Below are 57,675 nucleotides of genomic sequence, written 5' to 3'. Positions count from 1 at the left end.
GGAACAATTGTTCAAAACCGGCCCATTTAAATGTTTTCTTGTTAATGTAACGGCACCTACTTCTTCCTTTTCAGCTTCATTCAATAAATTTTTTTCTATTTCGATTATTCGCCTTATCACTTGAGGTAAGGGCTTATCGTGTTTTCTGATTAGCTTTTTGATTTGCTGCAAATGATTTTCAAATTGAAATGCACAAAAATTGTCTAAGTGTCGAAAAGTTTTTACGTCATCAGCCAGGTGTATCAAGTTGTGTACGTTGTAAGATAAGAAATCTTTCCCATAAAGTTCTCGACATTGACTCACAAAAAGGACAAGTAATTGTTTTGCGTAATCGTTAAATTGTTGGCTTAACAATTTGTGAGTCAAAATCTTGATACCTGTGTGTAGTAATAAAAAATGCAAATAGAGTGGTTTCGGTAAAATTGGTTTTAAGACGACGGGACCAGTGTACAAAAGAAATTGACGTAATTCCGTGGCTTTCCATCTTGCTAGTTCGCAAAGGGACCTGGGTTTACGTGCAAAGTCGGCAGGAATATAGCTAGAAATAACTAACAAAAAATTCGATATCTTGTTAACACTTCTGAGACCAATTCGGCATTTTAAAGAACCACGAATCCAAGCCCAAAGCAACTTGCGCATTATCCCGAGGCAAACTAAATGCATGTAATCAAGAGGGAAGGACTGAACCATGTCAATGGGCAATCGTTCTAATATTGTTTTTCCAGTGTGATGGTCTTCATGTTCTCGTTTTCTAAACGTTGCATCACTGCGAAGTGGTGCGTTTTCGTTTAAAAAACCACCTTCCCCTCCCAATCACCCTCTTCGATGCACTTTGAGCAGCTCGAATACCCACTGTGAGACTTGGTGGCGGATATGTATGCTCTTGCCGGAGCATCACACACGAAACCCAACAATTCAATTTTTAAATTTTGTCCGTTACTTACAAGCCCTGACTCTGTCAATTGTAACATTTCGTTTACAAAATCTTCAAGGAACAAGTTGGCGTTTTTTGGCTTACTGTGACCATGGTAAATGCCAATGAGAAATGGTTTTGAATTTAGAATATCAACAATGAGGCCTAATATAGGCCAGAATTGACTGCCGGAGCTCTTTGCAATGGGAATGCCATCAACGTTAACAATGAGTTTAATTTTAGGATTGGAAAGATTTATGATTTTCAATTTGAAAAGCATTTGCAAAATGCCGTTAGCAATTCCCAAGTGATGGTAATGGCCCGGGTCTACTATTTTTAACGGGGTTTTTCGAACAGTATGTAATAATGAACGACATGTTTCTGGAAGATCTAATAAATGGCTTTCAGAAATTGTTTTTAGAATGAAAAGTAATTTGTCAACATAACTTTGATTCACTTGACAATCGACCACCCATGATGCCAGCCTCTCTCGGAAAGAACTTATGGTCTTCGTCTGTCGAAAAATTAGTTTTTCGTCTAACAAAGTTGTAGACAACGTTTCTAAGCCACCGTCATTGTCAACATCACTATCACTGGACACCCAATTGGTTTCACCGTCATAAAAATTACTTGTTTCACTTTGCAGATCTTCAACCGTGTTCAATTTCACACGAGAAACTACAGCGAGATGATTTTCACCAGCACTATGGTCAACCTCATAGGAAGTTAAGTGCACGTCAGTTGTCATGTAACTATCACGAACCGCTTCACTTACATTTCGTCTTTTTTGCCTCGGCCCCACTAAATCAGATCGTTGTCGCCGACACGCCATTAAAAATAATGAAATTGTATGAAACGAAAATGGCGACTCTAACACTAACTCTACTTTAACTAACACTGGACACTAAGCAACTACTGTGGCGTCTACTGGCGTTTTTCTTTACTTCTTTATTCGCAAACGTTGCCAGATTGTTTTTTAAGAAGCTTTCAAAACTGGCAACCTAGGATTTTAAAAAGTTTTTACCAAAACCTGCCAAAACACGTCGGGATCAGACGCAAAATTGTTTCAACAACAAAGCTGATTTAAATACGTTCTAAGGCAGTCCTGTATAGGTCCAGTGCTGGACGTCCTAATAGGATGGACTTAGGACGAGTTTCTGCACTGAATTGTTATGTGGGTTAGTCCTGTAATAAATACATCATCAACTACACTGCCTGTCAACGACATTGTATTTAAAAATATAAAACAAACAAGCAGTAGACGCAATGGTCTGTATCAGAGTCATAGAGGGGATGGTTCGTTCATTGCGTCGACTTTGCCCATAAGGCTTGGTCGTCAGTTTTTGAGGGATTTTAAGCAATTTGATTTTTTCAGTTTCTAGCTAACACAACAGAGGGTAGCACAATAAATTAAGGAAAAATCTTAAGGGAGCTTATGGGCAGCTGGAAAACAGCTTTAAATTCAAAATGTTTCAAACGAAACCGATGAAAAGTGGGAAGAAACAGTATTGTGTAATTTGTGGATTGGTAGATGGAGACGAGAAAAAAGAAACCTCTGTTTTTAAAGTTGGGAATAAGTGCGTAAAGTTGCAATCAATTATTCCTGGACTTAAAAAACATCCAACTGTGTGTTTTTCATTTTGACGAATCCAATATTGTCAAAGGCGTTACAGTTGGACATGACTTTTACCCTGCAGAGAGATGGAGATTGTCTTTTAGGACCAAAACATTATTTAGGTGTAGTAAAAATTATTCCACAAAGAAGGTGATGGTGCTTCATTTTTAACTTATATTCTTTTTGCTGCAGATGGATGTTTTGCCTCTGCTTTGAAACAAAACAAACAACACATTCCACTTAACCAGTTGTTTCAAAACGAAAACAGAATTTTTTGTGGCCAGAAGACTAATGTTTTATCAACCTATTCTTTGTAAGATTGTTCCAATTCCAGTGCAGCTGATACCATCATTGACTCTTTCATAAACTCTCCATCATCACAAGGTACACCTATATTGTGTTTTAACATTAAGATATATACAAAACACTTAATGTGTATTCTTTTATGTATCGTGTTTATTCTTTATAGATTCTGTGCAAGATTACTTCAACATCAGTGCAGCTGACACCAGCATTGACTCTTTCTTAAACTCTCCATTATCACATGGTAAACCTATATTTTGTTTTAACATTACGATATATTCAAAACACTTAATGTGTATTCTTTTATGCATCATGTTTATTCTTTACAGATTATGTGCAAGATTACTTCAACATCAGTGCAGCTGACAAAACAATCATTGCCTTATTTAATAATTGAATACGTACAAATTCGGTTCCACACTGAGTCAAAACGTTGCGACCGATTCTGCATCAGCTAGTGTCAACAAAAGTCATAGATAAAGATGAACAATCTACTGGGCCATATGCGGTGAAAGACGGCGTTCTATACAGGAGAGTAGCCCGGGGAAGAAGAAAGCTGCTTTTAGTTATTCCCCGGTGTAGTCGCCGGAAGTTCTTGGAAGATGGCCATGCGGGATCTACTGGGGGACACCATGACTTAGCTAAGACATTAGCTTGGATCGGAAGTCGATGCTGGTGGGCAAAGTGGAGTAAGCACGTGCGAGCGTATGTGAAGAAGTGCCCATATTGCCAACTTTTTAAAAGAGACATAGGACGCGCAGTCGGCCTTCTTCATCCAATTGAACCAACTAGTGTACCGTTTAAGCGTTGGGGAATTGACCATATCGGTCCATTGAGCGTCATTGAAAATGGGAATCGGCATATTCTTGTATGCGTAGACTACGCGACACGCTGGGTTGTAGTGCAGCCAGTGCCCAACACCTCTGCCGGCCTCGTCAAGGATTTCTTATTAAACAAAATTCTATGGGTGTATGGGACACCTCGTAAATTGATAAGTGACCGTGGGACGGGATTTACGGCTGAAGAACTAGAACGAGTCATAAATCTACTAGGGATCGTCCATGGAATGACCGCGGCCTATCACCCTCAAACAAATGGATTATGCGAACGGATTAATCAATTTATTGTAGAAGGACTAAAGAGTTTGGTTTCGGATACCGAGTCCCGCTGGGATGAGTACTTACAACAGGCAACATTTTCTTACAACACTGCTAAGCATGAAACCACCGGTTTACCACCCTACGAGTTGGTCTTTGGAAGACAAGCGGTGTTGCCGTGGCAAACGCTGTACCCGTACTACAGTGAGGCAAAGGAGCCCCTCATACACTATTTACAAAGGATTCAGACGGACAACTGGCAGGTCCTCTGGTAACCGCTCCTCTTTAGTTTCGAGCTCAGTCCGTTCAGACTCCTCCCACGATAGCTCGTCGGAAAGATACACCGGTTTTTCACCGAATTCATTCTCCGAGAACTGGAGCGCATTGCCTTTATTTATTTCTCCTCTCATGTGGATTATTTCATTTTTCATTTCGCGTTTTAAATCCTCGATCGCTTCTTCAAGCTCGCGTCGCCCTTTTTCGCTGGATATTTGCATTTCGCTTACGATTTGATGAAAAGAGATTTGATTGGCGAGGAATGGCTCTTTCTGAACGGTGATATCCATATCTTCTTGTCTTGGATCATTCCTCAATGGTGGATGTGCTGTTAAACGACCGCCTTCCACCTGAACGGATACCCCTGACTCGATGAGCCAGTCTGCACCCAGAATCAACGGGCTTACGGAATCCCAAAGAACGTACACGGTCCTCAATTCCACCTCTGTTTCGTCAAAAAGAACATTGAACCGCACGGTCCCGTAACATCGTGTACGACTTTAATCAGCCATCCTTAAAAATTTGTCATCCAAAGGCATTATTTCGAAACCCATAGCTTCGACTTCCTGTAAACGTATTATACTAACACAGGCCCCACTGTCAACTAAAACCTCTATTTCACCTTCTCTGTCTTCATTCAGTATTTTTACTTTCACGTTTGGTAGCCGCTCCCTATAATTAATACCTTTCCCTTCGCATGGCCCAATGAATCCTACTGCCGGCCCGTTTCCCGAATGAGGAGTTAAGTTACAATCACGCGAGAGATGGCCAAGTTGGCCACATCTGTAACAATTCTGCTTCGGAGGCATCGGACAGTCTCTAGCGATATGACCCGCTTGATCGCAATTGTAGCAACCCCTAGTTGTGCTATAAACGCCATTACGTACAGTATGATGCACAAAAAGGTGAACACCGATTTTTTTAAAAAAGCCATCTATGGGTAGGTAATATTAACTGTATACTTTTTTTCAATAGAGGAAGGGTGGATTTGGCGGAAAACCACCATAAGCGGAGGTTGGGTAGTTTAAGTGTAGACACCTCTCTGTAATGCTTCTGGCGATAGGAATAAATGTCTGGAAAAAAGTGTGTGTTGTATTTTTCTTAGACACCCGAACCCTTCCCCCCCCCCCAGGCGAAGAAGAAAATTTATAGAATTATCTAACAATCACGATGTCAAACTCTTTCACCCGTCATTGTAATGATTACACCAAACAAGCACGTATGAAAACATTCAAATAAAAACGCATAATCATATGTTATTATAAAAATATTATTAGTGATCGATACTAATATATTCTATGTCATAAAACAAAGGAAAAAAGTTTGTCTTATACGGGGCTTGAACCGCCGCAATCCGTGCATGAAGCCAATGCTATACCAACAAGCCATTATAACTTAAACATTACTCTTTCGGATATCTATACATCGTGTTATTTCAAATTTTATAACTGCTATCTGGTATGAATATATAGAATTGCGCGGCATGCTTGGGAAATGGAAAAATATAATTTTTTTTTTTTTTTTTAAGTTTGCCTTCATGAAATAACACGATATATAGATATCCGAAAGAGTAATCTTTAAGTTATAATGGATTGATGGTATAGATTTGGCTTCATGCACGGATTGCGGCGGTTCAAGCCCCGTATAAGACAACCTTTTTTCCTGTGTTTTATGACATAAAATATATTAGTATCGATTACTAATAATATTTTTATAATAACATATGATTATGCGTTTTTATTTGAATGTTTTCATACGTGCTTGTTTGGTGTAATCATTACAATGACGGGTGAAAGAGTTTGACATCGTGATTGTTAGATAATTCTATAAATTTCCTTCTTCGCCTGGGGGGGGGGAAGGGTTCGGGTGTCTAAGAAAAATACAACACACACTTTTTTCCAGACATTTATTCCTATCGCCAGAAGCATTACAGAGAGGTGTCTACACTTAAACTACCCAGTCTCCGCTTATGGTGGTTTTCCGCCAAATCCACCCTTCCTCTATTGAAAAAAAGTATACAGTTAATATTACCTACCCATAGATGGCTTTTAAAAAAAAAATCGGTGTTCACCTTTTTGTGCATCATACTGTACCTCTCCAGTAGGAGTACGGGGTCCACTGTTCCACGGTGTTGGCAGACGATTGGCGGCTGAAGGTGCCCTCCAAGGGGTTTGCTGGTGCAAATCCAGTAGGGTATCTAGATCTCCAATTCTGCGGCGTGTTATGACCATAATGTCCCGGCAATTGAGATAATATCTTTGTCAGGAGATCCTTCTCCGTGGCGCCAGCCGTTGTGGTCCCACCAGTAAAATCCGTCGCCAGTCCCCCAAGTTGTTCCAGCCGCTGGATGGTATCAATAAATTCAGCTATAGTGTCAGATGGGTTACTCATCAGTGCCGACCGTTGTTCCACCAGCTGAATGCCACGTATCAGATAAAAGACGATGTCAGGCTCCGTTAACGGATGAGGAAACAGTCGACAGAGCTTGGCTTTCTCTAAAGCTTACTGTGCACCAGATTCTCCCGGTAGTTGTCGCCTGCCCTCGATTTTCACTCCCCATTCTACTAATGTTAAATGTGGACGGAAAGTAGTTTCAAATCTATCAATCCAGTCTTCCCAATCCTCCAGATCATGGCCAGTCAAATCCTGCCAGCTCTTTGCAATTCCTCCCAACTTGGAAATGGCCACCCTTCGCTTAACATTTCCATTCCATCCTTCAATCAGCGCAACCCGGTCGATGTCAGCGATCCAATCGTCTAAATCTTCCGCTGGATTACCCGAAAACATGGGAATATCTTTGGCCGCTCGCCGATAATCCGGTTGTCCACCTACAGCTCCATTCTGGACTGCCATTTGAGCCGTAAGTGCCACGAGCGTGTCGATTAAATCCTGTTGGTTGGCCATCGCGGGTCGATTATGACAGTTACGTCCTACAACACACCCACACCGTAACGATCGCTAATCTTTTCTCTTCGCGCAAACGCAGTTTCTACAATTTCCTATTATACACCTACACGGCTTAAGAGACATAAACGCGCAGTTTTGACTTAATTGTATTTACTTTCTTCAAAAGGAATACAACAACAGCATCCGTTAATACGGCAGAGAACGGTGCAACCTATTAAAATCTGAAGATTTGCGTTTTATTTCTCTTGCTCCTCGATTCTCGTGTCGACGAATAAAACGCCCTGTTGAATCTCGGGGTTGCGGGTGGATTAGGTTCCGACGTTCAGATGCCGCTCCGTTCTTTCGCTCCCTGATCCTTCTTCGCGATCCTTCTAACCTTGATTCTCGGTGACGTTGCTCTACCTCGTTGTTTTGAAGGTACCTTTCGTACAGAAAAGCCGATTGGTCTTGACGAACGGGTAGTGGCTGTGCATCCAATTCGGTGAATTCTGGACCTCCTATATCGAGTTCGTCCTCTACTTCGGAATTTGGCCCCTCTTTTTCAGATACTTGCGTCGATTCTGAAGAGGTACCTGCAACAGCAGATTGCGTGGCTTTCCAGGCTTCGATCTCCTCGGGGGACTTCCACTCTTTAGTTCCCCAAGGTTCAACGGTTAGATGGTACCGGGTCCGCCCATGTTTGGAACCGGACGAAGGGCTCTCGTTGTAATCAGTAGATGAAACAGGTGGTTCTTCCAACACACTTACTACGCGGGGTTGTCACTCTTCCGAGATAGTTTCTACCACCGACGAAGAACTTCCGTTAAAATCAGTCGACGAGACAGGGGGTTCTTCTAACACTCGGACTACGCGGGACTGCCACTCTTCAGGAATAATTTCTACCGCCTGCTGCTCCTTCTCCCACTTCGCGTTTCTTCTTTTCAAAGCTCTCTTCTCCCGATTATACTTGTTTTTACGGTCTTTATTTCCCTGGCTTCTCTTCTTCTTTTTCTTGTGCACTGGAGGGTTGCCGCATGTCGGACAGGTAGGCAAAGCTTCCCCACTTACTCTGTGTTGAGCAACCAAACGATAATCGAAATTAATGTTAAACAAAACAAAAATTTCCGAAATCTGTACCTTTCAAAGACCCGCACTGACATGAATTTTAATTAAAAAATTTATCGCACTAGTTAAGACCAAAGAATAACTAATGCGCAAATGCAGTTCTTAATTGAAATTCAGAGAAATGTGGTTAAAAAAGAAATTTTAGTTATTGAAATATGTTAACCTATTTCAATTTGGATTAAAGTATTGACAAAATTTAATTTATTTTTACATGTTTTCGTATGTAAATATTGAATGAATAAACAAAAATATATTTTGTTCGTATAACGAAAATATTTATCCCTTTTATCTTATGTTTATTAAAGACTATTTATTCGTATTACATTTAATATTTACACCCCTTTTTAAAAGCTTTGCACAAGGGCGTGTAGGATTGACACGTTGCTCAATTCTGTCCACTAGGTACCACTACCATCGTTAAGGAAACTCTTGACGACGAAGCCTTATGGGCAAAACCGACCCAATGAACGAAGCCTCCCCTCTATGACTCTGGTCTATATAAACTTTTTCAGATAATTGGCGCATAAGGAGTCTCTTAATCCTTCTTCTTAATATTATACTTCTTGTATTATATAAATTTTTTTATTATAATCATTAATTTAATAACGTTGTTCATAATTCAAACCTTTTTTTCAAATAGTAAATTTTATTACCGTGTATTTCATCGAAATAATAAATGTCTTTTCACAGAACAGTTTTATATTCACTAATTAACCTAAATAATTATAGAGCATGATCACAGTTGCACACATGCAAAAATAGTTTCATATCGACTTTTAGGAATTCGATTATCAAGTATTATAGATCGATTGTTGATGTAAAAAAAAATTAAATAGAAACACTACATCCAAACGTACGAGAGTTAAATAAATCCATTTTCTTATATCCCTAGAATATCCGTTCTCAGACATCCCTAGAACGTCCGTTTTCAGACGTCCCTAGCAAGTTCATTTTCCATCATTTTCGTACATCCTTTATCCGACATCCCTGTAACGTCCGAATACCACCCGAAATCTAAAGGCCGTTTTCTGATCCATGTCGGACGTCCCTTGGACGTTAAATAGGTCTTAGTTTCAACTAAGTTCTAAACATTACGTCCCAGCTATATTCAAAATCGTCTCACAAACCGATGGACGTAGCTAGGACCAACGGACGTCCCTAAGACGTCCCCAGGACGAGCTGTGCTAGTAGGGAATCCCGCCATTGATTTCTGCGCGTTTTTTTTTTCATCTTACAGCAGGCGTCAACCCAAATTGAGGAGTCTTATCCGATGACGGTAGCTACAACAATAGATTTGTGTGACAAAACCGAGGAGGGTGATTCCGATGAAAAATCTTTTGATTGCATTGTCCCTTCCTTCCTAGCTTGGCAGACGTCATCCCCACCTCCAAGTGAGAGAATACAGAAAATACAGAAGAAATGATAAGAATTGATGTGAGCTCGACAATAGGGCTGTTCAACATCTTTTTTCGCATTTGATTTGATCACGCAACGCAGCATTCAACGGATTATTCTGTCTGCTATGACTGTATTTTGTTATTGTGTGAAATACAATAACCGTCATTCACTTTTAACGCTTGTGCGTATTACCATAATCGCCCGTGTTACAAGCGCACGACTCGGACCCGCTTATTCTAGTCTAACATATAAGCTATTTCTTATACATTTAGATCGCTTAATGGCTTAGACAATTTTCTATTTAGCAGTGAGATTGAAAAAATTTTCTGATTGCTTGTTTTTCCGTCAAAGTAAAACCCAGCTATGTTTGAACATGGTGTTTCTTACATGTTAGCTTATGGAGAAAGGGTGTTTTTATTTATTTAATTGTACACAAACGGCTTGAACCATTTGCATGCCGTTTGTTGGCATTGATACGGATTTCATTCTTCTGTAGATGCTAGAAATCCCATGGTACTAACTTATGATATGAATTCCCTGAATTAATTTTTTGTCGACACATGTGTAATTTTTAGCGAATCGGCGCGGTGTCCCCCCTCTGGCATACTCCCAGTACCACCCTCTACTTTGTACTTACAAGCGCGCGCTGAACAAAGGTTCAGCGGGTGGTACTGGGAAGTGAATGACGGTTATTGTATGAATATAAATTAAAAAGTTTCCCTGAAAAAATTAGTGTTTTGTTTCAGTTTATTCATCGTTTTGTTTTTTGTGTTAGAGTAAAACTATGTCGTGTTCCGACTATGCAAATGGACTCGTAAATTATGCGAAAACTCGTTAGTAAGATAAGTTAAAATTGTTAAATAGTGAGTGTCCCTATTCAATTCCCAAATCTATGTGGAAACACGGATTAGATTGTTGCCCAATTGTTCTCAAAATTTCTCCCCCAGACATATTTATCTATTTGGTCGAAACCAAAAGTTATCAAAACCACTTGGAGGCCCTTGGTGCATACAAAGGCATTTCTTCTGAATCACAGCAGGCTGTTAGAGATTGCTGGGCTAGAGAGTTCATGGCAATTGCTCTCGCAACCCAAGTTATATTGATGAAGGTCAAGGTCAGACTTGCCGTTGCAATCAATTTTTTTATCGTGATCGCCGATCGCGATCACTAAAAGGTGATCGCGATCAAATACAGTGATCGTGATCGGTGATTGGGATCACCTCACGATCAATTTTGCGATCATTTATGAATTGACAACAATAATAATTTATGATATATGTATACAATATGATTTTCAGTAATTATAAGGAATAAAATTAATTGATTTGGTAATTTGTATTATTTCCTTATTTGTTTTTTTTCCTTTGCGTGATAAGTTGTTGGTAGAAATAATTTTTAAAATTGATCAAATGGCTACAAGGAGCAATAACCAATAAGAATTAAAGACACGAAACAGTAAAAAATAAAAAAAATACACTTACTGCATCAATGATAAATGAAAATTTACCACTTGTTCAACGTGTGGTTGTTAACTTTTAGAAAAAGAAGCATCTCCAAGTGTTTTTCACGTAAATTTTGCCTTTTTTGTGAATATCTGTCCTCCTTGGCTAAATAAGCGCTCGACCACCGCTGAAGATGGTAAAGTTACATTGTATCGCCTAAAAAAAATTAAAGGCGAGACTGATTGATCTATGTTTATGCTACTAAGTATTACTACCGACATACCTATAGATATTCTGCATTATGGGGTAATCACGTAGTTGTTCCAAGGTCTTACATAATTTGAGATATGAATCCACTTCGTCGTTTAATTTAGTTTTTTCGTTTCGTTTTTGATTGACGAAAAGAAATTTTTCGTGCTCCTATTTTTTTTTTCTCTGGGCTTGGGCCAGAGCGAGATAAAGATGTCCCTTCGCTAGAATCTTCAGACCTGCAACAAATTATAAATTTTAAAAAAACTTATTAAATAATCACGATTTAGAAAAAGCTAGGCAACTTACGTATCACTTTCGTCGATGATACCCTGAAAACATTCAAATTCTCTTTTCAACAGAGTTTTTCCGCGCCTAACTTCTTCTGTTTCTAACCATGATAAATTAAACATCGGGTTTGATATTGTGGCTAAACGAAGCTCATTATCGCAAAACTTATGATCAAATCTAGTTAATGAAATTAAATGTTAGTGTTCCATCAAGAAACTTCTTAAAAAATTATAAAACAATCAAACTTGAACTAGCATACATAAAGTTGATGGCGTCAAGAAGACCATTTAACAATGGCTGACAATACATAATTGAGGCATCATCCTGAAGGTGCTTCAATTTAGCTTTCAAGATAGAAATAGTGGGAAGTAAGTAGCCCAGCCCTACATTTTTTTCTCCTTGAAGGATTTCCAGTGCTTCAGCAATGTTCTTCATTATCCGGACATAATCTTTTAAAAACTGTTCGTAGTTTGAAGTAAAATTTGGGATGTGTAATTCATCTAATAGTTTTCACATAGCCCGAGTTTTAATTTTCAAGAGATGAACGACGCAATTAACTGCGTAAAACTCGGAGTTCCAGCGCGTTTCATTTTCTTAAATTAGAGTTGCCCCAGATGACGCCGAATAATGTCTGAATTTAAGGAACTTGAGGTTTGTTTGCTCCAAAGAAGGTCTAGTTTTTCTTGAGTAGAGATCCGTATTTTGCTTATAAGAATATTCATGAATCTTCTTATCGGATTTGGCAACAAGATTCAGAAGGTGGCAAGCACATCTTCGATGTTGCGGAAGAGTGAAATTCTTGTTGTGATGTGTTTCAACCATTTGTCCGTCTAAGATATCACAAAGAAGGAAATAAACCATATCTTCTTCCTCTTCCACAGAATCAATATCAAAGTAATCCTCTCCATCGTTGAATGTGGAAGTTGCACCTCTTTCACGAAAAGCCTTTAAAAAATTCGACCCGTTGTCGGTGGTGGAACCACGTAACTTAGACGTGACACCAAATTCGTTATGAAGATTTTCTATGACGTCTGCTAATACGTCAAACGTATGCCTCCCAGTGATTCTTCGGATACCAAGACAGGCACTCTTCCGTTGTAGGTTGCCAACATCGAACCAATGTATGGTTTCATCGAGGTAAGATTTTCTGCAACACGTCCAAGCGTCAGCTGTTGTAGCCGCGTCGGTAAATGTCAACAAGGCATCAATCAACTGTTGTTTCCGTTCCTGATAGGTCCTCTCCAGTAACGCTGTAAAAAATGTTCTTCCGTGCAAAACCAAATGAGGTGCCAAGCTAGAAACTAATTTCAAAAATCCTGGTTTCTCAACAGTATTCAATAGAAACCCATCCACTGTGATAAAATTCTATTTAAAAAAAAATCATTATTAACTTGAATTACTTGTAACCTTGATATGGATCACAGTTGGTTTTCGTAATTTAATAAAGGCGACAAATGCAAAACCTCCGACTAACTGTAGAAAAAACTGATACTACGGCTCTTGAATTGTAAGAAATTTTTACTTGTAATTTTTCACAAACTGTCGAGCATGAAAGCATCAAAAACAGAAAAATAATTAGGTGGTTTTTGGGTTATTAATAAATTAGGGTAATAACCACCCTAATTAATTAGTAAGCCATCAGACCAGCAAAGAATTGACCCATTTAAGCATGGATAGGCCCTACGTATATTGCTTCACAAAGTGGGAGCATCTGACTGATATTGGTACATTACCATAACCCAGGAATCCAAATTGTCTTGTGTCACAATTTTCCTTCTGGACATCGGAACAGTGTTTGGTGATCCAGCTGTTGGTGATTTCCATCTGCTTGATTGACTGGTTTCACTTCTCAACGTAGCCTTGTTCATTGTTGACATTATGTTTCTGTGGAATTCTAAATGACAGATTATTCAAGTTTGTAGGGTTAGTATTTAATCATTACCAGAAAGTGCCTCTTGGCATTGTGTCTAGTTCCGTGGTATACTACCAGTGGTTTGTCAGACCCATCTTTTTTTTTTTTTGGAGCACATCCAGGTATGAGGCACTTGTAGTAGCTAGCTCTTTTCCCAGGAACATCACCAATATGTTCGAAATATTCTTCAGGGATAGACAATTTATTTCGAGGAGTAACTGGTGTACTAAATCGGTTAGACAAACCTATTGTAACAACGCGTTGTATTCACGGATAACACTGACGTCACACGTCCGGTAGTATTGAATACTAACCGGATCATATAACGTGGTCATTGACCACGTGACATCCCCCCCTCTAGCTGCATTCGTCCCGAATGCATTACCAAAGAAAAACAACAAAAACAACCCCAAACAACACAAAAAGATATAAACTACGTTGACGTATATAAGTCCTACTAGGTTTTAAACTGATAACATACCCTCCCGAAAGAAAACCGGACACATTGTTACACGATACAGGGAACCACCCCCCCCCCCCCAAAAAAAACACATCATCATTAGGCTAGATGCTCAATGGACGATTCCAGATCACGCAGTGTCGTCAAGCAAGTTTCCTCATGTGCTGTCATACGGTTGTCTATTTCGGTGAGACAATGCATGGTACTCCACCACCGCGCACGTCGCTTCTTAGCTTCTTCTTCTACGAACTCCTCCACTATCCGTAGGCGTTCCCGAAGGTCTATTAACGTCTCCTTTCCTCCCGCGGCACCACTGGATGCTGAACACAGCCACACTGGCCAAAAACAACGCTGCTCCCACACCCCATAGCTCGAATTGGTATGTATGATGTTCCGCCGCTCGTTTTTCCCTCTCCGAGTCGTCTACTGAGTCGTCTACCGACCGCAGTTGAGTAATTAGGAAAAGTTCCCCCATCCGCGGTCCCAGTAGTCCTAGCAGAAGGAGAAGAGCCCCCACTGCTACCTGCGGCATTTGTCCGTATCGTACCGGTGGCATCCGGGCTCGTGTCGATCGACGCACCTGATCGTCCATCCTTTCATTTTGAGCTTCTTGCACCTCCTCGTCCAGGGGTATAGTCTCTCTAGTTTCATCCTCTCGGTCACGGATGTCCTTTCCCCCGGCCTCTTTTGTCTGCTCTGCTGCTGTACACATTCCTAGTTGATCTCCAGGCCAAGAAAAATAGTCGCCATATTCCACTAACACTTCTCGGATCTTTTCTCTGTCTGTCGGCATTAATCCTTCTCCAATCCTGCTTTCAAGTTCGTGCTCCCGACGCGCTTTCTTCTCTGCCCCTGCTGTCGCGACGGCTACTGGCGTGTCTCCCTCCTTGATTTCGGTCACTGGCTCGATTATTCCTAACACCGTCCCCTCTTCGATCCATTGTTTGTGGTCCGATAAGTGGGTTATCGCCATCTGTCCGATTGCTCCCACGCCGCTAACCAGGACCTTACCCATCGACACCCTTTTCGTCCTCTGCAATGCTTGGGATGGTTCCACCAGTGCACATTCACCAAACCGTTTCAAATCTAGTGGTTGAGTTGCGACCACTTTCCTCGATCGGGGTGGGACCCAGCATCCATTCTGGACTACTTGTTTCGGTGCTTCCTCCATCATCTCTTCCACCAGTGCTCCGATGGCAATGTCTCGATGTCCAATGAAGATCTCCGGTATCGCCCCAATCTTCATCCGCGTTCCAAGTTTTTCCAACATGTCCTTCCCCAGAAGTAAGTCGATGTCACCGTCCAGAACCAAAGCCTCCCCCTCGACGGTCATCCTCCCATCTGATACTGACAGCATTGCGGCTCCTCCCGGTTGAATCTCCTTGCCGTCAACTGATACTAGACAATTTGCGCGCCAGGGTGTCACTGTTATCCCTAGTTCTCTCACTAATTTGGGCGAACACACGGACACTCCCGCCCCTGTGTCTATCAAGACAGCCACCCGTTTTCCCCAGCACAACACATCCAGTACTACCATCCTCTGGATGTCGATTTTCAGAATTGGCCATGTTAGCACCTCCGGGTCTACATGCTGTGTCCCTACTAGACCAATTACTTGCCTACCCTCTCCAGCGAATCGCACCTGCTGTTGCTGTTGTTGTTGTGGTGCCCCTCCTTCTCGCTGGGAGCTCGGGCAGTCGCGACGTATGTGTCCTATCCCTTCACACCCGTAGCATACGACCTGTCCGTCCTGCGTCCGACCCCTCAGGCCTCTCTGACCGTTTGTTCTTGTTGGACACTCTCACTCGATGTGCCCCTCCGTCTTACATCTGCTGCAGATAGGTTCCCCATGCGAAGTCCATTTCAGTATCGATCGGTTATCCGACCGATACTAATTTTTTCCATTTAAATTATCTTCCGTTCCATTCATAATTGGATTACGAAATTCCTTCGTTATCAGGTAATCTTGTAATTTTTATTTGACCTCGATATAGACTGTACTTAATTTATTATTAATTTTTTTGTAGACGTGTTTACTTTCTGTAGCAGACAAATGGATGTTGTAGAGGAAACTGGCGGGCTGATAAGGGAGCCCATAATAACAATCTGTGAATTAAGTGACTATGTACAGGGACTTGATGAAAAAGACAAATGACAGTATGTAGAAAAACTAGTTAAATGTGAAATAGATTGCCCATTATAATTAATTAATTAATTATTATAACGAAGGGCACAGTTTTTCGATAACAACGGCTTCCACTACCCACATTTGTTGTGGAATAAAAAAAGGGCAATCTATTTCACATTTAACTAGTTTTTCATTTTTTTCATTTTTTTCAGTATTTTTTACACCTTTGTTAAAAATGGATATATTTAATAAATATTGACGAATTCTATTTGTAATGAATTCTGCACTAGAGAGAAGACAAACGTGTTTAATTTAATGAAATAGGCAATGTTGCGAAAGGGGCAAATTTCTAAAAATTGTGAATTTCAATCACAAATTTAATATATACAGTACCTACCAGAAGTCTTTGGAAGCCTGAGAGAACCTTATGCAAAAACGCCGTTTTTTCGGTTCTTTCAGTGCTGCAATTTTCACCCAAATAGTACTATTTTTTGTGTGTACGTTCTTATAAATAGTAAGAACGTCCCTAATTTTTTCAAGAATTTTATTTTAATGGGAGAGAGCTATTTTTAGAGGTAGAGCTAACGTAGCTCTTTTTTTAAAGCCCTTTTGCGTCTTCGTAGCCCTAGCTGTTTGCTCAAAAACAAAAGCCAAAGTGACGTCATTTGCAAAAGGTCCTCTCGGCTTTTTAAAGACTTTTTCATCGAATTTTCCCGAATTTTATAGATAACGAACGAAAAACCCCAATTTTTACTATACCCCCGAGAGGCGAGGGGCCTCCTATACTAGCGGACCTGGTGGGGAATCTTGGGACCCTTTACTGAACACCCGCCGGTCTTGGGGATAGCCGAGAGTGTACCTTTCCTATTATATCGTGATGGTTTCGATCAAATCGGGTGTATATCCCAGGGTAAAATAATCTTTTGGCGAAAACCAAAGCCGGACTGGATATTAAGAAGTGAAATGAGCTGAGGGCCCGACGTTGAGGCGGAACTAGTCTACAAAGTTGTTTTCCCATAAACTCCTGTAATTGCTGATTACTCCCTGGCTCAATACTTTCCCATCTCCTCCATGGTCCAGTCGGCACCCGCTTTTGTTATAAAACTAAATAATTTCATACCTGATTTTACTTTGTAAAATTCTAAAAATAAATTGACATTTTAAACAAAAATGCCAATGTCCTGAATCATAGTAAAAATTTTATTTACAAGCATAATCATTTATGGGTTGCAAATCAATTGAGATGTATAGATTAATTCAATCTTTTGTTGTTTTTTTTTATCTATATTAAATTTGAGGAATAATGATAAGGCATATAATTTTCAAATGTATAATAATTTCATTATTATTATTAATTACGAATGATTTATTTATTATGCATTGTCTTGTGATTCATAATTGCTGAAACCAATAGCTATTTCAACAAAAGCATCAAATATGAAAAAATGTTTTGTTTCAAAAAAATATACTCAGCTAACAAAAAGATTGAAGCATAAATAATACTTTAATTCTTTTTAACATTTCGTTAGAGGACTCCAGTTGTTGTTGTTTTTTTATAGATATATTTTGTACCGTCCCATGTGTATTAACTATTTTCAGCCAGATTCTTTGACCTTCAGTTTTTACTGCACGTGTATGTGTTTTACTTGTGTTTAAACTGAGTAGTGCAGTGGCGTCTCAGTTAAGCAATATGGAGAATGAAAAAAGTGTTTCAGAAATCCCCTCGACAATGGAGTTAGCTAGGTGAGTAACGAAAAACAATCTTATTAATTTATCTATTATTATTTAGTCATGTGCTAACTGTTTGCAGTTAGATTTTGAATGTTTATTGTTTATTCAAAGTTTCATGTTTTATTCATTTTTAATATTTCATTATTTTGACAATTACAGACGTGTAGTTGGAAAAAATAAAAACAGGGGACGAAACGCTGATGGGAAAAAAAGACAGGTGTAACAAATTCAAATATCAACAAAGGGTGAAATCAAATGCATTTGCCCATGTTCCGGACCCCGGAGGTTGCGCTTGCAACACAGTAAGAAGCAATCGGCGATGGTAATATAAATTTTGATAAAAAGTTTCTTCATTAAACAAACACGAAAACGTGAAATTCAAAGTAGGCAATCTCTGGATTCTGGACGTAATGCCATCCACGTCTGGAGATGTTACATCTCAGAAAACAGACGTGTTGGCAGATGCATCTGGTAACGAGGAAGAGACCTCCACGTGTAACTGCACGCATGAACACTAGTCAACCACCGGAAAAGAAAAAAAAATCTAATTAGGTAAGGGTTAGAGAATAACTTTATTATTTTGTTAATTTTAATATTTTTTTCTTTTATATTTTTATTGTAGAATGCAGGGTGTTTTCGGCATTATATTTATTTTTATTTTTTTTATTTCATTTATTAATTAATCTAATGAAATAAAAAATGTTATTAAAAATATATATTTGTCTCAGTTTGACAACGTTTATTTCAAAAGGCATTGTTTATTTTTGACATTTAGTAAACAGTACATTTATTTATTTTTGACATTTATTTTGAGACTTTATTTGGCCATCATCATGTTTCATGGACGGCTTTTTTCAGGTATGGTATAGTATAACATTTATAAAAATAGTTAAACAATATTTAATTTTAAATTAATTTATGTTTATTATATTATGCTTTAAATGTAATAATGATTGCTATTCGTTGGATAAAGCTAGCCTTTAGCCCAATCCCAGTTGGTGTTGGTGTCATGGTTGACGGCGTCATTAAAACAACTCGAAAAAACTGATGGTGTCATTTTTTGAATTGTATTTATTTTTGTTATTGGTAAGTTGTTGTTATTATTGATTTCATGATTATTATTTATTTTTTTACGTGTTACATCTGTTTAACATCTGTTTCTTCATGGTTTCGATCAAATCGTGTGGTATAAATTTTTTGAATTTTTTGAATTTTTTCCGTGTGGTGTAAATGCCGTCCATGAAATAAGCCGTCCGTCTGCTCTGTGGCCTACACTACTACACTACTACTACGTAGTAGTAGTAGTGGCCGGGGGTTATGTTACGACCCACGCGATTCCCTTTCGCTATCACTCGAACTATCCGTACTGGCACTTGAGCTAGACATAACCGAGCTGTAACAGAGCTAGAAAAGGTCTGAAGCAAAAAGGGGCGTATCACCTCCCACCTTGACAAAAAATAATCAGCTGTAAAGAGCTAAAAGATACAAGGTCAACACAGTTCAGGTCGAATCGATCATTCGACCACAATAATCCATTGGTTTGTGTGGGCTCTCACTTAAGGCTTCGGAAGGTGAGACCTAACAATAAATCGAAGCGAGAAACATGGCGGAATCCGCAATAGTGCGTTCGCAAACAGGGGGGGAGGGGTACGCGTCAGTCACTTCCTCTATTAGCGTTTCGGGGCACTACTAATTATGAAGAGAAAATTTTAATTTATTATCTTTTGGGAACAAAGTGCCATTTCGTGTTTTCTGGAAAATATGGCCGGAGCTTCACACTCCATATTTCACAGATCACCCGATTCCTCGGTGTATCAGCTGATAGTTATTGGGGGGTCAGCGCCCCCAGTGTTTACTATTTAAAAATCACTGCTGCCTTCCAATTACAAGTGGCTATAAACCCTTTTACAAATGAAGACACGTTGGTGGCGCTATTTTCGCTGAACTCGAAATGGTTTCCGTTATTCTTTGTTTGTTCTTCCCCTCGCCGCATAACTGGGAAATTAATTTCCAAGAAGGACTAGCAGGCAATGGCAATTTGATAAATGTCAGTTTTCACCCATGAGCATTCGGGTAGTGTAACGGGTTCCAAAACCCGATTACATTACTTTATACCCTATTTGACCCTTTTCGTGCAATGCATTATAGTTTTATTTATTTTCCTTCACTTTCCCATCCTTTTTTAGGTTTGGACCAGGCTATATCGTTTACACTGAGTATTTTGAATGAAATCAAACCGCTTTAAAAGCACCCAACCGAGTAATGAGCGATCAGCCATTTTTTCGGTAGGTAGTTCAGTGCGGTTTAACGTATTTCGGGGAATCCCTTTGTCACAGTACACGAAATTATAAAGGTGCAGCCAGCTGCAGGTCCCACTTGGTGGAGCGAGCTGGAAAAAAATATTGTCAAAAAATGGGAATAGATCGATTTCTAAAGCTTTCGATCTCAAAACTAATAATGAACACAACCATTAAGAATGATTTTTAAAACTATAATGTATTATATTTTTTAAATATTTTTATAAAACCCCATAAAAATAGACTCAAAACTTGTTCCAAAAATTAAGTCCCAAACTTACCACTAAAAAATTAAGACCCAAAGTTTTAAATTCAAAAAATGGGAAAAGATCGATTGAAAACTCTTAATAAACAAATCGATCTTTTGCGTTCAACGATAATTTGGGAAATTTCTTTGGGAAATTTTTTTTTTTTGTGGGGTTCTAATGTCTTTGGAGTTCTATCGTACATGGAGTTCTACTGTCGGATTTATCTACAATTTTTTTATATATTTTTAAAAGTTGGGTTCTAATGTGTTTGGAGTTCTATTGTACATGGAGTTCTACTGTCGGATTTACCAAAAATTTTTTTAAATATTTTTAAAAGTGGGGTTCTAATGTCTTGGAGTTCTACTGTTTTTGGAGTTCTACTGTCTTGGAGTTCTACTGTCAGCAACCCTTTGGAGTTCTATTGTACATGGAGTTCTACTGTCGGATTTACCATTAATTTTTTTAAATATTTTTAAAAGTGGTGTTCTAATGTCTTGGAGTTCTACTGTTTTTGGAGTTCTACTGTCTTGGAGTTCTACTGTCGCCATACCATTTCATTGCGGCAGATGTTAACAATCGTATCGATCAAGACGATTGATGCTTTCCACTCACCACCCATGAAACACGCCTCTTTTTTGCCTTATTTTCAAAACGCGCATTCTTTCAGGGACAAAAAAAAAATATTTTGATAAATAATTTAGAAAGAGATTTGATAGGCGGTCATCACCTGGGGGGCACGGTCACGGTTTTTTTTAGCCGTTTGGACGGTATCGCACCGATGTTAATTTATGTCAAGTATTTTAGACGAAAATTGCAACTTAAAAAAAAAAACAAAAAACGGAAAAGGAGGTTGGGAAATAAAGGGTGTCTAGACCCTCTTGGTAAAGCAAGTGGGGAAAATAGCTTCTATCGTTAGAAATATTAGTCCGAAATAAACAAATTTTACACAAATGGATATCCCATAATGGGCGCTATCCATTTCTGTTAAATTTTCGCTTAAAAAGTACCTACTTGAGCAGTAAACCGATTGGATATTTTTTTCAATGTGGTTTGACGGCGTTCTAAATTTAAATAAATAACAAGAATGAATAAGATCTGTCCATTTTGACAAAATTATTGCTTTAAAATAGTTGCTCAAGTAGTAAACCGATTCACTATTTTTGGTGTAGGTCGATGCGGTTTAAGCGTGGTAAGTCCAAAACAAATACGTTTTATAGAAATAGATAGCCATCTGCTTTATAGGTATAGTCAACCCAATAGATGTAAGTAATAAATATAAATTTGTTTTCAAAAATTTTGTCTATGAATGTTTTTTCAGTAATTTTCCAGAAATGGATAGCTCTTGATAGCTATTGATAAGGGCTATGTATTTCTATAAAACTTATTTGTTTTGGACTTATAGTTTTCCCGTTAAACGAATTAAATCATGTTATATGTCATATTTGCTATGGAAAAAAAATCTAACTTACAAACCGCGTTTGTTTTACGGCATGTGCCCATTATCAGCTAGAAATTCGTCAGATGCGATGTCAATCAAAATAATTCCTTGTACATCGACAAAATATGCCAAAGATCGGGGAAAACGACGGCCAAGAACGCCAAAAATTTTGGAAAATTTCAAACGCTTAAATTACGAGTCGACAACCACCTAGGTCGTCAAGTTTATGTCGTTAGCTCAAGTATATATTCCATTCCTTGGAATACGTTCCACAAGATTAAACGAATTACTAGGCCAAATATAGTGAACGATGAGTGCCTGTTAAAGAAACGATTAAACCAAAGTCCACCGGTTGTTTCGTTTTCTTGAAAAGCATCAGGTTTTTCCACTTTAAACATCTTATTTAACACCGGCAGGATTAAATGGAAACTTTGTTTTCGATTGGCAAATGATACTGAATCAACGCATTACTAAAAATATATTGTGGAAGTGTGCAAATCACTCGAGAAAAAAACTAGCCAAATAAAATAAAAGATTATCAAGTGATCGCACGTCTTTGTTTCGACCACTAACATACGTTGAGTTATAAACACATACAAAAAGACGATTTCAGGCAAGACCAAAACGCTCTGCACGTTTACGTTTCAGTTCGTCAGAACTTGCGACGCCAACATTACTAGTCCCAAATCTTTCTGCTCGCTTCTGCTTCTTCTCATCAATTTCGGCATTTGGTACAACTCCAAAACGAGCTTGCCTTTTCAGGAGTTTGTCATTGTCCGGAACCTATTATGAATACATTATGTGTGAAAATAGCAAATCATCTAACTAAAAGCAGCATCACTGAACTAAATACCTGTGATTTACTCGTTGGTGCAACTTCGGAACTTGCATTACCAAACCTCTCTGCCCTCACAGCTTTCTTTAGGGAATCAGGAACAGGAACCCCAAATTTCTGTGCTCTGAGCTTGGCTCTTTCTTCAGCAGACAAGGAACCAAGTTTGACAACCTTTTTTTCTTCCTTAGTGTCTGGTTCATCACTTTTATTCGGACTACTTGTATCATGAGCTTCGATTTCCTTTGAAACACTATCGTCAGCAGAGGTGAGAGAAGGGGCTACTTTCCTGTTCAAGATGATTTTCTTGCGGGAAGTGCCTGTTTCACTCTTTGGATTCTCGACAGACCTATGATTTCAGACAGGAAAATAAAAAAATTTACAGGCTGATATAAACAAGGGACCTACGCTTCAGTAGAAACTTTGGGAGTGATCAATGCAGTTGGTGTTAGGAGAGCTGCATCATCTTCTGGCACAATCAGGTTTGTGCTTCCCTCTTCTAAGATAGCTTCATCAGATTCTTCCTATATCAACATAAATTTAAACAAACTGTATCACAACAAAATTATTTTTTAGCTTCTAGTACTTACTGCCAAAACTGCCTCTTCATCCAAAAGATCATCATTATCTAAAGCTCCATTATCTCCTGTTTCATCTTCTATTTTAAATAAACAAAAATAATGTCAGTAAGGTATAGACTTTAAAATACACGACAATTTTATCTTTGAAAACTAACCGTGCACGGCATCTTGCAGTCGTTCCATTAATTCATTTTTTGTTCCTATGGTACTGAGTCCTCTGTTTTTCAACTCTTTCTTCAGGTCCACAACCTAGCAACAACAAAAAACAAGAAAGGCCTTTGGCATCAAGAGTGCAAAAACAAGATATAAATCCTGAAAATAACTAATGTTAAAAGTTTAGTTTCACAAACATCGTGATAAACAGATTATCGAACTGCTTTACTTTTAACTTGGAGATGTCCATAATCGTTTTATAAAGCAGTTTCTGTGCCGGCGTCCCAATGTGGTAGCGTTGGCGACAGAGATCAACAGTGAGATAGGCAAATAGATATTGGGCGGGAATCGAAAACAGCGCCAGCTGTTGTCTGAAAAACTAAGTACAGTATCCTGCACAAAAATCCGAACACCGATTTAATTTTTTAAAGCCACCTATTGGCGGGGTAAAGGGTTTTTGTTTGTTTTTCTTTAAGAGGGAGGGTAGACGGGGTGATGGACACATAGGGCAGGGTTGGGTAAGTCTAGAAATTTTGTTTTTATGCCTTAAGGTATTACGCTTTAAGGCAAGTAACAGGTCGGGACATTTTTGCAACCCCCAGGGTGATGTGTTTTTTAAAAACGACAGTTGGAAATGTTGGATTTTGGCTGTGTAATATTCCTTACCCAAAATAATTTAGAGAGCTGCCTGTGCACAATTATATCGATACCGATGGCATATGCGTAGAGCATCTGATTGCGAAGCCATAGATCAGTGTTCGATTCCCGATAAGGAATTGCGAAACATTTCGTATCTTGATAATATTTTCATTCGAATATGCTGGGAATATTAATTTTTTTAGAACGCAGTGAATTATTATTTTTTAAGTTATTTAATAAACAAAAAAAGCACATATTGCTCGATGAAAACTTGTTTTATATATGAACGAGAATTTCTCGTAAGCAAACCACATTAATTCATCACCTCATCTGGAATCGAACATCGATCTCCAGCATCACATTCAGAAACGCTACACCTACGCCATAGAGAACGACACAAATATTCACAGGCAGCTGGAACATAAGCTAAATTGTTTCGGTAAGCAACATTACCAAGCCCAAGCCCTAAATTTCCAACTGTCGTAAAAAAAAAACACACCACCCTGGGGGTTGCAAAAATGTCCTGACCTGTAACTTGCCTTAAAGCGTAATACCTTAAGGCATTTTTTTAGGTCTAGACTTAACCAACCCTGCCCTGTCGTGTCCATCACCCCCGTCTACCCTCCCCCTTTACAAAAAAACAAAAAACCCGCTACCCTGCCAATAGGTGGCTTTAAAAAATTAAATCGGTGTTCGGATTTTTGTGCAGGATACTGCATCTCGAATTCTTAATGTCTGCAATAAAAATGTAAAAATGTTGTATATGCCAAAGCATTTACCTTGTAAAGTTGTAATTTATCTTTCTTAATTATTTTTTTACGTTTTGACATTTTTGTTCCTTTTTTTTTTTCAATGAAGACAGATGGCTATGGATGAATCAATCAAACAGCGTAGGTGGCGCTCCTTCTCGTGCGAATAGCTCCCATATTTTTCCCGCCAAGTCACCCATCTCCCGTTCTTCACACGGTTCCCGCAAAATATTCTTAACCAGCACCTTGTATTGTAACGCACTAACACAGACTGAAACGATAGGACGTGCACTACGACATTTTGCTAAGTTTTCTACAGCTTTTCAGGCCGTGTGGAGCGATACAGAGTTTCATGATCAACAAGAAATGCCTAAATGCAAGCAAAAAAATTCTAGTAAAATTTCGAATATTTAAAGTTTTGGGCTGATCCGCTATTTAAAAAACTGGTGGCAGAACGGTTCAATTATTCGAAATTGTATTCGAAATTTCGACAGACAGTAGAACACAAAATGTGATCGAAACGTTTTTAATTACTGAGACAACTTCCTCAAGCGTGTATTTCACAGAAGGAAAGAGGCATACGTATGCATTTCACATTTTTATGACATCCAAGTTAGACAGGCATTCTTTACGTAGTGACACATCCCAGCGACAAAAGCGATGGCAATTCTCGCCTATAGAAATATAGCAAAGGAGCACAAATGTCGGGCAGGAGTAAACAGTCAAAGGTGGGAAGTGACAGTTAGAAACCAGTTTCACTTTCCAACCTGGGCATGTTGGCAATCATTTCCTTATTAAGGCACGTGCTCTTAGACCACTTTGAATTTTTTTTTTTTTTTTTTTTTCAGACGGAAAGCATAGCGCCTGTCACGCACGGTCGGGAGTAAACGATACGACGTTGCAGCCGATTTGTTTGGTCCCAGGAAACTCTTAACAAGGCTCTCGAACAAAACAAACAAACAAACAAAAATGCTCGACAATTTCTTTTTTTTTTTTTTCCTGATGTTTGGGATCTTTTAGCCCATCCCGAAGTGGCAAAAATTCAAAACTGGTTTTGGCTCGTTTTCTGACCGCTAAGATGCTGCACAATACTATATCAGGCACGGGCAAGTGATTTTTAAAGCACTTGAATTACACACAGACAACTACGATACCAGAGGCACGCGTGGCGGCCATTTTCGGCGATAACAAAACATTTGAAAAAAAAAAAATAATAATAATAATAATAATTAAAAAGAGCAAAATGAAAGATATCCGAGAGACTGAAAACTTTCGAGACTTTACGTTTGAACTTACGAAAACTAGACGAAACAATGGATATTCCAGCTATATATAAGACACCGGGCATATGTTTTACGTTGGTTTGACAATACAATTGAAGAGTGAGCCTGGTCTACGTATCAAGATGGCACAGATCAACCTGTTTCTCGGTTTGTTTTGTTTTTTGTTTTTTTAAATAAAAAGATCACAACGATATCCACAAGTAATAAAGCTATCAACTATATAATGGGCACAATTTGTTGACAAGGGTGAGGAAAACTTCAAAAATAGAGGAAGGGGAGTAATAGGCACCGCTTTGATCACGGCGAAACACGGTGCGTGCTGTTGCTGCGAAGACACTGGCACTGTTCCATTTCAAATTGATTGAACTAAGTGCGGGGGGGGGGGCAATTGTTTGTTTTCAGTCTCTTAACTCGTCCTCGTCATTATGGCACTTGAGTATAAACGACCAAGTCACTTTCTCGGTAAACAAAAACTAACGAAAAAAGATATCAATAAATACACACTTACGTAAACAAGAGAGGGTGGGGGGACAATAAGGACAATGTTTTCTCGCGGCAATGTCGCATCCAAAAGTTTTCTTTTTGTTTTTCAGAAAGAAAGAAACAAAAAAAAAATGCCATTTCCATGAAAGACTATATTTTTCGACCTATACGTACAATTTTCGAATTACCAGCTATACTCAACTGGTAAAAAACATCAAACGGTTTTACCGCATACCTGACGAAAAAAAAAAAATGATTTGTTTATTCATTTACTTTATCTGGCCGGCTATAATTTTTTGTTTTTTCTTTCTCACTGAGAAGCGTGTGAAGGCTTATAAAAAGGTGCTAACCACGTTAGAGGAATCACATTCCCATTCAATCGCAATGATTCACCCCCCCCCCATGATTACAAAAATGAAAAAAAAAAAGAAGAAAAAAACAAATTTCCATCTGTATATAGCCGTGAATGTTAATTCCGTTCTTGTCTACATAGTTCCAACCAATTTTTAGCTAACATGAATTGGTTTTACCTCGAATTTCTGCTGGTCTTATTTCATATTTTGTTTATTTTTAATCTTATTATTGTTTTCTTTCTGAAAAACTAAAGAGAACTAGGCGTAGATATAACTCGAATCAAACAAAAAAAAAAGTGGACTCTAATAGTGGAAAGCGAATTCGGAGCGATCCGGCGAATGAGGTCGAATTGGATACAATTGGCATGGGCAAGCGGGCCTTCGCTTACGAGGAAGTATAAACTAGAAATTACGTAAAACTTTGAATCGCATGGAAATGCTTGTCGTGACATGTTTTTTTGTTTTGTTTTTTTGTTTTTGTTTTTTAGAAACCTAATTTCTAATTGGAAAAAATATGCTACGGTCTACCTCAACGATAGAATTCGAAATCTTATTAGGTATATACTGCTGTAGGATGATGTTTGGCTGTGGGGCAGTCGTTTGCTATCACCATAACTCAATTCTTCCCCACTATTTCTTATCGATAAGAAAATGACACGATTCGGTGAATGACCTTCAAGATGGTCCTGCTCGCTCACGAGGATGCTGACTCGAGATGGCGGTACTTGTGCGCAGACATTTGGGCCAGGCCGAGAACAGCGAAGCAGCACTTGAGGCAGTGGTAGTGCGTTTGCTTGTTGGAGTGCGGGCACGTATCGACGCGACAGTTCTGCGACGGCGTAAATTTCTCGAACCCGGCGGCGAGGATCGAGTCGGTCTTCTGGTGTTGGCGACGGTGGGCCACCACCTTGTTCGTGTCCGTGCAAACAAAGTCGCATTTGAGGCAATGAAAATGCGAGGCTTTGTTCTGTACTGCGCCTATAGATGTCAGCACCACAGCGCCAGGAAGAACGAAGGCAATTTAAACAAAAAAAACAAGTCAAATTAATAGTGAACGGTATTTTTGAAAAATTAAAGATAAACATACAGATTAAATTTATCAATAAATACGACTTGAATACGTAATGATTGCACAGAAATATATCAACTTACCGAGGCTGGCGGTGTAGAGGCAACTGGCACGTCCGCACGCAACGTTGGCGCGGTACTGTTGAAAATCGCCCCCCATTAACGTGTCCAATCGCTCGTGACGGGCAGTGTGCTAAAACGAATGAGAAACAATTATTTATTTATCTATTTGTTTTCATTATTTATATTGTTTTTATTATTTGTTCTATTTGTTCGTACCTGCACGAAACGAGTCTTGTCGCAAAAACTGTAACCGCAATCAGGCCGCATGCAATGAAAATGGGTCTGGTGTTCTCTGTAACCGCATTGCGAATATTGGCAATCTTCGTTGAACCTGCCACACACACACACACACACAAAAATCACATTATTTATTTATTTAAAAAAATGCACAAATAAATGTTGACTCTTATGACAGAGGTGAGTAAGGACGGGTAATGTACAAGTGTACAAGAGACACAGCTCAACGAAATTAAACACGAAAAACACAAAAAAAAAATACCTGAAACGAACGTAGCCGTCTGGAACGGGTTCGTCCTTAAGGAGTCGCATGTTGCTTGGGAAACGCATCTTCTTGGCCTCGGGGCTCAACACTAAATGATCGATAGGTGATGAAGACGGCCTCTTGTGTCCCTGCGACGCCGTTTTACCTGGGCTCATGGGTCGGTTGAAAGCAGCGCCCGTACCCATCGAGTTATTCAACATTAAACCTGGAAGCCAAAGAGAAAAAAACAAAACGATTATCCTAATTTTTCTTCGGCAACACGCGCATGTTTTTTATTTTTTGCTTTACGCAAATGAGGATCTCACCTGATCCAGCGTAAATGGCCTGGTGGATGCTGGGCGAGTGGAAGGAGGACGAGTTGCCAGTCAGCTGATTGGCAGAGCCGAGACCAAAGGGCCCACCCATTGGCGACATGAAGCTGAGAGCGTGCAGGGCTGCCGAAGATCTCGAGGCCAAGTCGCGCAATTCTGCCTCCGATTGCGGAAGCGACGACGTCCCTAATCCGGTGGAGTTATGAAACAACGCCATCCGCGAGAGCTCTTCCTTCTTGGCGTCCATTTCTATGCAATTGGCCGTTGGATTGCCTCGGTCAGAAGCGCCAGCGGCTACCGATGCGACATCGGTCGGCAATTGGCCTATCGAACCTGGTCCACCGTTGCCGCTCCATTGGTTTAACGTGGGACTCAATGCTCCCGTGCAATGTTTAAGAACGTGCGGCTTTAATTTATCGATTTCAGAGAAAGCCTATCAGACCAAAAGAAAAAACACAATTTGAAATTCAAAACGATCGTCGTTTGATTTTCATTAACGATCTACGTTATAAAAAGATGCGAACGAAGGCTGGCTGTGTATACCTGATTGCAGACGACGCAGTGGTAATGTTCCCTGCGTTTCAGTTTGCAAAATGGCCGCCCGCACGAGTGGTCTGGTCCGTACGCCTGAGGCCTTTCCGTAACAATGGCCGGCGTTGGCGGGGAAGTCGTGGCAGCCGCGCTGTGATTGGCCGACGGCGAAGGCGAAACAGACGACGACGACGACGAAGGCGACAACGAGCAACTGCGCGTCGACAGAGACGAACTCTGCGTCGTCATTGGCGTGGGCGACGACGACGAAGAGACTTCCCGATGACCCGACGACGACGAGGCGCCAGTTGAACGAACGACAGCCGGTGAAAGAGGGCGTGGCGCCGGTGATGGATTCATCAAACGAGGACCGACGAGTTCTTCGTTCTTGGAGGGAAACGCACACGACGGATAAAAAGTCCCGGCCGCTTTGACCACTGTGATGGATTTGATCGGCGAGTCTGGCGAGCGGAGTGCAGCCGGTGACGGAAGCTGCAACGCCGGAGACGAGCCGGCGGGCGAACTGTTCCGCTTCAGCAGCTGATGGGCGCACTTATCCGCAGCGGATTGACCTTTCCTCATGCTGTGCCTGGCTTCAGAGCGTTCCGGACTAGGCGACAATGTCCTCTGGCTCTTCCAGTCGCTGCTGTTGGATCGGCTGGACGACGCCGAATGAGACGGGCCTGCCGATGTTCCGTAAGGCGGCGGTGCGAAAAGGCCGGAACTGCTGCCGACGGATGAGTAAGGCGCTAGCGGCGGTGTCGATGGTTTCGGCAACTTGAAACTAGTGAACACGGCTTGCGGTGTATCCGACGCACCCGATCCGGAATTCATCGATGACTATACACAAAAACGAATTCAAAAAGTTCATTACGTTTTTTTGGTGTTTTGAATGGACAGATGAACGTCCATGTACTTACGGATTCGTTCCAAACTTCGATGACTCGGTTCTTCGGAGGCCGGCCGCGCTTCCGGCGGAACATGCTGTCCAACGAGAAGCTGGTCGACGTCGAGCTGCCTGTCGTGAAGGTGATCTCTTTGCTGCCGCTGGAACCGGACGGATGAACCAGTCCGCTCGAGGCTACCACAGGTGGCGGGACCGACGGAGTTGGATGACCGCGCCTCGAATATTCGTGCATCTTGTAATGATCGAGCCGTCGGAACGCGTTCTCCGTGGACAGAATGATCTCTGCGCAGCCATCCTATTTGGCACACACGAGCAGACGAATTGAAGCCTCTTTCGTTTTTGTTTTGTTTGTTTTAAATTATAGTCTACATTAAAGAAAAAGAAAGGGGTCGTCAGTTACCCAACAGCAATGGTAGTGCCGCTTCCTCGTTTGATAAGGACAGCTGGATGGGCACGGATTGGGCTGCTCGTTCTCCTCGACGCTGATGTAATAATTGTCGGTGATTTGCTCCTGTTGTTCGTGATTCCGCCAGTGTTCCTTAGCTGCCTCTGTAGACCTATTTTGCATATCAATGCGAGTTTTGTTTTTGGTTTTTGGTTATTTTTAAAGCTCGGCCCTCATTTATAGGTGAAAGCCAAAAATGTTTGAAAGACGAAACTTGGCAATGTTGCTTAGACCTACTTGAAGGAAAGGGAACATCCATCGGAACGGCAGTGGTAATGTTCGTTGGGGTAGACTGGGCAGTCCGGCTGGCACGGCTTGCCCGTTTCGATTTTGGCCAGGCACAATCGAAAAGCGTCGTCTTCGGTCATGACAGGCGAAGGACTGCGGCCAGGACCGGCCGCCGTCGACATCGAATTCCTTAGCTGATGGAGTTTGGCCTCTGCGGCGGCGGCCAGCATTCGTTGTTCTTGGTCGGCCCGCTGCCGATGTTGCAGATGGGCCATCTCCAACTGATTGAGCAACGAAGGCATGCGGCCGTAAAGGAATGCGGCCACTGACGGGTCGCTGATCAACCGGGACAGATCCGATGTCGACAAACCCATCGGACCTCGATGGGCTTCGTCTGTTCCAGCAGTTCCAGGAGGTAGTCCAGGCAGAGCGGGAGAAGCGCTCGTCGATGGGAAAGCCGTCAACGGATTGCTGTTGCTTCCCGTCGAATCCGTGTTAGCAATGGCCGCCATGTTGCCGCCGGCAGCGCCATCTTCTGATCGTTAAAACAAATTTTTAGCTTTTATTTATTTTTTTTTTTTTGAAATAACTAACGGTAAGCGAGTTCGGCGTCTCGTCGTTCGTGTTTGCGTTTGTGCGAATAAAGTTGGCCGCTAGAGTGCAGCACGTAGGTGCAGCCTTCGCGGATGCAGTGGATGTGATTGCAGACCCGCGAGAAGCGGCAATTGTCGAATTGACAGGCCTCGTTTTTCATGAATTTTTTGAATCCATCGCGGGCCAGCTGTTCGTCCTTGATGTGATAACTCTTGTGTTTTTCTAATACCCACCAATTTAGAATAAATTTAAGCAAACAAATAGATTTATTAATTTTTTTTTTAAATGAAATCAAATGATCAATTGTTTTGTGCACGTTCTTTTAGCTTGGCCGGAGAGCGAACCATTTGCGATGATCTCCAGTGAAAATAAATAAACCGAAAATTCGTTCATACCCATGTCGGCTTTGTTTTTAAACGTGTAGTTGCATGGCGGCCGTCGGCAATGGAAATGAGTGGTCCGCTGGCCGTTGAAAGCGCAATGAGCGGTGGCGCAGTCCTCGGTAGCGCGGAAGCGTTGGAAGCCTTCCTGAATGATGGCCGAGTCCTTGCGATGGTAATTGGCATGCATCTGAACATCGGACGTGCTTATGTACACCTTATCGCACGTATCCTTTCGAATGGAAGAGATGCCCATAGACGCGCAGCGTTTAGCGTTTTGCCCAACAAGAATAGCAGCAGGCAACGACACAGATTAGATTTTCTGTATTTTTATCCAATAGACGCCCGTTTTGGGCGGCCAATTACCATGCTAATGTTCTTACCTTGACACAGTGATAGTGGGTCTGTTTGCGATTGTGCGGACAGCCGCGATAGCGGTCGTTGCAGTCGTCACCCGGCGAGTAGCGCATGAAGCCGTGCTGCAGCGACTCGTCGCGCTTCTTGTGCCACTTGAAGTGACGGATCATCTCTTCCTTCTTGACGAAAACCCGCGGGTGGCAATCGAGGCAATGGAAGTGCTCCCTAATACGTTGATGAGCGCCATATGTCAATTAAAAACGTCTTATTATAATATTATAAAGGATAACTTGAGAAATGAATTTTTTTTTTTTTGAAATGAGGGTGTCGAGGAAGTTATGAGCGATGACTCACTGCTGCGCACTTGAATTTCTGGCCGAAATTCAGGCATGTGGCGCTCGACTTTGATTTTCATTTTGGCAAGGAATGTTGCTTATATCTGACATACTCCATCTCTAAAATGCTCAGCCCCGTTTCGTTGTATTTCTAGTATCAAACAGTCAACTCTATTGCCTGCCCACCCAGCCCACCCCACCCAAAAAGAAACGGACACCAGAAATGGGGGGGAAATAAAATAAACGGACGGTAAGGCAAACAGACAGAAGAGAAAAATAATTCTGTCGTCTGTCAAATTCTGTTGTTCAAGGAATGTCAACATTTTCAGACGTTTTTCTTTTTTCTGTTTGTGTGTGTGACACGAGCACTGTCCCGATTGACTAAGGAATGTTTGTTTGTTGTTTTCTATTTCTATTTTTTATCATAATATATTTTTTTTCCTCAAAAATGGTGAAGCACCCTGCAGGGCTACATCTGATCTCGCTTATCATTCTTTTGAGATCGGGCAGCACACACCATAGCTATTTACCAATTCAAAACATTCTCGATACCCAAATCAAATTTATTCGCGTCTCTACCCCCCCCCCCTTAAAAAAAACAAAAAAAATTCTGTATACTAACCTGTAGTTGAGATTTTTGCAAAAAGGGCTGCCGCATTCTGACGCACTGGCGAAACGCTTGACGTAGCGGCTGTAGTCGATGGGGGCGCTGCTCTTGCCGCTCCCGCTGCTGCCGGTCCCGCCGCCCGACCCGTTTCCACTTGATCCGCTGGCCGCATTACGTCGTCCATCTATGAAAGGGGGGGGGGGCATTTCATTCAACCAAATATATAATAAAAGAGAGGCTTATAATAAACAAGAATAAATTGGCCGTTTAAATTGTTTAACGATCGAAAAATGGGTTTTCCGTTACGCAATTTGAGGCTTTTTCGGGGTTTTTTTTTAACTAAAAATGCGTCTAAAATGACCGTATACTCTTTAAGATCCATTTTCTACCGGCCTTTTCTTTTTTTTTTCCCAACGTTTCTCTTTATTTATTTATTTTTTTTTTTCCGTATTTTTTCCCCCTTATCTTCCCTTTTACGTGGCGGAAGAAGTGAGGGGGGTAAGAAAAAGCGCATCTATTGCGTAAGGAAACGGCGACATCATCCGATTCTTGAAATCTGACAAGACACAATAGATAGAAACCGGTTGGGAACAGTTTCCCCCCCTTTCCTTGATCCCCTTGTAAAAAAAAAAGGGAAAAACATCCGAAAAAAGTAGTCAAAACTCGTCGATGTTTCTCATCGGCGGTGCTCACACTCAAATGAACCCTTTGATCCGACCCTTTTTTTTATTATTTCCACCCGTTTTCGGAAGAAGGGAGGCAAAACAGGAAAGAGATGGGCTTTTTTTTTTTTTTTTCAATCAAAAAAATAGTAATAAAAAAAAAGATGCTGGTTGGATCCCACGAGATGTTCCAGAATTGCGTGAAATCCGTTAAATTTCTCCCCCCTTTTTTTTTCCTGATTCCCCCCTCACTCTCAATTCTTGTTAACGACATATACAAGAGCCATCAACCAATTCACTGTAGGGATTTAAGCCTTTCACGCCTCGTATGTGTGTTTCCCACAGAAGGGTGTGTCCATAGCGCAGGAAAGGGAACCAGATGTTGGTAATTTCTTACTCTTTGGAAAAAAGGGTGAACTTTTATTTTTTTTTCCTTTTTTTTTTTAAAGATTTTTTTTACGTCTCCACAATTTTATTGTGTGTATAATGGATGATACGACGATGTATTTTTTGTTGCCTGCCTACCCTCCTGCTCTCGCTGGAAACTATGTGTGTTGTGTAGTAGCCTATATATATACACGCACACACACACATTTTTTAAATGTAGGGCATTAGATGAGAAGACCATCATTCTTTCCACCCTATTCTTTAACAATAGCACAGCTCACCAGAAATAATAATAAAAGACGAGAGGTGAAACCCTCCTCCGCTCCTCCCACCCCGATTCCCTGTTTTACTGTGATTTTCTGCATTTTATTTTTATTGACTATTTTTTTTTTTTAGATTATAGATCCCACCCCTCGGTTATATCACGTAAAAATAAAAAAAGAAGAGGTGGTTGGAAGAAAAAAGAAAAAAATGAAGTGTCACAGATGAGCTTGTTTCAATCTTCCCTGCGAAAAACCAGGGGGGTTGATGTCACACCTGCAATCGTTTCCATATATATATAACCAGTTGTTGCAACCCCTTATACAGATAGCCTATAATATAATATGTTTTTTTTGTTTTTTTCCCCTAAAAACTGATCATTTTTTTTGTATTTAAGGGGGGAAACGGGAATTTTCTCACATTTCTGGGTTTGACGTATACACACACACAAAAAAAACTAAAAAGGGGTGAGAAATTCGGTGAGAGATGGAAGGGATTTGAAGATGATGCGATACGTCATCTAGACTGAATGATAGAAAGACGATGTTTAATTCTATAGAATTTTTTTTTTTTTTGGTGGTAACGTATTTTTCATCTGGGCAGGAAGAGTTTTTCCATGGCACCGCCATTGAATTTGAAAAGAAAAAGGGGGGAGGACCACCAAAAAAAAAATTACTTTTCACTCGTTTTTCCCAAAACTTTTGAATTTTTTTTTTTCCTACACAAAAATCCACTTAAATGAAACAAAACAAAAAAGAAAAAAAATAAGAAGAGGAGACTGTAGAGAGAGGGGGGGAAACCGCTTTTTTTTATGTGTTTGTCGTTTGTGAATCGATGCGCAAAAGGATATGTAACCGATAGAGAGGGAGGGGGAGATCTAAAAAGGAGGGGAAACAATCAATTACATATTGAATCTCTGACGCAAGTGTCTAGCCATGTGTGTGTTGATGCAGGCAGGTAAATCACCTAGTTATTAAAAACATTTCCCATCAAATAAATAAATAAATAAATAAATAAAACAGCTAAAAAAAAAAATGATTTTAATTTCATTTTTTTTTCAGGTTTTTAAAAAAATTTTTGTTTTGTTTTTTGGTTCTAATCGCATTGACCAGGTGACTGACTCTTGTCATTTTCGGTATTGCCATAGTTGAAAATGTGAAAGTAATCCCCCCAAACCCAAAAAAAAAAAATGAAAATGTCGAAGCCTTTCCTTTGTTATTAGAAGGAATGAACTTGCCTGGACTTGTGCCCGACACGACAACTAGCGTCTGTCCAGGATTTAAAAAATGAAAAAAATATTAAAAATAAAAAATAAAAAAACGGCCATATATAGTCAACATTTCAAAAAAAAAAAAAAATGGAAAATAATGTATAACGAAAATAATCCTGATTTGTGAAATAACCGTCAGCAGTTTGGCTGGGATAGATCGCGTTGCGACATATCCAGTCGAAAGGCATTTTTCTATAGAATTCTTTTTTTTTTTTATATTTAGGGCATCGCACGTTATTATCAGTTGAACTGCGTATTTTCTACGTAAACTCGACGTATAAAAGGAAAAAAAAAAAAGGGTTGGACTGAAAGGAGAGAGAAAAGCTATTGGTGGAAGAGATTTCTTTAAAAAAAATGGAAGTAGAAATCCCCCACCTTTTATTCTTTTTTATAATAAAAAAAATAAAAAATGAAAAAATTCCCTTCATCCCCTTGACAATGGCCGCCACAAACAAGCTCCACAGTGTTTCTTTTATAAAAAAAAATGGAGAAAATTTTAGCCAGAGTATTTTTATTTAAAAAAAATAAAAAATAACACAATAAAGGAAGGTAAGAAAAAAAAAACTATTATTACAGCAGATAGCGAGTTGAATAGAGAGGGTGGTGGGGGTGCGCGGGAAAATAGGGATCTTTCGCTGAGATTTATATAATAAAATAGACAAAAAAAAAATATGTTTTATTTATTTCTTGTCTCGAAAAAAAAAAAAAAAGGATTTCCTCCCTCCCCCCTTCCTTCCCTTATACGTGTTGTGCTATCGCTCTCCAGTACATGTAACATCACGCTGCGATATTTTTGAAGAAAAAAAACTCAACTCATTGAAAAAGAGGTACTTGCGAGAGCTGGGACCGAAAAATAAGAAAAAAAAAGAAAAAAAAGAAAAAATAAAGAAGGGAATAATAAAAAAAAAAAAAAATCTATTGAGCAACAGGAAAGGGGAAAGCTAAAGGCTTAAGTGCACTCTCTCCTTCAGTATAGATTTTCTTTTTTCCGGGGTTTTCCGTTCAATTTTTTTTGCCCCTTTTTTATTTTAAAAATGAAAATAAAATATAAAAAAAAATTCGATGCCTTGGCTGGGATTTCTTTTCACTTCAAGTTTTTTTTTTTTTTTTTAATGGGAGGGGGCAAATGGGGTTAAGAAAAAAAGGGGTGCCATATGGGGGTCTATTGTGTCATTTAACCGTTTCATCCGGTTGATTATTTTTTTTTCCATTGTACATTTTTCGGGAATCTAACGTTTTTCTGCTAGAAACGAGTTTTTATTTTTCCCCCCGTTCCAATTTCCGAAAATGTGCTAACGTCAACCCCCCCCCCCCCAACCAAAAAATGGACACTTTCCAAGAACCCCGACGCAAATCCTTTCATCAAAATCTCGAATAAATTTTCTTTTTCCTTTTTCAAATCAACGATGCAAAGCCACGCACGTTCATCTCTCACATCGGATATCGAATGCCATCATCGAACATATACAACCCGGCTTCTTCATTACGCATTAACCGAAACAACACATCAGTTGCTGCTCATCGATTGTGTCCCGTATTTTCCTTTCAGGTCGGTTTTTCTTTTTCCCGCGTGAACCATAAAATTCGTTGTCAAAAAATATAAACGAATCAAAGATCGGCTGTGTTTAATATATAACAAAAGTGTGTCGTTTCTGATGAATCCACGTGAAAATCTCGAACGATTTAATAGCATCGCCTTAAGGACCTTCCCCTCTCTCTCGCAATTTTTGAAAAGAAAAAAAAAAAAAAGGAGTTAAACTGACCTGCTAAATTAGTTGCAGCTAGTTGCTGAAGCTCCTGCTGGTCGTAAAAGCCTTTGGTCGCTGCTGTGACGTCATCGTCGACGTCAACGTGAAGATCAATGTTGGCGAAACTGGCCGCTTTGAACGGGTACGTCGTTCCATCCTGTTTGAACACGCGGGAATGAATGACATCGAAAAGTTGACCGAGTTTGATATTATAGACCTATACACACGTACCTGATGATTCGCGGACATGTGTCGCAAGTCGGCACCAGTCGCAGAATCATCGCAGCTCGTCAGCTGTTTGCACGGCGATGGCTGCCTGGACGTCGTGGCCACGTGACTCAGGATGGACTGGATGTGTGTTTGCAAAGCCCTTAGAGAAGGCTCGTTTAAAACATTCGTCCTCCCTGAATGGCCAGTGCAAAATGAAGTTACATATCAATGTAGACCTACCTCATACGATTGACATTTGCATGCGATAAAAACCAAGCAAAAATTGAAGACAAACCAAGTGGCAGGGCTGTTGGGCCGTTCGTCGTGCTCGCAGTTTTAGGTGTGTGGGGTGGAGTGGGTGGTTGTTGAACAGAAGACGTCGACGAGGTCCTCAATGAGCCGATACCGACACTCGAATCAACTGGTCGCGTTTGGCCCTCTGCCCCGGATCGGCCTATGGGCGAAACGGCGCCAACGTTTGAACTTTGCTGCCCTGAAAAAAGAAAATGCGAATCACAGAATTTAAAAAATTCGTTTTTTTCCCCCCATTCATCCGATGCGTTAGAGGACAAACTGAAATCTTTAACGTCTGATCATCAGGCCTATATTATCAAAAGTATATTATATATAATACGATATATAAGCCAATGGAGTTTGAACGTGGGAAACGCGATGCTGCGATTTGGCATTCGAAAGATGCCAACTTAATATCTCTCTCTTTTTTTTTGCTAGTTCTTGAGCAACTTTCCAACAGGACGAGATTGATTGATGACAAACGTTCGGTAAAAAGAAAAAAAAACAGACATCCCGACGTTATATACAAGTAGCTAATGAACCGTTCCTGTGTTAACGCTTTCCACAACGAGACTTCCTTTTTGACGTCAGGTATAAATATATTTTCTTATCCTCTTCTATCCCTTTGTTACATACGACGATGTGTCTCCCCCCCCCCTTCTTACGTCAATCCATCATGGTCGTTTAGCGTGTGTGATTAGGTTCGTCGTCTCCCCTTCTCCCTCGCTCATCTGACAGTCCTCCTATATAGCTATATTGACAGCATCGAGAGTTTCCCTTTTTTATTTTTGGCGGACCCAATGATGGTGGGGAGTCTACGATTCGGCTGGAAAAAAAAATGTACGCCAATGTTGTAATCCATCAAAGTTGAACAGGAAAAAAAAAAGACGTAATACAACATCACACACAGCAAGGCACAAAAAATCAGTTGATATTTTTTTGCTGTTGTTGTTGATTTTGTCGTTCGAGATGAACTAACAGCAGCACAGCGCGTAGTCAAGCGTGTGCTTTAACAATTGATCAAACGGCGCTGAGGGTGACGTGACCAACGGCCACGCCCTATGTCTATATACCGCGTTCACGGCTCCGTCTCGTTTAAACCGTGACATTGTCAGTCCTTTTGCCAACCGCTATGTTGCTGCTTAATATATGTTCGGAAAAGGATAGGAAATATAGATGCGCAATACATATAGCCTATTACATAGAGTATATACGCAGCAATTCAAAAGTATATACATTCGTCCAATGTTATATGTCTAACAGATTATAAAAGACATTGTTTTTATAACGTCAGGCGACGGACAACATGTTTGGCCGCTGGACAAAACGAAAGGGTTTAAGACTATCTATATAGGTTTGCGCAGTCTCTTAACAAATTGTTATGGTGGGAATGAATCGCAATGATAGGCAATCATTTAGGGTTGCACAGTCAGGGCGCGCGTGAATGCGGTCAACACACAACAATAACATCCGATCAAATATATATGATGACCTCGTGTTGACAGTTGCCTAGCCAAATAACCGGATATATATTTCGTGTTTGATTTCAACTGCACCCTGGAATGCGCAAACCGGTTTTCCCTCTTTTTTTTTTTTCTGGCACCCTCCCCGTCTACAGAATTCATTCTTCTTATATAACTATAAACAAGATAAATTGTCAATCGACAGATAATATGACGTTCACGACAAATGACACGTTTAAAACATAATGGAGCATGCCGTCTACATATAGGCTTTATATATTGCCTATAATATGTATAGTCTATATAATGATTGCTTTCACATCTTATATATACATAAAATGTAAAGGACAAACGTTTAATTATCGTTTGGTGGAATAAAGAAAGGTGTTCCATCGCTTTGGAGCTGTGCTACATTTTCATTAGACGAATTCAATTTCTTTTCTTATTATTATTTTTTTTTGTATAAAAAATTCCAATGAAAAACGGCCACGATGCTGTTTAATTTTCTAATTTTTATGTATACAAAGATTTTCTGTTCGTTTTAATTCTCAACGAGAGAGAGAGAAAAAAACGAGAAATAAATGGCCGGAATTCGTTCAAATTGTTTTGAACTAGAAAAAAGAAAGAAAACAATTTAAATGAATAAAAAAAAAAACAAGTTGGCCAATCGTTATGAACTTCGTCAATGGGTTTCTTCTTCTTATGCCCTTCTCCACCAGAACGTAAAAATGCTTTCAATCTAAATTGTCTCCAATTATCATTCCCCCCCCCCCATCTTCGCTATATTCCACTTGCTTATTCAGACAAATAGGGAGACCGCCTGTTTTTCTTTCTTTTTAATCGAGCCTCAAATTCTCCTACAAAATCATCTTATTGTTGTGTAAGCTTTGATTGTTGTGAAATATAGCCACAAGACCTCCTTCGTTATGAAAGAAATGAAGGCGAAAAAAATAAAAATAAGTAAATAAAACGAATAAAATTGCTTTAAGAAAAATGCACCGATCGTTTCGGACCGTCTTTTAACGAGCCGGCGGAGCCCAATTTTCTATATACACACACACACAGTGTCGTATAAGGTTTTTGTGGGTGAATTATATAACAACATAGTGTACACACACAAAATGGAGGGGATTTTTGGAATGAAGAAAGAATAGGAAAAAACTGCTGCTGCTGCTTTCTTCGTCAGTAATGGCTGGTAGGGAAAAGAAATATATATAAAATAAAATAAAATAAAAATAAAAAGCAATAAACGAGGACAGATGAAAACAACAAAAAAAGAAAGAAGTGGATCAGACATGGCCTCAAGTCTTTCTTTAATGCTAATGTTTCCTACAGGCTAAAAAAAAAAAAAAACTAAGAAGAAATTGTCGGGATTCGTTAACTTGGAATAGTTTCCTTTTAACTCCGCCACTGAAAAAAAAAGAAATGCTCGTTTTTTTGGTTTTTTTTTAGGGAAAAAATAAATAAATAAAAAAAAAAAATAGAAATCGTTTGAAGATACTGTTGTTTATCTTTTTTTCTTTTTTTGTTGTTGTATAGAATAGATGATTTTCTATTTTTTTAAACTTTTTTATTTTTTTGATTTTTGATTTTTGGAATGAGAGGATGAAAAGAATCTATTGAGTGGATGGACGAAAGGGCAAAAGAAACAATGGCCATCTCGTATTTCTCTCCGCCATCCTATTTTCAAATGCGCACGTTCTTTTTTCTTTCTTTCTTCTAAAAAAATTGTTTTTTTTTTTTGTTTTTTTTCTTGCATTTTTTTTTTGTTGTTTTCCTTGCTCTTTTCTCTTTCTGGAATTAATGTTGCAGATAACGGGGAGCCACAAGAGGTCAGCGTGAGCGCTGCAGGCGCATTTCTGTTCGCTTATATTTATCAGTTGTTTTTTTGTTTTTTTTTCTCTCTCCTCTAAACTCCCGGCTCTTTGTAATAACTAATAATGACAATAATAATAAATATTTTTTTTATTGCTTTTCCCTAAAAATATGCTACACGATGTATTTCTAGAAAAACAAAAAAAAAAAAAAACCCCTTTCCGTTCTTCACACAGATTCTCTCGTTTCTTATTTTTTATTTTATTTTTTTCTTAATCCGAAAAAAAAATAAAATAAAAATAAAATAAAATAAAATAAAAACGAAGAGGTTCGAAGAGAACGGGTTCTGTATAGTTGAAGGCGACAACAAAGTCTTTAATCATCCGTAAGAATAATGCGACTTATAGACCCAACCATCACACACACAAATAAGATATGGAATTAACCCTTTTTTTTTTGTCGTGAGTTTTTTGTTTTTTTCAGACGAAAAGAGGCCGGCCCTAAAAAATGGCTGCCAGCGTTTGACCTTCCGAGAGATGGAAGAAAAAAAAAATATGTTGGAATGCGCTGTGCTGTTAAAGAAAACGTTCATTCAACTATTGTTTTATTTTTTGTTTTGTTTTTTTCTCTCCAAAACGTTAAAAAAACGGGGCAAAACAAAAAACAAGAACAAGATTGATTGTGATTGCACAAGGAGCAGATTTTTTCTTCCCCTTCGTCTCCTTAAAACCCAAAACAACAAAATCTCTTGATTGCAACCCCCCCCCCTTTTTTTCTTTTGTAGTAAAAAAAAAAAAAAATTTGCAATGAACGCTAAAGGCGCTCATTTAAATTTTTTGTAAAGAGAAAAGAAAATCCCGCACGGCCTGCCAGCAGTTATTATTATAATTTCTGATTATTTATTATTTTATTTTCTAAAAATTTTCCTTTTTTCTTGTTCTTCCCTCTGTTGTGCGTCTGGCCGTTTCGTCTTCGGCAGAAAAAAGCCCTGAGCCAAAGCAATAAACATCGTAACACCCTCGGGGAAAGAATTCAAGATGGAAACCATTAAAACATTTTTTTTTTCCTACTCTATCCAAGAAAAGAAATTTTTATTTTCAGCATCCTCGTGAAAAAATAAAATGAAATAAAATTCTCTTAGCCCCCCCCCACCAAAAAAAAAATGAAATAAAATGTTCGTAAATGACAATCACCCAAAATGCAAGCACTCAGAGCCCCCAAAAAAAAACAAAACAAAACACTGAATTAAATTTTTGTTTTAGTTTTTTTTCGGCTGATTAAAAGTAATAACTATCAACAGGGGAAGAAACAGTTGTTCCGATCGGCTATAACATTATTACAATGATGTAGTTGTATGCAAAGCTGCGAGAAATCAAAAGTCATGAATAAAACAATGAGAAGATGATGGATGTGATAGGATAAATGCCACATGCTTGCGCGCACAGTCCAAACGAAAAAAACTCGCAAGTAGCTTTTGACATGATTAGCCTGATTCCAATCAAAAATACGGAGGGAAAAAAAAAGAAATAAATAAATAAAAATAAACGAAAAAAAAAAAAAGAAATTTAAATAAAAATGAAATAGCTAAATTTCTAGTTTGGCATATATGCATAGAAATCTGAAATGCTCTGACTATCTCGCTCTGGGTTATGACACATTTCGCGTTGGGTTTCTATATAGACAACTTTGAATTCCACACAAATTTGAGCAACGTAGAAAAAATAAAAGAAGAACGCGTTGGTTTCCTTTTGGCACATTTCGTTAGCTGTTGTTTTTTAACGCTCATATTATACACGTATATATCGTGATCGCCAATGAACAGACGATGGACTAATGACCCACTTTTTCTTAACCACACCATCCGAATGTTTGAACTGCCCCGTTCGAATCGAATTTTATTTATTTCAAAAATAAAACAAAAAAAAAATCTTTGCCTTAATTTTTGCGTTAATTTAACTTAATTATAAACCTTAGCTCATTAAAAATAAAAGAAATGTTCGTCTTACCTGCGTCGGCATCGCGTTGGAGTCGATAAATTCCGAGCAATTCGCGCATCGCTGTTTGCGCGTAGTCGTTGACTGGCGCACGTCCCGTACTGGCGTTTGCCTCCTGGGCTTGCGAGGCGTTCCCTTCCGCCCGGCGAAGACGGTCGTGCGAGTCGGACGGTGGAAGGAAAGGCGGTTTGGCCAGCAAACCGCCATCACTGCAAGACTGTTGCTGCTGCCAAAAGAGCATCCACGTCTTCATTTGAAGGCCGGATATCTGCCCATTTCCTTCCTCCTCTTGGTCGTCCTCTTCCGTGTTGGAGGCCGGACGCAGCCTCAGATCTACGGCCGCACTCTTGCCGCACCGGCTACCGCTGCGGCTGCTACTCCGGCTAGTGCTGCTGCTGCTACTGCTGCTGCTATTCAAATCACTGCGACTGCTGCTGCTGTTCGTGGCAGCCACGTCTCGATGGTATCCGTCTGTCAACTGATCGGCGTGTTGACCTGTCGAACGAGACGCATCGCCTCCTCCAGCGGACGATGCTCTTTCCTTCCGAACGGACCGAGAGGAAGACGGGCTGGCCTTGCTTGGTCTGCGCTCATTCTTCCGGTCTGGCCGTTGGCTTTTCAGGCCAGCACGCCGAGGAGGGATCGTTGTCGTCAGGTCGCATTCACCAAGGATGGAAGGCGTCGGCGGGTGGCCATGGCCGTTAGCGTCGCATCCATCCTCCGTGTGATTGGCTGTCGATTGCGTTTCGTTATTGTCATCTTGGCCATCGTCGCCGTCGGCCGATTCGCTGGGTCGTATGTTACGCGGCTGGAAGTTCTTGCGTTTGTTGCGTCGGGTCGAGGCTGACATCATCGACACCGGCATTGAGATGCTGCTGCTGGGCAGTTCGCTGATCCGATGCTGTAACACGGCCGTCCTTTTATCTTTGTCCACATTGGCCTCCTCCCCACTTCCCAAATCGGCATCGTCTGTTTTCCCCCCACCCACCAAGAAAAGAGAGAAACGAAACTTCATTCAAATATGTAATATGCAAAACCAGAAATCGTATATGTGTCTACAACTATCGATGTATTAGACAACATCTGGCGTCTTGCTGGATATCAAATGTGCGATGTGATCTAATTTTTTGTTTGAAAAAATAAAAATTTCAAAACGTTTTATTGACCTGAATGAAGATCTATGGAGGCGTAGAGAGTGGCCGCGCAAGCACCGCCGGTGGTGTTGCGTGCCAGACTGTTGGACCCCGACGTCGCGGCTGCCAAAGCCGCTGAAGTGCAGCTGGTAGACATTTGTTTGATTTTTTTATTCCTTTTTTTTTCTCTTTCTCTTTTTCTCTTATGCGTCTATTATGGCGGGTAGTTTAACGAGGGCTGGCGGCCACTTTGTGTCACTTTATATCACCTGACCCCCATCACCTGTACAGAAATGATTTCGTTGAAAGAGAAACAAACAAACAAAAAAACACAGTTTGACATCAATCAATCACAAATGTTCTGCATATGTTGAATTATTATAAACTATATAAAGAAGACTGCTATAGTAGAAAAATAAAAACAAAACAAAAACGGGGAATTCATTAGATATAAGAAATCGACGATTCTTTGATTTGAAAATCAAAAATAATAAACCTTCAAAAAAAATAAAAGGAGAATTGATTGGAAAGCTGATCGCCATGGGAAATCGAACGAGGTGCCTGTCTCACGCGAATAACCAACGTTCGGGATTTCGAGCGGGGAGACGAGGGGGGGGGGGGACGAAGGGAGACGGGGGAATGATCCGTACGTGATACGTTAGTCCAAAGTCATCGACCTTTGGACGGGACCATCGTAGCGGTCGTGACGTGACACCCATTGCGTATATATATATCTATACCAAATGGCAGAAATAATGTGTAGATACCTGCACCCACCGTATTACTACATCAATTCCCGCGATTGCTCAACCGTTTTTGTTTTTTTTTAAATTCAGATTCAACTGAAAATTTGAATATTCTGTTTTTACCTTTATTATTTAAATAGATCGGGACATGTACGGCAAGTTGATAATGAAAAAAAAATAAAATAAAATGAAGATCTTAAAAATCAAATCGGCTTATGATATATTTATGCCCAAATGTGGACCGACATGGCGGGTGGTGTAATCTCTTGGATTTGGCCTGACGCTTTACGTTCAACCCGTTCGGGTGAAATTCAAAATTCAAAAAAATTGAAAATAAAAAAAAATGTTTTCCTTCTTTTCGCTGCGTTGTGTATAGTCAAAACGCGATTTGAATCAATCTAATTATTCAACATAAACAGCTTTCAATCCGGGCATATTCCAAAATGACCACACGTATAAAAATTCCGTTATAGACGAATGGAGACAAAAGAGCTTGCGTCTACACGCCATATAACCAAATGAGGTCAAAAATGTGTGAATTTGAGTTGAAATAAAAATCGACGAATGGCTCAACAGCAAGAGAAAAAAAACATATTTAAAAAGTTCACAGAGAGAGAAAGAGAAAAAAAAAGGGGTAAAAAAAATAAATAATAAAAGCCAGCTGAAGGTTTCGGGTTATAGACGACTGTGATTGAATTACAACTATAGCAACAGCAGAGACGTGAGGCCAAGTTTCGAATCGAACGGAGAGAACTCTTTTTTTTTTTCTTTTAAAGAATAAAAAAAAATTGAAAAATCTAGCAGCCCCCAACTCATATAGACTTGCATATATAGCCTTGACATTCCAGGAAAACATAGAAACACACAGCAGACTATATAGCCTTTATCTAATACACACAGCACAAAAGACCTTACAGAAAAGAAGGGAATGTATATATATTTGATTAAAAAAAAAAAGGAAAAATGGATGGATGCTGATTTTATTTTTAAAAAGAAAGAAGAAGAAGAAGAAATGTGGATGTCTTGTGTAAAGGAGAACAAGAAAAAATTCTATGAACTGGAAGGAAAATAGGGATAGGGATATTTAGCACAACAATACGACTATAGTGCCTAACATTGCTGACGTCATCCACATGCAAAAGGCTTGGTGAATTGAACAGCTAATCCAGCTGGCAAGTGTTATTTTATTACATCAAAATGAATAAAGAGTATAGAAGAGAGGAAAAATAAAATCCAATAAAAATAAAAAAAAATCCGTAGGAAGACTCCAAGTGGTTAAACAGCCAGTGATACAATAATAACATTTCCAGAGGCTGATGGCAAAAGTTTTTTTAAGAAAAAAATGAATATATATAGATGTATTTTAAAGAGAGTACATGGCCGGAGGAGGAGACATCAACAAAACAAAAAAAAAAGAAAAAATAGGAAAAAACCAGAATAGAAAGAAGAAGATTGGGGGGAACAGTTTTGTCTAAATAAGTCGCGTCTCGCACCTGGCGCTCACGGCTTAAGGCCATATTGCCATATTTAACACACATTCGTACACGCATAGTATATACATACGTACTGGCCAGACTTTTTTGAATAAATTTTTCCAAAAAGATTCAAAACACAGCAAGAAACAAAACGTATGGAAAACAAAATATATAAAATATATACCAAAAACGTATATATATATATAAAGATTATATCCATGATTAGAACCTGATATTTTTCTAAATGACCATATTTATTTTTCTTTTTTGTGCTGTGTGTGTGTGCTGATCTGGTTTTATTTTGCTGTACGCAAAAAGAAAAAAAGAGAGAAAGAACGAAATTGAACAGATTCCTAAATATACGAGAGCCCTTGCAGCATGATGGATGATGTTCCACATCTATCATGTTAGATAGATACGTTTTTTCTAAGCTATTTCAATTCGGCTATATAGGGTCGCAATGTGCGTCATCTACTGCATTTCTTTTTGAAAGATCTTTTTTTTATAATCCTATTTATATATTATAGCCTATAATATATCAAAAGACAAACAAAAATGATGTGCATAAAACAAAAGAAGCTGTCGATCATTTGCCATTATTTTCTTTACGTCCGCATCATCTATACTTCCGACGTATTAATCACGATCAAACGCGGGTCGATTGTATACTTGTGTTAATAACCGCCCCGGTATACTATTATATATATGGGGAAAGAATTAAGGTTGATGTCAATCTTTTACAGACAGCACAGGAGATGATGGAAACAAGAAAAGAAATAAATTAAACTAAATTTTTCTTGGGGGGGGGGAGGAAGTAATAGTGAGGACAAGAATCTCAATTGAATGCTTCCTTTCGGGTATATAGATAGCAACTGCCGAATTGAAAAACGTTCGTTTCGTTTAGAAGGAAAAACCAAGAAAATTAAATTTTAAAAGAAAAAAAAAAAAAAACGGGAAATTTATGTCGAAACAAAAAAAAAATTGTTTTTATTTCATGATTTGTTAAGACCGAAAAGATTGAAATCAGGATTTTAAAAAAAGGTTAAGATAGAAAAAAAGGGCCATTTAATAGAGAAACGCAATAATTTATGACTTCCTCATTAATCCAATTTGCCAGTAGCCCATCAGATAAGAAATAAAAAACCCGAAATCAAGTTAAATCGTCATCGCTTCTTCGTTATAGATAACTTGCAAGTGATGGGTGTGACGTTTTAACCTTATAGAGCCAATGGCACACTATGTTTCAATTATATTATATCCTATATGCATAAACAACACATCACTCACTTTCACTCTTCTTTTGTTTCTATTTTCCTGTTTTTGTTTCACGTCATTGCCATTTTTTGTTTTGTGTACGTGTTAAACTTTCTAGCCTTCAATTGAAATGACGAGAATTCAACCGAAAAAATAAAAAATGCAATCGGAAATTCCAGAAAGGGTGAACTCTGTGCATAACCAAATATATACAACTGCCAAATAGGAAATTCTATAGGTACAGACTATTACAAACTCTATTTAAAAAATTGTGTTTTTATTAAGAAAACAAAGCGAGGGCCGGTTCAAAGTATAACACCTTTTGTTTTGTTCCTGCTGATGCTATAGGCATCAATGATGTATACGTAAGAGATGTGTTGAACATATTTCATGCTCAATCATTCAAGGCCTATACGCTTGAAACCCGAACCAATTAGTTTGTCTGAATGTCCAAAGCGTGAAATTTCTTTCTTTTTCTTTTTCATGTTAAACATTTCCCTTTTTTTTTTTTAAATATTTTCAAGCAGACACATTTCAATCACGAGGCACGATTTGGCGCCAGCACGTTTCCGATTCCTTTCGATACGCATAAATAATAAACACACTCACACACACACACGAAATAAACCTTTCAAACGCACAAATGGCAATTTGACCCGAATTTTTCTCTTTTTTCAAAAACAAAAAAAAAACAAAACAAAAATCGATGCTTATCTAAATGGAAATGAAATACCTGGGGTCTATATGGAAATGAAGCTCTCTTTTGTCCTAATTTCTTCTTCTTCTTCTCTCACCACACAGAACTGGACGATTTCGGCCAACGAAACCGACAAATCCCAACAACAACAAAAAAACACTTTTCGTGATGATGATGGCACTTTAAACACCTTTTTCTTTCTTTTTCTTTTTTTACTTCATTTCGTAGATATATCCACCATTGTATACATCAGCTGCCTGATGCCAATCCGGCGATGTCAAATGCACGTATATCATATATACACGGCCGAATGTCGACATGCACACACACACACACACAGCAGCAGCAACAACACCAAAACGATTGACTTCACGAAATCGCTCACACACACACAACACACACACACACACAAAGGGGTAGGGAAAAAAAAAAAGGGGGGGTGAAAAAGAAAAGAGAAAAAGAGAGAAAAAGAGAAGAGGAGAAAGAAGGACAGCAGCGTGCGTGAGCGTGCGCGTCTCGATGGCGAGTGAAGCTTTTTTCCGAAAGAGAGGGAAAAAAAAATAATCAAACCTGCCGGTCTGCTCGGCCAACGCCACCGCCACGCTCTTTTTTTTAAACAAAATAAAAACTAAAAGAAACTAAAAAAAAAATAAATGAAAATTCAAAATAAAACTACAGGAATTTTAGGAAACAGTGTGGCTTTGCATAGACGAACTTGTTGCTGAACAAAACTGTATATTATTTGGCAAAGGTGACAAATGTTTCTGTTGCTGTGGCAAGAAAACTAAAGAAAACGCACATCAAACAACGAAACTGGCAGCTTGAAAATGTTTTCCTTTTGGGAAATGAAAAAAACACAAAACAAAACCAAACTAAAAACACTTAAAAAAAAATAAATAATAATAATTAAATGTTTGCACAAAAGAAGATGCAACGGAAGATGGCGGAGACGACCGTACACCGTTCGACGGATGACCGGAATCTACTGCCAGACCGTTCGAGACGTCGGCTTTCGCTTCAGCCGAAGAGGATCTGCGAAGACCAATGAGAAGTAGATTGCGTATTTAAAAAAAAAAAGACCCCCCCCCCCTATATACGTGCGACAATAGGCTCAGTGGAAAAAAAAAAGAAAAATGGAGGGCAAAAGACTCGTCGGCCCTTATTCTTGGCGACCCGCACCAGTTTTTTTTTTTTTTAGCCCTTCCCTTCTTGTGCATCAATCGTCATAGTTTCTGCATCGGCAGCTAACCCCTTTTCGGATTTCTCCTTCATTTTTTATTATTATTATTTGATTTTTTATATGCGCACGGGAGGGGTGGGCACTGGGTGGTTGTGTATATCCTATACGTCTACACTCGTGTGGCGCTTTTTTCAAACAACGGTTTCATCGTTTTTTTACATTGGATGGTTTTTTTTTAAATATATATTACATAATACTTTGTTGTGTTGGTTCCTCTTCCGGCTGCTGTGGAGCCGTTGCTCACAAGCAATTGCCTATTTATTTTTTTGGGTTTTTAGCGGGACGACTGGCAGACATTCGTTTTTTTCCAAAGTGCACGTTGCTATAATTTGTAATGAATCTAAATTTTTTTTTTCCCGAGGCTTATGTTTAATCGCAAAACAAAACAAAAAAAAGAACTCTACTGCACAAGAAACAGAGTTAATGTATTGAGCAGACGTTTTTCCTCGACTATGGTTGTACCCATTTGTACATAGATAAAATATATGTGTGTATATAGCTATACACACAGTGGAATGACCAGCATACGGTCCAAACAGACACATCGTTCAAGATAAAAGCAGCGTGACAGATTCCGTTTCTTTCGCCTTAAACTCTTTTTATTTTCTGATGATGAACGCTGACTATCTATTTTCCCGGCCGTTGCTATTCGCAATAGCGTTATAGATATTACACTCACGCGCGCGTGTGGTTCTGCATATTAGTCATTGTTTTGATACATAAACAAATCAGGTTTATAAAATGCTGCTTATATTATATTAACAATTCCGATGAAATGGATATATACCTCGACACCTCCAATAACAACCGAGTGAACAGAGCCCCTCTTTTATCTGTATACACAGTTGTACTATATATCATTCCAGATTGTGCATTTTTTGTTGTTGTTTGGTTTTTGACAGGTTTTTTGAATCATTCATTATGAAATGGACGGCAGTTGTACTGACGCGGCTGCAGAGGCTTCAACGGTTATACGCCTCGAATGTCTTCAACTATGTCTATACATAAAGGGTGACTTTTAAAAAGGTCTATATACATTTTTACTTGCATGCAAATCAAGGTCGATCGCATTGATGTGTCTATATACAAACAGGTCGTTGGCATCTGATGACGATCGACATTATAGACCTACATATGCCAACCAAAATTCTATGGTTTAAAACTGATATTATAGCCACAAATGAACTGCGTTTAATCTAATAAACGCATACCAAAAATAGAATATATAAAGAGTCGATCGAAATGTCACTCTGTGATGGTCATTGTATACAGTTTCCGTGTCGTCCCTTTGTTCTTTTGATCCAGTCAAAAACGAGTTTTCCATAAGATCATCTGCATAATGAAAAAAACTGTTCCCCCGTAATCAACTCAACACCCTCGCCCATATCACCATCACCTGTGTATATATAATCAAACACGACTTCCATATAATTAATATTATTCAGCGAATATATCAAATAAAAAAAAAGATGGACGTCAATTTTACGCAATTCAATTTTTGTTTCATTTTTCATTTTCTATTTTTTCTTTCTTTCTTGGGAAATAATAATAAAAAAAAAACTGCCACAACAGCCAACATGCAAATGATGTCAAATGGCGCAAGGCGGCGGGCCAAAATACGACACCGAAACAAAACAAAGGCAAAACGCTGGTGCACAAAAACATGGAAAACGTTATTCTCTCTCTACATATTTTTCTGCGTTGCCTTAAATATATTGTACGTATGGCTCATCTTGATGGTCTCAAAGCAAACACCACCAAGAAAAAACACATGGTCCGCATATGAAAATATACGTATAGTTGCAGTGAAAATTCCCGTATTAGGCCTATACAGTCTTACATAATATATACAAATACAATCAAAAATGCTAACTTTGGTGCGCTAATGCTGTATAGATAGGTGGAGGCGGGAGGCAACTGTTGACGCGCTATTCGGAAACGCAAATATGCGTCGCAAGTTTCCAGCCCGAAAATGTTTGCATTTTCGACAGAGATATACCAGCAACGAGAGGGAAAAAACAAAACGCATTCGAATGAGGACGAGTAGGATGTAGACTATATAGAAGAACCGCACCCACATTTTAACGACGGCAGTTCACCGCGTGTTTTGGCAACGCTTTCTGCTGACTTTTCTCCCATCTTTGTCTCACACAAAACAATTTGGAACGAAGAAAAAACAAAAAATGAGGAAAACAAAAAAATCGTGCACGAAACAGATAAATTAAACAAATTAAAGAAAAGGGAAAAAAAAAACAAAATAAAAAATAAAAAATACTCGGTGCTTGGCAGCATTGATGGGATGGTTGGCCAATGCGTCAAAGTCCCCTGCATTCAACGACAACGCTGTGTCCAACGGTTTTTCTCGGCCCACCTATCAACGCCCTTGATATGCCGCAACCTGCCGTCACTTTGGATTTTCAAAAAATAAATGAAATAAAATAAAAAATAAAATAATTGTATATGTCATCGACATAGTATACTCCCCCCCCCCCTTTCAATTCAAACCTCCATCAACAAAACAATTAACTCCCACATTTTTCCAAATGAAATTCACTTTTCGATGGGCCATTTTGCGTCGTTTCAGTGTAAGAAATTAAAAAACAAAAACTAAAAAATGTTACCAGATGCGATATGATATGGAGACACAATGTCGACGGCCGTTGTTGTGTGGCCCTCGTTGCGCCGTTGCCTGGAAATGTCATAAGCGAACATGATTAGTGCCCGTGATTTACAGACGCGCACCACACAGCGCAGAGCACAGACGTCCGCAGTCTCAGAAATATATACACATCCCTTTTCTTTCGAAAAAAAAAGAAGGAAAGAACAAAAAAAAAAAAAAATGTAGAATGCGTCTTGTTGGTGGTGGTGGTGGTGGGGGGGTGATTGAAATAGAAAATGCCAAGAACCAAATATCCATGGGAATGGGCATGGAAGCCAAGTTATTTTAAAATTGAAGTTGCTCGTTCCATCTCATCAGCCAGAGCCAAAAACGTACCTCACTGTGTATACCCCTTTATTATTATTATTATTATATATTTTTTTTTTTAGTTTAGTTTCTCTTTCTTTTTTTTGTGCTTTCAAGTCGCACAAATGACGAACAAAATAAATAAAACAAAACAAAAGACACACAAAACGCGTAAAAGAAAGAAAATAACAGGCAAACTAAACGACATCACGGATATAGGCAAGGCGTGCTATATACTTTTCTTGCCAGATTTCGGTTTGTCGCCCAAGTCTTGATGGTCTACACACACAAACACACCGTAGGGATGTGTAAGAAGAAGGAAACAAAACAAAAAAATGTTGAAATAAAAAAGGTAAATAAATAAATAAAAAAAGAATGTACTTTTATCTCTTTTGATGGAAATCAACATGACGCCGATACATAATAGACCTACCGACCTCAAGAAATGTCCTGTTCTTCTCCACACACACACACAACACACACACACAAAAAATTGAAAAAAATTCAAAAATGTGTACATCAGTACATCAGAGAAGTCTGGAACGATGCCCAACATATGACTGTTTTGAAAAGACAGAGATTCTTAGAGCTCGTCGTCGAAAATTGTCACTGACGTTGGCGGCTCGTGTTTCGACTCTATTCTTGTGATTCTCACACTCAAAAACTGAAACGCGTTCCTCAACAATTTCTTTCAATGTCGGTTTGCGTATTAAAATTCTATCGTTCATTATTCTAATTTTTTATTTCTCTTTTTTTTGGTCAAAACAATGTGCTGCGTGAAAGACTATAGGGCATCAAGTGCTTGTATATGTAGATCCTATTGGCTGAATTTCTTTTCCAATGGGTTTCCAGTTAAAAAAATATAAAAAAAAAAAAAAAAACAGAAAAACTCGCGATATAATTTTCTTTTTGGGATAATTTGGTCTTGAGTTACCATTATGGACTGGATGATGGATCACATTTTGCTGAAACTTGTTAAAACAGCATCCATATTTCTTTTTCCTTTTTTTTTTTTTTTTTTTTCATTTCGTGTATATATATCAAGGATATATGTGAGGCAGCAACACATCTATGAGAATGAAAGAAACGAAATGTTGAACTGTTACAGCTGCAATGGTCAAAGAACTTGAGGTGTTTAACAATGCGAATGCTCGTTGGCCCAACCGACCAATGAGCAACGAGAAATTTCGCCCAATCATTTTGCATTACACAAACGTCCACTTCCCGCCAAGAAAATAAATTGTTCATCACGCGGTATAGAAATCTCGATGTATAATCGAACGTTTCAAAAAGCATATTTTTTCTATACATGTTTCGATATTATTCATGATTTCGGAACTGGGGCATCGACATCTCACAGTGATCGTTACTGGCCCATGCATATATAATTAAATCATCGAGTATAGTTTTGGCTGCTATAGTCTATCTGCAACAATTGCCAATAAAACAGTGTTAGGCTACATAATACTGAATTTATTATCCAATATTTTTCGCCTATAAATCGCAATTCAATTATTGAAAAGGCCTAAATTCTATATGCAGCTTGAAATGAGAGGCGCATCCTAACACAAAGTTCCGATGAACATCAATCTTCGAATTTATTTCACATAAATATACCATCGTTATGTTGATTTTGGCTGATTGTCGAAGAAACAATGGCCATGACTTAAAAATATAATTAGCCAAGTGTTTGTCACTGGTGTGTTGGGATAACTAATATAATCAGCGCCGGCCGCGTATATTACATTGGTCGAATATCATATCGATAACTGATGAAACTATATAACCAGTTCATATAGTCAACAAGCAAGTTGCGTTTCTTAAAAACAAAGAAAAAAAAAAATTGCTGAGTTAACGAATATATTTGACACTCGGCTTGTAGACTACATAACTACCTAACCCCCCCTAATTTTTTTCTTTTTTTTGTTGTTAGTTTTTACTTTCGTGGTTCGCTATTTGATTTCAGTTTTCGCACTGCAAGCTTCTCGATAATTTCAAAACGAGCAATTCCGAATTTTTGTGTATTTGAAACGAATCAGCTGATAATTGTGCTGAAGAACGACACTCATCATCTGGCTAAATTACATAGTTTTAAATATTTGTTTAAAACGCAGCGATTGCAGCAGGGAAATGACCAACTCATGAGACTATTATATGCCATCGTCATTGTTAATTGTTTATATAACTGACGCACGACAAACGGGTTTCACTTTGACTTTATATACATACAGGGTTTTGCATAAATATAGCGAAACTATATAGCCTATATACATAACACAAAAGAGTTGACTTCGTCATTCATCTAACACAATAACACAAAAAGCCGTCGACTTATGTAGGCTATACCGCTATGGAAGATGTCATTAGAAAACATATCAATAGATTGGCTATTTATAGATTACATATACATAGCCTATAGTCTATACAGTCCACATATATATAGCCCGTAATTATATATACCTGTTTTGAAAGAACGGGGCTATTCCAATGAGGAGGGATATATAGACATACGAGTGAATATGTATGAAAGGCCATCGAGTCCAAAAAGGGACGCGTGCCCCTTCCCCTTAACCTCCCCCCCCCCCCTAAAAAAAAGGCCTCACATAGGGAAGAAAGTAGGGGGGGGGGGATCGGACAATTGAACGAAAGGGAGGGATGGCGGTGAGGGGACAAGGGGCAGCGCTGCGATGGAGACGAGCAATATTAATACATATACACAACAAATGTAGTATATTATATAGACCAACATGACGGCCACTAACCACTACACCCATAATGCGCCTATTGATACAGGCAGGGTCAATCAAATCACACACTTCACGCCAGCCCTCCTTCATTGTCCACCATGTATATAGCCTACGCACTCTATATATACACATAGAGCTAATAAATATACGTAGTGTAAACATCAGCATATTCCAAAGGACACGTGCAACAAGTCTTTGCATATAATATACATCCAGGATGCATTTGGGATTATTTCATCTACCAGCTGACGAACCAAAAAAAAAAAAATGAAAAATTATTATTAGTTTTGAAATGCAAGTCTAAGAAAGAGAGAAAAGGCAAGTCGCCTTAAATATAGATATGTTCCAACAAAACGTTGACTAAATAGCCCATGCTGGAAACGTGTGTGTAGACTACATACTTTTGCGAGAAGGGTTACAGAGTATGTGTGTGCGTCTTTTCAAGGCGCTGAATTCCGAGAAACGATTACTGGCCTCATTTGTGGCGCTCGTGGTGTAAATATTCCGAGAAACTCGCCATCGAACCGAAAACGCTTCCGCAAAACTAACGACTCTTTTCACATTGTTTTGCTGTTCTTTTCAAGAAAAACTATATATATGTATAGTAGTCTATATAGCTATATACACGTGTTTAAGACGTTTTGGTATATATACATACGTCAAGGCAATTGAAGGCTAATAATCAAGGCTTTTACAGAAACAGCCAATTAGAAAAAGAATACGAAGAACAATTACACGCAGCAGCAGGTTAAGTTCGATATGTTATGCATCGTATTATAGAGAATCCGAACGCAAACGGACTCTTACAAATAACAGTTAAATACTGATTCTTCTAAACATGTATATTAAAAGCGGTTGTACATAGTAGGCCTGTTTGAAAAATGGCCATCATAGGGTCTTTCAAGAAACTTCAATGAAATATGTCAGTCGTTATATATATAGCTATACTATATGCAAATGCAAGAGATCTATGTGTATTATATACGTCATGGCTGTTGCAGATGCCTATACATACGCATATACATGCCACATGTACTATACAGCACATACACGCATAAATTCCTATAAATATAACGTGGGATTCGGATTTTTGCCTCTTTCACTGTATTATGTATATATACCAACAGCCACAACCGTCGCTAGAAATCTATCAAAGAAGCCAAAGAGGAAGAGAGAGAGCAAGAGGAATACAACAACAAAAAAAATATATATTACATACAGTATATATGGTATAGGATATACTAACTCTTGTAAACGCAAGAAAAGATTTTTTTTTTTTTTCATTGTGGCGCCCTCACTCGGCTCCTTTGCATAAAGGTCGTTTGCATATGCTCGGATAAGAGTGGTGGGGGGAATAAAAAAGAAAAAAAAAAAAGGAGAAGAAGAAGAAGGTGGAGGATGAGGGAAGACCGACAAAAAAGGCTTTAACTAACATCGATGACACGACAATGGCGCCCAAAACGCAAAGGGGAAACATCATCGAATATTTTAAATATATGCAACTTACCTGATCATTTTTTTTTTTTTTTGCGCTCGTATCTACATACGAGCGATATATACCATACATCACGTAGTGCCCCATCCTTCTCTCCTGCAACCCTTTTTTTTTTTTCTATTATTACGTATACACCATTTGCATATTTCTTCTGGCTTAACGGTTTTTTTTTTCCCTTCTTCTTCTATACGTCGGTTGGCCGAGCGCGTTGGTTGGGTCGGCCCGTATATATAGGTTGGAGAAGCTCTTTTGCATGCTTATATTGTTGCCGCACTAGAATATAATGTATAAATACCTAATATACTATGCATCGATTGAAATTGCCCTTGCCCGTTTTTTCTTTTTTCTTCCTCTATCCAACGGCCGATCCCGCGTGAGAAAAAAAAAGCTTCCACTTCCTATTATTTATATGCCTATATGTATATAATAGAACAGCCGCATTCACTCTTGAACACAACACATCCTGATGCCCTCTATTTAAAGAGATTTCGGTTGGGCTTGAATCAAAAAGAAGAAACAGTCGTTTATAAATGTAGACCTATATAGACTCTTGCATATTATTATATATATAGGCCTTTTTGGTACATTTCATATGGGCAGCCAATGACA

The 57,675-nt window shown here is 39.1% G+C and overlaps 2 protein-coding genes and 2 long non-coding RNA genes across 5 annotated transcripts; 1 reads left to right on the top strand and 3 right to left on the bottom strand.

Moving 5' to 3' along the window:
- The first annotated feature begins 18,636 nt into the window (after nucleotides 1–18,636).
- Nucleotides 18,637–20,369, top strand: LOC123472221. Its single transcript, XR_006646564.1, has 2 exons — nucleotides 18,637–18,912; nucleotides 20,013–20,369. It is a non-coding gene; the product is annotated as an uncharacterized LOC123472221 (long non-coding RNA).
- A 1,901-nt stretch (nucleotides 20,370–22,270) lies between these two features.
- Nucleotides 22,271–23,765, bottom strand: LOC116922344 (SAP domain-containing ribonucleoprotein). Its single transcript, XM_032928741.2, has 6 exons — nucleotides 23,605–23,765; nucleotides 23,378–23,471; nucleotides 23,232–23,299; nucleotides 23,050–23,165; nucleotides 22,663–22,990; nucleotides 22,271–22,592 (listed from the first exon to the last, which is right to left on the bottom strand). The coding sequence occupies exons 1-6, from the start codon at nucleotides 23,623–23,625 to the stop codon at nucleotides 22,419–22,421; spliced, it is 801 nt and encodes a 266-aa protein (XP_032784632.2). The 5' UTR covers nucleotides 23,626–23,765; the 3' UTR covers nucleotides 22,271–22,418.
- Nucleotides 23,766–25,286: 1,521 nt separating this feature from the next.
- LOC116922299 lies at nucleotides 25,287–49,603 on the bottom strand. 2 transcript variants are annotated; one of them, XM_045174412.1, is made up of 19 exons: nucleotides 48,656–49,603; nucleotides 44,481–44,730; nucleotides 43,327–44,283; nucleotides 38,044–38,241; nucleotides 37,770–37,942; nucleotides 37,554–37,695; nucleotides 33,226–33,394; nucleotides 32,295–32,493; nucleotides 31,927–32,143; nucleotides 31,532–31,753; nucleotides 30,947–31,469; nucleotides 30,665–30,821; nucleotides 30,278–30,559; nucleotides 29,370–30,197; nucleotides 28,821–29,259; nucleotides 28,513–28,720; nucleotides 28,230–28,344; nucleotides 28,035–28,143; nucleotides 25,287–27,860 (listed from the first exon to the last, which is right to left on the bottom strand). In XM_045174412.1, the coding sequence occupies exons 2-19, from the start codon at nucleotides 44,602–44,604 to the stop codon at nucleotides 27,577–27,579; spliced, it is 5,346 nt and encodes a 1,781-aa protein (XP_045030347.1). In that variant the 5' UTR covers nucleotides 44,605–44,730; nucleotides 48,656–49,603; the 3' UTR covers nucleotides 25,287–27,576. The 2 variants fall into 2 exon arrangements, with proteins under 2 accessions (XP_045030347.1, XP_045030346.1); XM_045174411.1 differs by having other exon boundaries at nucleotides 30,947–31,472; nucleotides 48,656–49,602.
- A 1,516-nt stretch (nucleotides 49,604–51,119) lies between these two features.
- On the bottom strand, nucleotides 51,120–52,651 carry LOC123472581. The gene is made up of 3 exons (XR_006647073.1): nucleotides 52,481–52,651; nucleotides 52,135–52,266; nucleotides 51,120–51,998 (listed from the first exon to the last, which is right to left on the bottom strand). It is a non-coding gene; the product is annotated as an uncharacterized LOC123472581 (long non-coding RNA).
- Between the last annotated feature and the right edge of the window lie 5,024 nt (nucleotides 52,652–57,675).

Source organism: Daphnia magna, linkage group LG5 (genome assembly GCF_020631705.1).
Source record: "Daphnia magna isolate NIES linkage group LG5, ASM2063170v1.1, whole genome shotgun sequence".
In the NCBI taxonomy this organism is placed as follows: Eukaryota; Metazoa; Arthropoda; class Branchiopoda; order Diplostraca; family Daphniidae; genus Daphnia; species Daphnia magna.
Note: the sequence above shows the minus strand (reverse complement) of the source record. Positions and strands in the feature narration are given on the sequence as shown.

Coding starts and splice junctions, on each gene's coding strand:
- LOC116922299 (XM_045174411.1), bottom strand. CDS start 44,604: ATGTCTACCAGCTGCACTTCAGCGGCTTTGGCAGCCGCGACGTCGGGG. Junction 32,494..33,225: donor TGCAAAAATCTCAACTACAG/GTTAGTATACAG, acceptor TCAACGTATTAG/GGAGCACTTCCATTGCCTCG. Junction 32,144..32,294: donor CCCACTATCACTGTGTCAAG/GTAAGAACATTA, acceptor TCCATTCGAAAG/GATACGTGCGATAAGGTGTA.
- LOC116922344 (XM_032928741.2), bottom strand. CDS start 23,625: ATGGACATCTCCAAGTTAAAA. Junction 23,300..23,377: donor ACTGCAAGATGCCGTGCACG/GTTAGTTTTCAA, acceptor TATTTAAAATAG/AAGATGAAACAGGAGATAAT. Junction 22,991..23,049: donor CCCAAAGTTTCTACTGAAGC/GTAGGTCCCTTG, acceptor CTGAAATCATAG/GTCTGTCGAGAATCCAAAGA.